This window comes from Electrona antarctica, assembly GCF_951216825.1.
Source record: "Electrona antarctica genome assembly, chromosome: 2".
Classification (NCBI taxonomy): domain Eukaryota; kingdom Metazoa; phylum Chordata; class Actinopteri; order Myctophiformes; family Myctophidae; genus Electrona; species Electrona antarctica.
In genome coordinates, this window is record NC_136807.1 from 1,564,661 (window position 1) to 1,636,749 (window position 72,089).

Below are 72,089 nucleotides of genomic sequence, written 5' to 3' on the forward strand. Positions count from 1 at the left end.
ACCAGAGGTGAATGAACAAAGACGCTTGACAAAGAAAAAACACCATTGCTGTGATCAGTGTGGAAAACACTTCCCCAATATGTCCAGCCTTAAAACACACCAGATAATTCACACTGGAGAGAAACCCTTTGTATGTGATCAGTGTGGACAACACTTCTCTCAATTGACCAACCTTAAAACACACCAGAAAATTCACACTGGAGAAAAACCCTATGGATGTGATAAATGTGGACAACACTTCTCTCAAATTGCTGGCCTTAAAAGACACAAGATAATTCATACTGGGGAGAAACCCTATGGATGTGATCAATGTGGACAACACTTCTCTCAAATGTCCAGCCTTAAAACACACCAGAGAATTCACACTGGAGAAAAACCCTTTGGGTGTGATCAATGTGGACAACACTTCTCTGAAATTTCCAAACTTAAAATACACCATAGAATTCACACTGGAGAGAAACCCTATGGATGTGATCAATGTGGACAACACTTCTCTCAAATGTCCAGCCTTAAATCACACCAGAAAATCCACACTGGAGAAAAACCCTATGGGTGTGATCAATGTGGACAACACTTCTCTACAATGTCTAGCCTTAAAATACACCAGAGAATTCACACTGGAGAAAAACCCTATGGGTGTGATCAATGTGGACAACACTTCTCTACAATGTCCAACCTTAAAACACACCATAGAATTCACACTGGAGAGAAACCCTAGTGTTTACATTATGACAATAGCTTAGCACATCCACATAAAAGTGCTGTATGATGATTTTTCTCACATTTTTAATTACAAGTAAACTTTTATACTGTTTAAATGACCTGTTCTTTTTTGTGGTATTTCTTATTCACTGGGTCTTTCAGATAAATTATTAAAACTGAAAAGTATGGTGGTGACTTTGTGTTGGAGTCTGTTAGACCCTATTTTTTCACAAATCTTTTATGATCAATATATCTACATTATTTCAGACGATCATGATTTATTTCTGCTTCATTACATCTGACGATGCATGTTTCATTATTATGATACTGCTGTTATACTGTATACTGAACATGTCACACCAACATTGTGCTGCAGATAGAAATAAAAGTCTCGATATTCAACTTCATTCTCAACCTTATTCTTTGTTTTACTGTCATTTGACCTGCAGAGTTTCTGTAAATTAGATTTAGATTAACTTTGTTCACACAGACACACATTTTATTTTTAGGCCACACTTGGAAGAAGCAATCCTGTTCAAATTAACTTTCTACGAGAACATTTACATTTTTAATTACAAGTAAACTTGTATATCCTACTGTTTAAATGACCTGTCCTTTTTGTGGTATTTCTTATTCACTGGGTCAGATAAAAATAAAAGTCTTGATATTCAATTTCATTCTCAATCTTATTCTTTGTTTTACTGTCATTTGACCTGATTTAGATTCACTTTGTTTCAGAGGTTGTTCACACTTGTTCTCACACGCAAATTGTATTTTTTAGACCACACTTGGTAGGTATTAATAAACTTCAGACCACTACATTACATCTGACCCTACATGTTTTATTACTGTGATACTGTTGTTATACTCTATTGCTTTTGTGGAACATGTCACACCAACATTATGCTGCAGATAGAAATAAACAAGCCACAATATTCAATTTAATTCTCAATCGTATGCCTTGTTTCACTGTAATCTGACCTGCAGATTTGCTGTATATTAGATAGATTATAATTTAGTAGGATATAGTTTGGTAAATGCTCTGGGCAGATACAAATAACTGATCTACAATTTCTGGGTTTGCGTTTATTTGTCAAAGAAAAGCACATTGCAACTTGTGTCTATGAACAGATCTCTGATGATGGCCCATCATCATCTAGGTGTCTTTGGTTGTGAGCCTTTCACATTGAAATGGAGCCTGACTGCAGTTAACTGGAGCTGTGAGGAGGGTTTTCACCACTCCAAGACAAAGGGGAGGTGTTACTACTTTCAGGCTGCACTCTTCTTTAAAGGGACCTTTTGAGAATACATTGGAGTAGGATCCTAGCTAAGTTACTGTACAGTATCATGCGAGATAATACACCTTATAATCTTGTGAATTTGTTGGCTATTTATTTTCACAAAGTAATTATTTTAATTAGTAACAAGACTGTTTAAATGTCATTCCACCTACTCAGTGGTTTGTTCAGTGGTGGAAGAACAAGTAAACGGTGTGACTCCACAAAAATACCCAAGTTACACAAGTAATTCAAGCAATACATTCAATTTGATTAAAAAGCTGATGAGACTTTGTGATTTTCTTTATTTTAATAAATATATTGTATCTATGGTTTGTAGGCTAGGAGTCCAGTTTGTTCATGACAATTCCAGTCAGTAACATCATAATGTAATCGTAATGTTAGAGGTACATTATGTGCATTGTTCCTATTGCTGCTTTATTGTATGTGTATGTTTAATAAAGGATCCCCATTAGAGACACATTAATAAGCCTCTAGTCTTCCTGGGGTTCTGAATAAAGCAAATACAATACAGATGTACAACTATAAATACAAATTGAGATAAAAATCAGAATAACGAAACAAAATAAAAAATGAATACAAAACAAATTCACATTATAAAATCAAATCTCGCAGGAAACAAATACACAAATCACAGTTTCTCAGTCCTTGGTCTAATCTTAAATGTTTACCATACTTGTTATTGTGTGACCACTTTGGAGTGAGCATATCTGTATATCTGGTGGGAGGAGGGAGGGTGGAGGACAGCATGTTAGACTGTGATTGGTGGAGAGATGGTTCTATTGTTCTCTTAGTCTATCATTCAAAGCAGTTAGTGGCTCTCTGGTATAAGAAGACTTGGTCTGTGTCAGTTCTCCACAACTCCTCCAGGATCATTTCGGATCACATCTGACTGTGGACTGCAGACTTCAGGTGAAGATGGACTCTCTTGAACCCACAAGGGACATTTCTGCTGAACAGGAGGAACCCAAAGACCTTGGTATGTTACTTAACCTCCCTTTTCACTCCCACTGTTCTGTTTTTATTCCCTCAATATTCTCAATAATTTTATTGTTAGCTTAGTCATTTTTATTATGAGCTTATATAGCTTTGCTGTAGAACATGAGTTAGTTAGGATGTTTTGCATCACAGCAACAACCAAGTATTTGTAGTATTATTTAAGGATTAAGTAATCACTGAATCCCTATATTTTAGTCATGCTAAGGTTTTTAACACAATTGTTGGTTAGCTACATGACAGGGATTTGTTGCACAACAATTACTTTTAAGTCTACCTATCAACAATCTTTATTTTGTATTTGTTTCCAATCCAGTGTCCCATCAACAGTCTGATGACTGCCCTGACCTACCAGCGGTGAATGAACAAAGAAGCTTGACAAAGAAAAAACACCATTGCTGTGATCAGTGTGGAAAACGCTTCCCTAACATATCCAAACTTGAATGCCACCAGAGAATTCATACTGGGGAGAAACCCTATGGATGTGATCAGTGTGGACAACACTTCTCTCGAATGTCCACCCTTAAAGCACACCAGAGAATTCATACTGGGGAGAAACCCTATGGATGTGATCAGTGTGGACAACACTTCTCTCAAATGTCCATCCTTAAAAGACACCAGAGAATTCATACTGGGGAGAAATCCTATGGATGTGATCAATGTGGACAACACTTCTCTCGAATGTCCAGCCTTAAAACACACCAGATAATTCATACTGGGGAGAAATCCTATGGATGTGATCAATGTGGACAACACTTCTCTCGAATGTCCAGCCTTAAATCACACCAGACAATTCACACTGAAGAGAAACCCTATGGATGTGGTCAGTGTGGACAACACTTCTCTCTAATGGCTACCCTTAAAACACACCAGAAAATTCACACTGGAGAGAAACCCTATGGATGTGATCAGTGTGGACAACACTTCTCTCAAATGAACAACCTTAAAATACACCAGCGAATTCACACTGGAGAGAAACCCTATGGATGTGATCAGTGTGGACAACACTTCTCTCGATTGGCCCACCTTAAAACACACCAGAAAATGTACACTAGAGAGAAACCCTATGGATGTGATCAGTGTGGCAACACTTCTCTCAATTGTCCAACCATTAAAAGACACCATCGAATCCACACTGGAGAGAAACCCCATGGATGTGATCAGTGTGGACAACACTTCTCTACAATGTCCAGCCTTAAAATACACCATAGAGTCCACACTGGAGAGAAACCCTATCTCTCACAGAACAACCTGCTGGATCCCAACCAGTCCGGATTCAAAAAGGCCCACTCCACGGAAACTGCCCTGCTGGCAGTCACAGAAGCACTACATGCTGCCCAGGCTGCTTCCCACTAGGCATGCCGCGGTTTACCGAATTTCGGTAATACCGCGACAGGAACAGCCACGGTGTTGATACCGTGAGATTTCCGAGCTTACGGTATTTCAATACAGCGTTGGTGGGCGGCGCATGCTGCGCGCATGCAGTGCAACTCCACTCGCAGACTAAGGCAAAACATTTATTTTCACCACACAGCTGCAGTAGATTGAAAAGTTGCTTCCTACCTTTGAGTTAGTGTTGCTGAAAGACACCCAGATCCAATTGTATATTCCATATTTCCACATGTACTAAACTAAAAGTGTGAACTGTCAACACAGAGGCACGCAGTTGTGAGCATGCGCAGATTGCACTACCTCCAGCGTAGATCACTAGATCCAGCGTGCCGGGTACAAAACGGCCATTAGGGGGAGCCATAGTACAGTGAAATACAGTGGGGAATAGCTATTGATTCATTGATTGAATACTTTATTGGCAGAAATGTAATCAGTATAGGGTACAGTCAAACACATGTCCAAAGGGATCACTGAAAAAAGTCCTTGCTGTCTTGTTTCCATTCGGTTTCAATTCATAATCATGACAAGTCACATGACAAATAACAAAATTCAAATTATCATAAAAGGTCAAAATAAAAAAATAAGATATGTAGGCCTACAGGTTGGGGAACAAAGAAGGGCTTATAAGGAGGTGGGGGTAGTCACTAGACATAGGTGGGTGGGCAATCTTTTTTTTTTTTTTTTATATAAATACCGTGGAATACCGAGGTATAGGTTATCAATACCGGCACCGTACCGTACTGTAAAATCTCATACCGTGGCATGCCTACTTCCCACTCTGCAGTCCTGATTCTCCTAGACCTATCAGCAGCATTTGACACAGTGAACCACCAGCTGCTCCTAGACACCCTAGCGGATCTAGGCATCGGCGGGACAGCACTAAAGTGGTTCTCTTCCTATCACCGACCGGACCTACCAGGTCTCCTGGAAAGGTCTGCTATCATCCCCCCGAACCCTCCAAACTGGGGTCCCACAGGGATCTGTACTTGGTCCCCTCCTTTTCTCACTGTACACTAAATCCCTTGGAACTATCATCTCTGCTCACAATATATCCTATCACTGCTATGCCGATGACACACAACTGTTTCTATCCTTCCCCCCCTCTGCCACCCAGGTGGAAGAGCGCATCACTGCATGCCTGGCTGACATCTCACAGTGGATGTCCTCCAACCACCTCAAGCTGAACCCAGACAAGACTGAGCTTCTCTTCTTCCCAGCTAAGTCCTGCCCTATGCGGAAGCTAACTATTTCCGTAGACAACGCCCTGGTAACGTCTGTCCCAACAGCCAGGAACCTTGGTGTAGTCCTGGACAGTCAGCTCTCGTTCAAAACTCACATCACAGCTGTCACTCGATCCTGTAGGTTCACACTCTATAACATACGACGAATTAGACCGTTCCTCACCCAGGAATCAGCCCAGCTCCTTATCCAGACAACAGTCTTGTCAAAACTTGACTATTGTAACTCCCTCCTCACTGGCCTACCGGCATGTGCACTTAAGCCTCTCCAACTGATCCAAAATGCCGCAGCTCGCTTGGTCTTCAACCAGCCAAAATTCTCACATGTCTCCCCCCTGCTCCGCTCCCTGCACTGGCTCCCGGTCGCTGCCCGCACAGAATACAAAACTCTGATGCTGGCATTTAAAGCAACCAAAGGTATGGCTCCCCCATACCTTGCAAGCATGATTGAACCCTACAAACCCTCCCGAGCACTCAGATCAGCCAACGCAGGGAAGCTGGAAGTACCCTCACTAAAAACGCTCCACACGTCCCAAACTCTTCTCCCTTCTGGCCCCAAAACTGTGGAACGCACTTCCCGTTGCAATCAGAACTGCAGCATCACTCCCGATCTTCCGCCGTAGTTTGAAAACCCACCTTTTCAGACTCCACCATGGCCCATAGCACTTACCCTACCCCCTTAGACAGCACTTTTTTAGACTTAGATAGCATTTGAAACAGACTTATAGCATGTCATGTAGACAGCACAATAACAGTACAGCATAGTATAATATATATGTATAGCTTATATGTATAGTGTCATTATATATAGATATTATATTAATTAAATTATTAGAGTTACGTTCTTAGCTTACGCATGTTTCTTGATAAATGCTGTTTATATATGTGATGTATTCCCATGCTTTTTGTTCTTGCTTAATGTAAGTCGCTCTGGGTTAAGAGCGTCTGCTAAATGCCTAAATTGTAAATTGATGTGATCAATGTGGACAACACTTCTCTACAATGTCCAACCTTAAAACACACCAGAAAATTCACACTGGAGAGAAACCATAGTGTTTATATTATGACAAGAGCTTCCACGTAAAAGTGTGGACAACAAGGTTTTTTTTTAACATTTTTAATTACAAGTAAACTTGTATACTGTAAATGACCTGTTCTTTTTTGTGGCTTTTCTTATTTACTGGGTCTTTCAGAGATTTTTTTAGAGAAATTATTAACACCGAAAAGTATGGTGCAGGTGACTTTGTGTTGGAGTATGTTAGAGCCTCTTTTTTCACCCATTGCATCAATATATCTACATTTACATACATATTTCTGACGGTCATGATTTATTTCTGCTTCATTACATCTGACGCTACATTTACGTGTCATTATTATGATACTGCTGTTATACTGTATACTGAACATGTCACACCAACATTATGCTGCAGATAGAAATAAAAGTATCGATATTCAGTTTCATTCTCACTCGTATTCTTTGTTTTACTGTCATTTGACCTGCAAAGTTTCTGTACATTAGATTTAGATTAACTTTGTTCAGACTTTTGTGTTCAGACACATTTTACTTTTAGGCCACACTTGGAAGGAGCAATCCTGTGCAAATTCAGTTTCTACAAGATAATGTTCTCCATGTCCTTGTAGGAAACTGAACATGTCTATGTAACAGGTCTATGATTGGATAGATTACAAGTTTGAAACAGGATCACACACACACACACACACACACACACACACACACACACACACACACACACACACACACACAAAACTGTTCTGTTTTTATTCTCTCAATATTCTCAATAGTCATTTTATTATTAGCCATTAGCTATTATCAGTAGCTTTGCTGTAGATCATTTGTGTTTTGCATCACAGCAATAACCACATATTTGTAGTATTACTTAAGGATTAAGTATATCTACAATATATATCTACATTTACAATATCTACAATATATATCTACATACATATTTCTGACGGTCATGATTTATTTCTGCTTCATTACATCTGACGCTACATTTACGTGTCATTATTATGATACTGTACTTGTCTGAAGGCATCATCATCCCAACAGATGTCATTGGATGTCAGCCCAAGTTCTGCCTCCCTGAAGTACGTCTCCCTAATTGTATATTATTGTATTATTGGGGTTAGTGTCGGAAGACCGGAGATCATTAATTACACATTTTAGAAATGTGTGATTTTTTTAATGGCATCGTAAAGACTTCTGGATCTTGAAGGGTTCTCTGCCATCCACTGGGGGCAGTATCTCTTTAGCTTACCTGTTCTGTAGAGTGAAGAAGAGAGCCATTTTGTTTGTTGTCAGTTTCATGTTCACATTGAGAGATGCATGTTGTGTTGGTTGGAAGTTCTTCACTTAATAACTGTAAGTTTGTTTATGTTATGCTTATGTATGGAACTATGGTGTAGTTTTTGCCTCTTTGTTTTGTTTACACTCTTATGTGAGTAAATGTTTGCTTCTATACATTTTCATGTGACAATTAGCCTGCTTATTATAGTTAATGTTTTATATGATTGTTTGTTTGTACTGCAGGGCTTCTTCATCTTTGTCATTAAAGAAACTATTTGACATTGAGGAGTGTATTTCTTCAGATCTGTTTAACCCATTTTGACCTGGGAACGATTCTACAAAAGTCTTCTAAATCCTGGACAGTTTTCTGAAAATGTTTCTGTGTCAGTCGTTCTCAAACATTTTCATGTCAAGGACCCCCAGGTCCCCCAAGATTATCTGTAATTGGCCGCCGACCCCCATCTAAAAAATACGTTTTTCCAGGGACCCCCCCAGAAGAAGCAAAGATTTGAGTTAAAAACTTTGGCTCTGAAAGAATATATATTGAAAGATTTGTGCCACATTTTCACGATTTTTCAAAAACAGCATATCTACAAGCTCGTAGGAGCTTGTAGATCTGCTTTTTTTCAATGGCTAAAGTATAACAAACAATGCTTTAAAACACCAAAAGGGATTCCCGCCCGAAATGTGTTAAGAGAGGAGAGAATTGCAGAGAGAGAGACAGCCAGTCAGACTGAAAATGACAATCTGTCGGGTGGGGTGATTTATTTATGCTAAGTGAAGGGCGGGGGGATCATAATAACACTTTTAATGTTAGAGGTACATTATAGGCATTGTTACTATTGCTGCTTTATTGTTATTTATTATTATTATTTATGTTTAATAAAGGATCCCCATTAGAGACACATGCATAAGCCTCTAGTCTTCCTGGGGTCCTGAATAAAGCAAATACAATACAGATGTACAACTATAAATACAAATTGAAATAAAAAGCAGAATAATAAAACAAAATAAAAAATGAATACAAAACAAATTCACATTATAAAATGTGAATTCCGTCAAATCTAGCAGGAAACAAATACACAAATCACAGTTTCTCAGTCCTTGGTCTAACCTTAAATGCTTACCATACTTTTTATTGTGTGACCACTTTGGATCCATTGAGTGAGTATATCTGTGGGGAGGAGGGAGGGTGGAGGACAGTATGTTAGACTGTGATTGGCGGAGAGATGGTTCTATTGTTCTCTTAGTCAATCATTCAAAGCAGTTAGTGGCTCTCTGGTATAACAAGACTTGGTCTGTGTCATTTCTCCACAACTCCTCCAGGATAATTTCTGATCACATCTGACTGTGGACTGCAGACTTCAGGTGAAGATGAACTCTCTCGAACCCACCAGGGACATTTCTGCTGAACAGGAGGAACCCAAAGACCTTGGTATGTTATTTTCACTCCCACTGTTCTGTTTTTATTCCCTCAATATTCTCAATAGACATTTTATTTAGCTTAGTATCAGTAGCTTTGCTGTAGATCAACAACCAAATATTAGTAGTATTACTTAAGGATTAAGTAATCACTTAATTCCTACATTTTAGTCATGGTTTTTAAATCCATTGTTAGTTAGCTACATGACAGGGATTTGTTGCACAACAATTACTTTTGTTGTCTACTTATCAACCTATCAATAATCTTGATTTTGTATTTGTTTCCAATCCAGTGTCTCATCATCAGTCTGACTGCCCTGACCTACCAGAGGTGAATGAACAAAGAAGCTTGACAACGAAAAAACACCATTGCTGTGATCAGTGTGGAAAACACTTCCCTAAAATGTCCAAACTTGAACGCCACCAGATAATTCATACTGGAGAGAAACCCTATGGATGTGATCAATGTGATAAACACTTCTCTGAAATGTCCAGCCTTAAAAAACACCAGAGAATTCATACTGGAGAGAAACCCTATGGATGTGATCAGTGTGGACAACACTTCTCTGAAATGTCCAGCCTTAAAATACACCAGAGAATTCATACTGGAGAGAAACCCTATGGATGTGATCAGTGTGGACAACACTTCTCTCGAATGTCCAGCCTTAAAAAACACCAGAGAATTCATACTGGAGAGAAACCCTATGGATGTGATCAGTGTGGACAACACTTCTCTGAAATGTCCAGCCTTAAAATACACCAGAGAATTCATACTGGAGAGAAACCCTATGGATGTGATCATTGTAGACAACACTTCTCTCGAATGTCCAGCCTTAAAAAACACCAGAGAATTCATACTGGAGAGAAACCCTATGGATGTGATCAGTGTGGACAACACTTCTCTGAAATGTCCAGCCTTAAAAAACACCAGAGAATTCATACTGGAGAGAAACCCTATGGATGTGATCAGTGTGGACAACACTTCTCTGAAATGTCCAGCCTTAAAACACACCAGAGAATTCATACTGGAGAGAAACCCTATGGATGTGATCATTGTGGACAACACTTCTCTCGAATGTCCAGCCTTAAAATACACCATAGAATCCACACTGGAGAGAAACCCTATGGATGTGATCAGTGTGGACAGCACTTCTCCCAATTGGCCCACCTTAAAACACACCAGAGAATTCACACTGGAGAAAAACCCTATGGATGTGATCAGTGTGGACAACACTTCTCTCAAATGGCCCACCTTAAAACACACCAGAGAATTCACACTGGAGAGAAACCCTAGTTTTTATATTATGACCAGAGCTTCCACGTAAAAGTGTGGACAAAAAGGGTTTTTTAAACATTTTTAACTGGATGTGATCAGTGTGGACAACACTTCTCTCGATTGGCCCACCTTAAAACACACCAGAGAATTCACACTGGAGAGAAACCCTAGTTTTTATATTATGACCAGAGCTTCCACGTCCACGTAAAAGTGTGGACAAAAAGTTTTTTTTTAACATTTTTAATTACAAGTAAACTTGTATACTGTAAATGACCTGTTCTTTTTTGTGGCTTTTCTTATTCACTGGGTCTTTCAGAGAATTTTTTTAGAGAAATTATTAACACCGAAAAGTATGGTGCAGGTGACTTTGTGTTGGAGTATGTTAGAGCCTCTTTTTTTCAACCATTGCATCAATGTATCTACATTTACATACATATTTCTGACGGTCATGATTTATTTCTGCTTCATTACATCTGACGCTACATTTACGTGTCATTATTATGATACTGCTGTTATACTGTATACTGAACATGTCACACCAACATTATGCTGCAGATAGAAATAAAGGTATCGATATTCAGTTTAATTCTCAATCGTATTCTTTGTTTTACTGTCATTTGACCTGCAGAGTTTCTGTACATTAGATTTAGATTAACTTTGTTCAGACTTTTGTGTTCAGACACATTTTACTTTTAGGCCACACTTGGAAGGAGCAATCCCGTGCAAATTCAGTTTCTACAGTTGAGCTTATAGGACTAGATATTACAATCCCTTAGATAATCAGAACTTGGCATCGAGTGGGGTGTGGAGGGGTAAAAGCTTCACTGAGGTCATCAGGTGGGCACCCTCCTTCATAGGTGTTTCGTTGATAGGCCCACGACACCTCCAAAGGGCTCAACGGCGACACCTGGCGTCCCAGGTGTGCCCCCCTCAGCTTTTACCCCTCCATAATCATTTTGCAGCCGCAGATCTCTGATGATGGCCCATCATCATCTAGGTGTCTTTGGTTGTGAGCCTTTCACATTGAAATGGAGCCTGACTGCAGTTAACTGGAGCTGTGAGGAGGGTTTTCACCACTCCAAGACAAAGGGGAGGTGTTACTACTTTCAGGCTGCACTCTTCTTTAAAGTGACCTTTTGAGAATACATTGGAGTAGGATCCTAGCTAAGTTACTGCACAGTATCATGCGAGATAATACACCTTATAATATTGTGAATTTGTTGGCTATTTATTTTCACAAAGTACTTATTTTTTAATTAGTAACAAGACTGTTTAAATGTCATTCCACCTACTCAGTGGTTTGTTCAGTGGTGGAAGAACAAGTAAACGGTGTGACTCCACAACAATACCCAAGTTACACAAGTAATTCAAGCAATACATTCAATTTCATTAAAAAGCTGACGAGACTTACATTGTGATTTTGTCTTTATTTTAATACATATATTGTATCTATGGTTTGTAGGCTAGGAGTCCAGTTTGTTCATGACAATTCCAGTCAGTAACATCATAATGTAATCGTAATGTTAGAGGTACATTATGTGCATTGTTCCTATTGCTGCTTTATTGTATGTGTATGTTTAATAAAAGATCCCCATTAGAGACACATGAATAAGCCTCTAGTCTTCCTGGGGTTCCGAATAAAGCAAATACAATACAGATGTACTATAAATATAAATTGAAATACAAATCAGAATAACGAAACAAAATAAAAAATGAATACAAAACAAATTCACATTATAAAATCAAATCTTGCAGGAAACAAATACACAAATCACAGTTTCTCAGTCCTTGGCCTAATCTTAAATACTTACCATACTTTTTATTGTGTGACCACTTTGGATCCATTGAGTGAGTATATCTGTGGGGAGGAGGGAGGGTGGAGGACAGTATGTTAGACTGTGATTGGCGGAGAGATGGTTCTATTGTTCTCTTAGTCAATCATTCAAAGCAGTTAGTGGCTCTCTGGTATAAGAAGACTTGGTCTGTGTCATTTCTCCACAACTCCTCCAGGATAATTTCTGATCACATCTGACTGTGGACTGCAGACTTCAGGTGAAGATGAACTCTCTCGAACCCACCAGGGACATTTCTGCTGAACAGGAGGAACCCAAAGACCTTGGTATGTTATTTTCACTCCCACTGTTCTGTTTTTATTCCCTCAATATTCTCAATAGACATTTTATTTAGCTTAGTATCAGTAGCTTTGCTGTAGATCAACAACCAAATATTAGTAGTATTACTTAAGGATTAAGTAATCACTTAATTCCTACATTTTAGTCATGGTTTTTAAATCCATTGTTAGTTAGCTACATGACAGGGATTTGTTGCACAACAATTACTTTTGTTGTCTACTTATCAACCTATCAATAATCTTGATTTTGTATTTGTTTCCAATCCAGTGTCTCATCATCAGTCTGACTGCCCTGACCTACCAGAGGTGAATGAACAAAGAAGCTTGACAACGAAAAAACACCATTGCTGTGATCAGTGTGGAAAACACTTCCCTAAAATGTCCAAACTTGAACGCCACCAGAGAATTCATACTGGAGAGAAACCCTATGGATGTGATCAATGTGATAAACACTTCTCTGAAATGTCCAGCCTTAAAAAACACCAGAGAATTCATACTGGAGAGAAACCCTATGGATGTGATCAGTGTGGACAACACTTCTCTGAAATGTCCAGCCTTAAAATACACCAGAGAATTCATACTGGAGAGAAACCCTATGGATGTGATCATTGTGGACAACACTTCTCTCGAATGTCCAGCCTTAAAAAACACCAGAGAATTCATACTGGAGAGAAACCCTATGGATGTGATCATTGTGGACAACACTTCTCTCGAATGTCCAGCCTTAAAATACACCATAGAATCCACACTGGAGAAAAACCCTGTGGATGTGATCAGTGTGGACAACACTTCTCTCGATTGGCCCACCTTAAAACACACCAGAGAATTCACACTGGAGAAAAACCCTATGGATGTGATCAGTGTGGACAACACTTCTCTCAAGTGGCCCACCTTAAAACACACCAGAGAATTCACACTGGAGAGAAACCCTAGTTTTTATATTATGACCAGAGCTTCCACGTAAAAGTGTGGACAAAAAGGTTTTTTTTAACATTTTTAATTACAAGTAAACTTGTATACTGTAAATGACCTGTTCTTTTTTGTGGCTTTTCTTATTCACTGGGTCTTTCAGAGACCCTTAGAGGAATTATTAACACCGAAAAGTATGGTGCAGGTGACTTTGTGTTGGAGTATGTTAGAGCCTCTTTTTTTCAACCATTGCATCAATGTATCTACATTTACATACATATTTCTGACGGTCATGATATATTTCTGCTTCATTACATCTGATGCTACATTACGTGTCATTATTATGATACTGCTGTTATACTGTATACTGAACATGTAACACCAACATTATGCTGCAGATAGAAATAAAGGTATCGATATTCAGTTTCATTCTCAATCGTATTCTTTGTTTTACTGTCATTTGACCTGCAAAGTTTCTGTACATTAGATTTAGATTAACTTTGTTCAGACTTTTGTGTTCAGACACATTTTACTTTTAGGCCACACTTGGAAGGAGCAATCCTGTGCAAATTCAGTTTCTACAAGATAATGTTCTCCATGTCCTTGTAGGAAACTGAACATGTCTATGTAACAGGTCTATGATTGGATAGATTACAAGTTTGAAACAGGATCACACACACACACACACACACACACACACACACACACACACACACACACACACACACACACACACACACACACACACACACACACACACACACACAAAACTGTTCTGTTTTTATTCTCTCAATATTCTCAATAGTCATTTTATTATTAGCCATTAGCTATTATCAGTAGCTTTGCTGTAGATCATTTGTGTTTTGCATCACAGCAATAACCACATATTTGTAGTATTACTTAAGGATTAAGTATATCTACAATATATATCTACATTTACAATATCTACAATATATATCTACATACATATTTCTGACGGTCATGATTTATTTCTGCTTCATTACATCTGACGCTACATTTACGTGTCATTATTATGATACTGTACTTGTCTGAAGGCATCATCATCCCAACAGATGTCATTGGATGTCAGCCCAAGTTCTGCCTCCCTGAAGTACCTCTCCCTAATTGTATATTATTGTATTATTGGGGTTAGTGTCGGAAGACCGGAGATCATTAATTACACATTTTAGAAATGTGTGATTTTTTTAATGGCATCGTAAAGACTTCTGGATCTGTTTAACCCATTTTGACCTGGGAACGATTCTACAAAAGTCTTCTAAATCCTGGACAGTTTTCTGAAAATGTTTCTGTGTCAGTCGTTCTCAAACATTTTCATGTCAAGGACCCCCAGGTCCCCCAAGATTATCTGTAATTGGCCGCCGACCCCCATCTAAAAAATACGTTTTTCCAGGGACCCCCCCAGAAGAAGCAAAGATTTGAGTTAAAAACTTTGGCTCTGAAAGAATATATATTGAAAGATTTGTGCCACATTTTCACGATTTTTCAAAAACAGCATATCTACAAGCTCGTAGGAGCTTGTAGATCTGCTTTTTTTCAATGGCTAAAGTATAACAAACAATGCTTTAAAACACCAAAAGGGATTCCCGCCCGAAATGTGTTAAGAGAGGAGAGAATTGCAGAGAGAGAGACAGCCAGTCAGACTGAAAATGACAATCTGTCGGGTGGGGTGATTTATTTATGCTAAGTGAAGGGCGGGGGGATCATAATAACACTTTTAATGTTAGAGGTACATTATAGGCATTGTTACTATTGCTGCTTTATTGTTATTTATTATTATTATTTATGTTTAATAAAGGATCCCCATTAGAGACACATGCATAAGCCTCTAGTCTTCCTGGGGTCCTGAATAAAGCAAATACAATACAGATGTACAACTATAAATACAAATTGAAATAAAAAGCAGAATAATAAAACAAAATAAAAAATGAATACAAAACAAATTCACATAAAATGTGAATTCCGTCAAATCTAGCAGTAAACAAATACACAAATCACAGTTTCTCAGTCCTTGGTCTAATCTTAAATGCTTACCATGCTTTTTTTTATTTGGTGACCACTTTGGATCCATTGAGTGAGTATATCTGTGAGGAGGAGGGAGGGTGGAGGACAGTATGTTAGACTGTTAATGGAGTTGGAACAACAGATGTTCAGGAGGAGGAGAAACGCACCTTGGCCCTGCCCTTCAGGCCACTCTCCGCCCCCCACGTCATTCTACCTGTCCCTATTTATACCTGCCCAGTACCACCCAGAATCCTCCATGTTTCGCCCGCGTCGCTGCGTCGCACACTAGCCGCCTTCCTACAGGCTTCTCGCAAAATTGATTAATAGCCTACTATTCCTTCACTTACCGTCGTCCACGGAACCAGCTTTCTACCTCCTTCGTCCGTCATAAACCCCGCCGCCATATAGCCACGGCGTCCCCGTCCTCCACCTCCAGAAACAACAACATCCACGGCTTCCAACTCCGTTACCGGCTCCGTACTTCCAACGCCACCCAGGCTCACCAACACGTTTGCTGCGGGATACAAGGACAGACGCCTCCCGCCCCAACTTTCAAAACCGGCACACCGTCCGTCTCGACGATCAGACGACGTCACCCACAGTTCCAGAGCCACGCCGTTCGAGCCAAGCAGAACGATCCATCCGCCCCACCAACGCAACAACTCACAAAGCTAAGTTTCATTCAACTGTCACAAGCCACAGCGTAGCTCAGGGTTTTCCATTCATGCCCGAAGCTTCACTGACGCGCAGCCTGTCACGTCATCACTCTGTGACAGCCACAACCAGAAGCAGTTCTTGCTGAAACCACACGGGGTCGCTGAAAGCCAGCTAACGGATTGCACTCCATAGTGTTTCTCCCTGCGGCCATAGGCTTCCACGCAACCTTCTTTAATAGTATTGGTTTGCACTTCACAGTGCTTTCCCCGCAGCCAGGCTTCACTACGTTTGTTTCTTCTTTGATATGGACATAACAAATGTGCCGCTTGCACAGTTGTACAATTGTAGATGCATCGTCTACAGCGTGTTAGCACATGCAGTCTTTCGTTCAGGCCTCAGCCTTCCTTTCAGCCTTTCTGTCCGTCAGATAGCCATGCTCCCATCCCTTCTTTCAGCCTTTTAGTTAGGTTCCCAGCCAGTCGGTCAACCAGTCATGCTCCCAGCCTTCCATTCAGGCCCCAGCCATTCTTTCAGCCATTCATGCAGCCAGCCAGCCAGTCACGCCCCCAGCCTCCGCCATGCTCCCAGCGCCCCTTCAGGCCCCAGCCATCCTTTCAACAGACGTACAGTATAGCTTGTCATGTAGACAGCACAATAATTGCTTTGCATGTAGTCATAGCATAGTACTGTATATATGCATCGTTTATATGTATAGTGTCTTATATAGTCATGTTCTAGTTACGTTCTTAGCTTACACATGTTTCATGATAAATGCTTTTTATACGTGATGCATGCCCTTGCTTTGTTCTTGCCTAATGTAAATTGCTCCGGATTAAGAGCGTCTGCTAAATGCCTAATTTGTTTTCAGCCTTTTCTCTCAGCCTCTCACGCAGGCCCCAGCCATTCTTTCAGCCATTCATTTAGCCAGTCAGCCAGTCACGCCCTCAGCGCCTCCCTCAGGCCCCAGCCATTCTTTCAGCCCTACCTCCTCCCTCCCCTCCACCCTTTCCACACTTCTCCCCACCACCCCTCCCCCACATGGCACTTTTCTTCCGAACAGCGCAAACAGCGCAACCCTCCCAAGCTCCCCCCCCTCCACCAGCACAATCCCCACAATCAGTTGAAACCCCTCCAAACCCCCCCACCTCAGCGCCTGCCCCCACACCCTCACGTCCATCCTGTCCCTCCTTTCCTCCTCCGCCTCGCAGGCCGCTCCACCCCCCACCGCCCCCCCCCTCCCCACTCAAACTTCCCCCGCCCCCCCATCCCTCGCCACCGGGTTGGCTGCATTGATCTAGGTTCTGCCCGCCTCGCCCCCCCTGGCTCCGCCCGCCTTCCCTCAGGTTCTGCCCGCCTGTCCCCAGGTTCTGCCCGCCTACCCCCCCTTCCTGGCCCCTCTCCACCCTACGCTGGATCTCCCCAGCGTTCACACTACGCTGGTACCCCCCAGCGTCTTTTCCGACCCCTCCTACCACCCCCCCCCCCCGCCCCCCTCCTTTCTCTCTCTCGCCAGTCAGACAGCCACGCTCCCGGCCTTTCATCCAGGCCCCCGTCCCCCCTCCTTCTCTCCTCACAGCCTCCGGTGATGGCTCTGCCCACCGTCCCTTCACCCCCCCCCCCCAGCCACCCCGCCACCTCCGCCGATGGCTCCACCCAACTCCCTTCACTTCCCTCCCGTCATCCTACCCCTCCCACCCTCCTCACCCAGTTCTTTCAGCTTGGACACACTCTGTTTTACATTTCACCATTCGATATTGCTGTATTTAGTGCACTTCCCCTTAGGCCCCGCCCACCTTCCCTCGGCGCTGCCCGCCTTCCCTCAGGCTCTGCCCGCCTGCCCCCAGGCCCCGCCCACCTTCCCCCAGGCTCTGCCCGCTTTTCCTCAGGCTCTGCCAGCCTGCCCCGCCCACCTTCCCTCGGCGCCGCTCGCCTTCCCTCAGGCTCTGCCCGCCTCCCCTTAGGCCCCGCCCACCTTCCCTCGGCGCCGCCCGCCTTCCCTCAGGTTCTGCCCGCCTGCCCCCAGGCCCCGCCCACCTTCCCTCGGCGCCGCCCGCCTTCCCTCAGGCTCTGCCCGCCTGCCCCTCCCCCTCCCGGCCCGCCCTCCCGGCCCCCTCCCACCCTACGCTGGCTCTCCCCAGCATCCCCCCCTCCCTCTCTCTCTTCACAGCTAGTCCTCCCTCTCTCTCTTCACAGCTAGTCCGGCGGCCGCCCCGCCCAATTCCCCTCCGCCCCCTCCTACCCCCCTCCCTTCCACCCCCTCCCCCGTCTCCCCTCCTCTCTTCTCACAGCTAGTCCCGCCCCGAGAGTGCCTGCCCCAGGAGTTTCAGCTAGACCACTTCCCCTACGCTCGATCCGCCTTCCTCCCGACTCACTCCCACCCCCAGTTCTAGACCTTGCTCGTCTTTTTGGGGTCCTAGAATGCCTACTATGCACAGACACGGGTTCCTCACTCAGACCCGTATCCTGCCCCAGACCCTCAATCTCCGGTCACCATTCTCCCCCGGAACTCCCTCTCGACACCTCTCCGTAGCAGCCCTCCACCCTCCTAGGTGGTCGGCTCGGACCGTCCGCCCCCTCAACTCTCCCTTCCCCAGACCTTGCCACGCCCTCCGCTTTCACTACGCCCTCCGCCCTCACTAGTCACTTTCACTAGCCACGGCCACTTCACTCCTCCGCCCCTGCAACTCTCCCTTCCCTAGACCTCGCCACGCCCTCCGCCTTCACTAGCCACTTCCGCTAGCCATGGCCACTTCACTCCTCCGCCCCTACAACTCTCCCTACCCTAGACCTCGCCACGCCCTCCGCCTTCACTAGCCACTTCCGCTAGCCACGGCCACTTCACTCCTCCGCCCCTACAACTCTCCCTTCCCTAGACTTCGCCACACCCTCCGCCTTCACTAGCCACTTTCACTAGGCACGGCCACTTCGCTCCTCCGCCCCTACAACTCTCCCTTCCCTAGACCTCGCCACGCCCTCGGCCTTCACTAGCCACTTTCACTAGCCACGGCCACTCCACTCCTCCACTCATGCCTCCACGACCAGAGCTTGCTCCCCGTCAGTCCTCGGAACCCCGGTTAACAACGTCCGCACCAGACGCTGCCACGACCCCCAGACCTCTTTTCGCCCACGCAGACAACTTCCCGCAGACAACTTCCACGCCACTCCTTCCACATCGGCACCGCATCCACCGCCGCCAGCCGAGGCCCCCAGGACCACGCCGTCCACCTGCTTGGCAGATGGGCTTCCCAAGCCTACCAGTCCCACCCGTACGAACCTCCTCTGCCTTAGAACAGCCTTTCCCCTAATTAGTAGTCGCTCCCCGTTGTTCCTTTTGGGGATATCGTCCATGCGCACCGTAAGACGAACGCCTTACGACGAACGCCACACGACGAGTGCCATTCGACCACCTCCCCAAAGACTCAGGGTCGGCGAACCCCCCGGAACCTACACATCCGTATTCATTCATCCCTCCTGCATCCCTCCATTACTTCACTGTCAATAAATCACTTAAACCTCCCCAATGGTGTGTTTATTCCTACTAGTGAAATGGAGTTGGAACAACAGATGTTCAGGAGGAGGAGAAACGCACCTTGGCCCTGCCCTTCAGGCCACTCTCCGCCCCCCACGTCATTCTACCTGTCCCTATTTATACCTGCCCAGTACCACCCAGAATCCTCCATGTTTCGCCCGCGTCGCTGCGTCGCACACTAGCCGCCTTCCTACAGGCTTCTCGCAACCCACCCCCACCCCTTCACCACCTATTAAACAAAACTCTCTCCTCTCCTTCTCAGGTTCTTGCGGGGGATATCGTCCATGCGCACCGTAAGACGAACGCCTTACGACGAACGCCACACGACGAGTGCCATTCGACCACCTCCCCAAAGACTCAGGGTCGGCGAACCCCCCGGAACCTACACATCCGTATTCATTCATCCCTCCTGCATCCCTCCATTACTTCACTGTCAATAAATCACTTAAACCTCCCCAATGGTGTGTTTATTCCTACTAGTGAATTGGTGGAGAGATGGTTCTATTGTTCTCTTAGGCCTATGGTGTATGTGGTGACTGTTGGAGTCTGTTAGACTCCAGCAGGTATTCTCCAATGATCCCTGGGTGGGTCGGCGGTTCGAATCCCGGCTCCTCCTGTCCACATGTCGAAGTGTCCTTGGGCAAGACACTGAACCCTACATTGCCTCCAATGAGTTGGTCGGTGTTAGCTTGGTGTGTGAATGTGGGAAGTGAGTACGCTGGCGTCGACTGTTCGTCGCTTCACCTCCAAATGTATGAATGAATGAACCATTGTAAATTGCTTTGAACACTTGGAAAAGCGCTATATATTATTCTTTGTTTTACTGTCATTGTTGGAATGTATGATCATTAATTGCCTGTATATATATATCACTGTATGTATATTTATATATATACCTTTATTGAGAGCACGTGACCTGATACCGGTCACGTGATCATGTGATCTGTATATAAGGAAGTGAAAATAAACACACTGCTCTCTCAGCCATGGTCTAAGAAGCAAAGGCACATCTGCTCTCTGAGTCTCTTTATTGTCCTCCGTCATGTTTCCGGCTAGCTCTGGGTTGTTGTTTGTTTGACGCTATACGCTAGCTTTGTTTAACAGGTCATGGAGCCCAGTGGTAGAAACAACAACAACAGCCAATGGAGCCGAATTCGCTTTGACGGAGATGAAAGGAACTTTGAATTATGGTTGGTAAAATTTCTCGGTTACCTCCGGCTGAAAGGGCTGAAAGACACCATACTATACGAGCCTGATATCGACTACGAGGAAATACTCGATGCGGAGGAAGCCGCAGCGAGCGACGCTGCAGCCGAGGTGAAAGCCATTGAGGACACCGAGAAAAATGAAAACGCATACGCTGAACAGGTTCAAATGCTCGATGATACAAGTTTGTCGTTGGTTATGCGTGAGGCAGCGGATGACGGAAGAAAGGCGTTACAGATTCTGAAAGATCACTATGCGGGCAAGGGGAAACCGAGGGTGATCAGTTTGTACACAGAGCTGACGTCGCTCCGGAAGACTGCAGATGAAACAATGACAGACTATATTATACGAGCAGAAATAGCTATCACGGCACTGAGGAATGCGGAAGAGACTTTGAGTGATGGCTTGCTAACAGCTATGGTTCTGAAGGGGCTGCCAGAATCGTATAAGCCATTTTCCATCCACATCACACAAAGTGACGACAGGATCACCTTCGCCGACTTTAAGTCCAAACTGAGGAGTTACGAGATCACTGAAAGGTTCAGTAGCAGTTCCGGGGATGACAGCGTGATGAGACTAAGAATCAAGGACAACGACATGAGGCTGTCTTGTTATAATTGCGGCCAGAGGGGGCACAAATCGTTTGAGTGCGGAGATGCTGCTGGTCAGAGAGAACAGAGACAGTGGTGCAGTCTTTGCAGAAGTCCAACACATAACGACACCAACTGTAGACGGAGAAGACGAAAAGACAACGTCAATGTGACGCAGGATGAAGAGGAGCACACGTTCGCCTTCAAGGTGGGCCAGGTGAACCACGGCGCCGGGAGACCGAAGCAGAGACTTTGTCGGAGTAATACTCTGAGCAGAGGGCTGATGGTTGACACCGGGGCTACGTCACATATTCGATGAGAATTTCGAGCCACGGAGGAATGTTCTGGAGATGGCTGATAGAGTGAGGGCCTCTGGCGTAGCGCTGAAGAGAGGTACTGCAGTGTTTTACCTGAGAGATACCAAGGGTCGAGAGTTGGAAACGATGCTGAAGGGGGCGCTGTATGTTCCATCCTTTCCCCAAGACATTTTCTCAGTCAACGCAGCAACATCAAATGGAGCCACATTCATCTTCAAAGAGGGACAGAACAAGTTAATCCAGAGAGACGGCACGACATTTGACATTAAGGTACATGACAGGTTGTTTTATGTAAACACCGTTGATGAGAGTATTGATGTTGATGAATGTCATGGGTGCTATGACATCAAGACGTGGCATGAGATTCTGGGACATTGCAACTACGAAGATGTGTTAAAACTGCAGAATGTAACTGATGGTATGGAAATTAAAGGCAAGGTTGATATTTCCAAGTTGTCATGCGATGTGTGTATAGAAGGTAAATTTGCTCAGAGCCGAAATAGAGAACCAGACCAAAGAGCTAAAGCAGCACTAGAACTTGTACACACTGATTTATCTGGACCAATTGATCCAACGGCTAAAGACGGATTCAAATATGCTTTAGCATTTACTGACGACTATTCAGGAGCTACTTTTGTTTATTTCTTGAAATCTAAGAGTGACACAGTCCAAGCTACAGAGAAGTACATTGCCGATGTTTCACCTTATGGGAAAATTAAGTGTATTCGTTCGGATAATGGTACTGAGTATACTTCTGGTCACTTTCAGGCATTGTTAAGCGGAAAGTCCATTAGACATGAGACCTCAGCTCCATACTCACCCCATCAGAATGGGACAGCTGAAAGAAATTGGCGAACGCTGTTTGAGATGGCCAGATGTATGCTGATTGAGTGCAAATTACCAAGGGAATTGTGGACATATGCGGTAATGACGGCTGCTGTTATTCGAAATAGATGTTTCAATAAGCGTGTAGGACAGACCCCATATTACATGCTGACAGGAAAGAGGCCAAACCTTTCAAGAATGAGAACTTTTGGGTCCCCATGCTATGCATATAAACAAAATAAGAAAAAGTTGGATTCACGATGTGAAAAAGGGATATTTGTAGGATATGATAAAAAATAGCCCAGCCTATTTAGTGTTTTATCCCGACACTGGGAAGGTAACTAAGCACAGATTGGTAAAGTTCATTCAAAGGAATGTCATTGAGATTCAGACCCAAACAGTTTGGGATGATGATTGCAGTGGGGGAAGGACTGTAAACCACCTCCCTGAAGATAGGGAAACTAACGAGACACAAGAACAAGAGGTTGTGGTTGAAATGAGTGATTTGGCAAATGTTCAGGCAGGTGAAGATGGCCAAACCAGTGAGATACAGGAACAAGAAGCAGGGGAGATGGATGATTTGGTCAGTGCTCAGGCAGGTGACAGTGGCCAGAGTGCAACATATCCCAGAAGAAAAGTGAAACCACCTCAGTATTTAAAGGATTATGAGTGTCAAGTAAAATCTGATGACCTAGATGACATAACCTTTGATTATTGTTATAGAGTCATTTGTGATGTGCCACACACAGTAAAGCAGGCAATGGCCTCACCTGACTGAGTTATGGGCAAGAGCTATGGATGAGGAAATTGAATCACTAAAGGAAAATGACACATTTACCCTGACTAAACTGCCAGAAGGCAAAGAAGTAGTGGGGGGTAGATGGGTTTATGCTTTAAAAACAAATGCAGATGAATCTGAACAATTTAAGGCACGTTATGTAGCCAAAGGTTTCAATCAAAAACCAGGTGTGGATTACGAAGAAACTTTTTCACCAACAGCAAACCTGACTTAGTCCGTGAGCCAGGGGGGTTGGTCTGTACCATCTGGCTGAATAAGGCTCATAGTGATTTTTGTGAAGGTATACATGTCTAGAGTTAGAAAATATGTGATAGCATTGCACCCGTGGTAGCTTTATGAGTGCTATCATGCATTTTATTTTATAACACTAGGCGAAAATTGCATGGATCAATATGAAAATAAAATAGTAACACACCCCCCAAAAATGATAGAAAAGGTTTTTCCAATTGGTTCTGGTACCTCTAGGCATGCTTAAGAATATACTGAAAATATAGGAAAATATACATTTTCAAGATGGCGTCCAATATGGCTGCCAGGAGCTTAAAATGGCTATAACATCATTATTTGGGGGTTTAGGACTAAAGGAATGTGGCTGAATCAGTGAAAGTGATCAGTTAATTATAGGGATGTGCCGATGAGACAGTTTGGCCGATATCGATATCCGATATAATTAATTGCTGTTATGGCCGATAACCAATATTACCAATGTCGATCTCATTCTGTATTGAAAGATTATAATTGTGTCTATTCTGAAAAATACATGTAACAGGGTGTCTGCACTGCAGGCTTAGGCAAGTCACATCTAACTTAAATACCTTTATAATATTGTGAGCTTGTAGATCTGTTCAAACTGTTACTTTGGGCTTGTTTATCTGTAAAGACAGACCGATTCATTAATTTAATTATTTTCATTTTTTTATTTATTCCAAACATGTTAAAATATAAATGAGAAAAGACAAAGGAAATAAACGTCCAAAAATAATAATAATAATGATCTTTCATAATCCTTAACTTATGTTTATGTTCGAAAGTCGGGCAGATACTGGCACTGAGGAGGATATTGGAAGGGGTATGGGAGCGCAACCTGTCAGCGGTGATCACATTCATTGACTTCCAAAAGGCTTTCGACACCATCCACCGGGGGAAACTCATGAGTATTCTACGTGCCTACGGAGTTCCAGAAAAGTTGGTCCAGATGATAGAGTCAAGCTACAGCCAGACTCGAGCCAAGGTCCAAGTTCGGCCTCAAGCTCAATACCAAGAAAACAAAGGTAATGACAGTCAACACAGAGGACAAAACCATTGCCACTGCAGACGGGACGGTGCTCGAGCGAGTCGAGGACTTCAAGTACCTCGGGGCCTGGACTGCCTCAACTGAAAAGGATCTGAAGGTTCGGAGAGCACTTGCCTGGAAAGCCTTGCACGGGATGAGGAGAGTGTGGAAATCAGACATGGGAGAAGACCTTAAGAGGCGGCTGTTCATAGATACTGTCGAGACATGGACCCTCACAGTACAACAGGAAAAATCCCTGGATGGAGTCTACACAAGAATGCTACGAATGGCACTAGGTGTCACATCAGAAATGTGGACCTCTTCTATGGGGACCTACCACGGGTCACGGACAAAGTCAGAGAGAGAAGGATGAGGCTGGCAGGGCACTGCGTCAGGTACCCAGAACTTGAGGCAAGTAAATTGACTATGGGAGCCAAACCCAGGGCAAAGCCAAGGGGGGGAAAGAAGCGTACCACCTATGTAGACGTGCTGCGGCGCGACAGCTTGGCTAACAACACTGCAGAGATCAATAACCTGATGTTGGATAGGACATTGTGGAGGGCAGCGATCCAGGAATCCCGAGTTGGTGTTGGCTAGACCTCACTCTCGCAGTTACTATGTTCGAAAAAGGAGTAGGGAAAAGTTTATTGAAAAACGTAATCGGTCTGATTAATCAAACCGATGCCGATTAATCTAAAAACAACTCAAATCGTCCGATACCGATGTGTTTGCCGATTAATCTCCCATCACTAGTTAATTATGTATTGCCAAATCCAAAATGGTGTCCATACCACACCCAAAGTGATGTTCTATTGTACTGCATTATGTAAAAACATTACAATTACAAAATGAACAGAATAACTGTCACATAAAATCAATTTCTTATAAGTAGGTCAATCTTATGTGCTAAAGGTCAGGTCAATGTCTGTCTCATAAGCAGGTGTGTCCAAGCATGCAGGAGATACAGTATGGTCACTGGTTGACATGCACAGTATTCACCTTACCATTGATATGCAGCTGTTTGTTGTTGTAACCTACAGCAGGGGTATTCAACTAGATTGAACTGTAGAATGATGGTGTGTGGGGGGCCGCACAGCGTGCACGCTTTACTGAAAATGTGGGGGTTCTCAAAATGCATTTGTGCTCAAACACAAAGATGTATACATTTGTGCACAGTAATGAGCAGGATAATATGACTATACAGCTATATGTTACCATAGAATAGATGTAGACCTATTTGACAGTGCATAAACATAATTGCCTTGACATTAACGACCTTCAATGGGACAGTCCTGTGCAACCTCATATCCATGTGCAAAGGCAAGATCAGAGCACAAAATACTTTGCTGGCAGGGAACTTCCCAGACTACCCTGATGTGCTGGGTGAGTTGGGTGTCACAATGTAACAATCTGTTGCTGCTGTTGTACCACGACAGTTGTACTCATATACAAGTGGAATGTGGCAGACCACCAAGCTCAATTTTAAAGTTCAGGTGATGTCACACAATTTGGATGGGAGATCCACATTTTGCTAAGGGTGACCTGACACCTGATGAGATGTTGAAGCTACAAATGAGAAGTGATGTTGATAATAAAGAGACGATGAGGTAGATCAGGATTTGGGTAAGATATTGCTGCCAATCAGGAGGGCTAGGGGGATGTGGTGGGTTGATCTTATGTTCCTGATTATGAGTTGAAGCTTACAGATATTGAATGTAGTTGCAAAAGATAAATATTATCATATTTTCTTATGCTATTATTACAAATGTATAAGTATAAGTTGTTATAGAAATAGAAATAGTTGTTTCTGTTTCATTGACCAGACCTTTAACATGTGAGATTGACCTGATATAAAGGCCTTTTTTGATTATGCCAATTACCAAAGTTTGGGCAACCAAGCTAAAATTGTCCCCAAATACAAATCAACAACAAAAACGTAATATGAAACAGCATTATTAGGTTTGGTATTGAACAGATAGAAGTGTCAAATGGACTAAAAGGTGATGTAATGGTGAACGGAAAGTTATCTTATGCATTACTTACACTGTACACTTACACTATATTTAGTTTATTGAATTTCATAAAACATTTCATTAGAATTTATGTTCTAAGATGGTTTTAAATATTTACAGTTATTTACAGAGGGAACCTTTGTGCTGCATCTTTCATGAAAACAGAAGTACGTCTCATGTAATATATAGTCCCTATATGTTGTCTCTCCTGTAATAGATAACATTTCTAGATGTGCTAATTTTAACAACTTTTCAGAGAAATATATAGTCTGAGCTGTATCCCAACCATTCTTCAAAGATATATGATCAATAATAGGAGAGAACCATCAGTTTGAAGTAGAATGCTCCATTCGGATTTTGAAAATTGAGTTTTGGCATGTGGTTATAAATGGAGTGATAACACACAGAAAGCTACCACAGATGCAATGCTATCACATTTTTCCTAGCACTAGGGATGTATACCTTCCCAAAAATCACTATGAGACTTATTCACCCCATCGGTACAGATGACCCCAGATTTGGGGTCCTGGCTCACGGCCTAACTAGTGTAAGGGTATTAATGCAAAAGGCAGTACAAGAGAATATGATTACTTAGGCACTTACATCAAATGGACGTCAAAACGGCCTATTTACATGCACCAATAGATTTTGAGATTTACATGAGACAACCAGAGGGATATGAAGTTACATCTGAAAATGGGGACATGCTGGTTTGTAAACTAAATAAATCTTTGTATGGTTTAAAACAATCAGGGAGAAATTGGAACAAGATGTTGCATGATTTTTTTTTTAACTAAAAATCTATTTATTCAGAACCCAGTTGATTATTGTGTTTACACAAGGGAAATGAAGGATCAAAAGGTATTCATTTTATTTTGGTCGATGATATAATAATTGCAGCAAGTGATGACAATGTGATGATTGATGTCAAAGAGATGCTTACAGCAAAATTCAGAATGAAAGACTTCGGCAAATTGAGACATTTCATTGGTATTGATTTTGAACAAGGTGAATATTATGTGACTATGTCACAAAGGAAATATGTTGACAAGATATTGACTAGATTTGACATGCAGGACTGCAAGCCAAGAACAACACCCTGTGAGGCAAAACTGAACTACACTGACAGCAGTGAGTCATTGGGGGATGTGAGAAAATACAGGGAAGTTGTGGGTAGTCTAATATACTTGACTACTTGTACCAGGCCAGATCTGAGTTTTATAGTGGGAAAACTTTCACAATATTTTTCTAAACCAACAGAAGAGCAGTGGATCACAGTGAAACATGTGCTGAGATATCTTAAGGGAACCAGGGAAAAATCCTTATGCTATAGGAAATGTGAGGAACTAGGCTTGATAGCATATAGTGATGCAAACTGGGCAGAAGATGCAAGTGACAGACGTAGCACTAGTGGTTATTGTGTCAGCCTAAACCCAGAGGGCCCTTTGATTTCATGGAGGTCTAAAAAGCAATACACCGTAGCACTTTCAACTTGTGAAGCTGAGTACATGGCTTTAGCGGCAACTCTACAAGAGTGTTTGTATTTGATTCAATTGTTACAATGTATTGATGGATTTCATTACATGCAGCCAAAGATTTACGAGGACAATCAAGGTACAATAGCGTTAGCTAAAAATCCTGTACAGAGACAGAGGTCAAAACATATTGACATAAGATACCACTTTGTAAGATCAACTGTCAATGATGGTAAAGTGATTCTCGAGTATTGTCCAACTGAACAAATGGTTGCCGATGTTATGACAAAACCAGCCAGGCTGTGTCAATTGAGGAATTTTGAGGGTTTCATGTTTGGAGAATAACATACAGTCCAAGGTTTTTTTTTCTCTTTCAAGGGTTATTTTTTTGTTATTTCTATGTGTACCAATTCACGATCAAGTGGGGGTGTTGGAATGTATGATCATTAATTGCCTGTATATATATATCACTGTATGTATATTTATATATATACCTTTATTGAGAGCACGTGACCTGATACCGGTCACGTGATCATGTGATCTGTATATAAGGAAGTGAAAATAAACACACTGCTCTCTCAGCCATGGTCTAAGAAGCAAAGGCACATCTGCTCTCTGAGTCTCTTTATTGTCCTCTGTCATGTTTCCGGCTAGCTCTGGGTTGTTGTTTGTTTGACGCTATACGCTAGCTTTGTTTAACAGTCATTTTCTGTAAATTAGATTTAGATTAACTTTGTTTCAGAGGTTGTTCACACGCAAATTGTATTTTTAGATCACACTTGGTAGGTATTAATAAACTTTGGACCACTAGAGAAGTTTGTGCAAGACGACAAAAACATCACTTCCCCATAATGTCCAAAATACACCAGATATTTCACATTCAGAGATAAATTCATTGCAATGTGTGTGGAGAAGCTTTTAGTCCATCAAAAAAGTTCACAAGGTTGTATATACTGGATTTAAACTGTTCCCTTGTGGGAGAGTATACTTCAAGCAACTGAAAATGTCATGAGCACACACACATGAAACATAACTCTGTTTAGCGTTTAAACGTTTAAACTGTTTAAATGACCTGTCCTTTTTTGTGGTATTTCTTATTCACTGGGTCAGATAGAAATAGAATTATTGATATTCAATTTAATTCTCAATCTTATTCTTTGTTTTACTGTCATTTGACCTGATTAACTTTGTTTAACTTTGTTTCAGAGGTTGTTCACACTTGTTCTCACACGCAAATTGTATTTTTAGACCACACTTGGTAGGTATTAATAAACTTCAGACCACTACATTACATCTGACCCTACATGTTTTATTACTGTGATACTGTTGTTATACTCTATTGCTTTTGTGGAACATGTCACACCAATATTATGCTGCAGATAGAAATAAACAAGCCACAATCCATCCATCCATCCATCCATCTTCAACCGCTTATCCGTAGTCGGGTCGCGGGGGCAACAGCTCCACCAGAGTGCTCCAGACTTCCCTCTCCACAGCAACATTAGTGACTTCCTCCTGGGGGATTCCGAGACGTTGTATTTCCTCCAACTGCGCCTTGGTCTGCCCCGGGGTCTCCTCCCAGTGGGACGTGCGTCGAGGACCTCCCTAGGGAGGCGCCCGCGAGGCATCCTAACCAGATGCCCGAACCACCTCAGCTGACTCCTTTCCAGGCGAAGGAGCAGCGGTTCTACTCCGAGCCACAATATTCAATTTAATTCTCAATCGTATGCCTTGTTTCACTGTAATCTGACCTGCAGATTTGCTGTATATTAGATAGATTATAATTTAGTAGGCTATAGTTTGGTAAATGCTCTGGGCAGATACAAATAACTGATCTACAATTTCTGGGTTTGCGTTTATTTGTCAAAGAAAAGCACATTGCAACTTGTGTCTATGAACAGATCTCTGATGATGGCCCATCATCATCTAGGTGTCTTTGGTTGTGAGCCTTTCACATTGAAATGGAGCTTGACTGCAGTTAACTGGAGCTGTGAGGAGGGTTTTCACCACTCCAAGACAAAGGGGAGGTGTTACTACTTTCAGGCTGCACTCTTCTTTAAAGTGACCTTTTGAGAATACATTGGAGTAGGATCCTAGCTAAGTTACTGCACAGTATCATGCGAGATAATACACCTTATAATATTGTGAATTTGTTGGCTATTTATTTTCACAAAGTAATTCTTTTTTAATTAGTAACAAGACTGTTTAAATGTCATTCCACCTACTCAGTGGTTTGTTCAGTGGTGGAAGAACAAGTAAACGGTGTGACTCCACAACAATACCCAAGTTACACAAGTAATTCAAGCAATACATTAAATTTGATTAAAAAGCTGATGAGACTTACATTGTGATTTTGTCTTTATTTTAATAAATATATTGTATCTATGGTTTGTAGGCTAGGAGTCCAGTTTGTTCATGACAATTCCAGTCAGTAACATCATAATGTAATCGTAATGTTAGAGGTACATTATGTGCATTGTTCCTATTGTATCCTTTATTTTATGTGTATGTTTTTTTTTTTTTTTTTTTTAAAGATATTTTTTTTGCGGCTTACGCCTTTTTATTTATTGGTTTTTGAAGGGACAGACAGTAGGTTGACAGGAAACGGGAGAGAGATGGGGGAAGACATGCAGCAAAGGCCGTGTCGGGCTCGGGAGTCGAACCCGCGCCACACTGCGACTGGATTACCAGTCGGGTGCCCAGACGGTTACGCCACCGCCTGGGCTGTATGTGTATGTTTAATAAAAGATCCCCATTAGAGACACACAAATAAGCCTCTAGTCTTCCTGGGGTTCCGAATAAAGCAAATACAATACAGATGTACTATAAATATAAATTGAAATAAAAATCAGAATAACGAAACAAAATAAAAAATGAATACAAAACAAATTCACATTCACAAATTCACAATCAAATCTCGCAGGAAACAAATACACAAATCACAGTTTCTCAGTCATTGGTCTAATCTTAAATGCTTACCATACTTTTTATTTTGTGACCACTTTGGATCCATTGAGTGAGTATATCTGAGGAGGAGGGAGGGTGGAGGACAGTATGTTAGACTGTGATTGGTGGAGAGATGGTTCTATTGTTCTCTTAGTCAATCATTCAAAGCAGTTACAGTAGTGGCTCTCTGGTATAAGAAGACTTGGTCTGTGTCTTTTCTCCACAACTCCTCCAGGATCATTTCTGATCACATCTGACTGTGGACTGCAGACTTCAGGTGAAGATGAACTCTCTCGAACCCACCAGGGACATTTCTGCTGAACAGGAGGAACCCAAAGACCTTGGTATGTTACTTAACCTCCCTTTTCACTCCAACTGTTCTGTTTTTATTCCCTCAATATTCTCAATATTCATTTTATTATTAGCTATTATCAGTAGCTTTGCTGTAGATCATTTGTGTTTTGCATCACAGCAATAACCACATATTTGTAGTATTACTTAAGGATTAAGTAATTGTGATACTCTCACAAGTGTGAAATAACTTTTATTTTCTTTGCAAATGTAAATGCATTTTGGTTAAAAGTATTGTCTAGTACGTTTATTATTGTTATTATTCAAATGGTCACAAGCCAAAAGATATCAGTAGTATATCACTGTAGTTCACTGGGCTGAGGAGCGGAACCTTTCTGTCGCGGTAGTTGTTTCCTGACGCTCCTTCTTAAGGTTAGGGTACGGCCCCTTCCCCCTCAGAGGAAAAATAGAAGCAAAAGAGAACAGTTCTGTCTTCTCATTTCTGTGACTGTTCACACTGTTTTTCAGGTTAGTACAACGTGAAAACAATATTAACTTATCCCTTAAGGTTCGAGTGCTTATGTGGAGATACTGTGAGACTTTTGAGGAAGAATTTGAGTACTTTAGAGTGAGTTTAAAGACGGTGAAAACTCCGCGGTTTTGGAGAGTTGTTGTAGCATGCTGTTGCATAATGGCGTCGCCCGGTTGTTACATAACCACTGAGAAGATGGCGTCTGCCTCGTGTACTGAACACAGAAAGATGTTTGTTTATAATTATCCACGACATTATTAATGCTGATTACCTGATTACTTGACAGATATATTTATTGGGTAAAAGGTTTTGTGAACTTTGGACAGCTAATGTTTATTATTCCATTACCTGGTGATTAAGTGAAGAACAGTTATGTGCATTTATACTACTTTTATATTTCTACTATTTACATTATTACTATTACTGGGTTTATTGCAAAAGTGCCTTTAGTGAGGTTATTGTGATTGGAGTGTATTTGCATATGCCCAACTTTTCCTATTATTAATATTCCCTACTTATGATGTCAGTATGTTTTGAAAAGACAACAGTTGAGTACTAAGAGCAGCTTAAAGCTAAGGAACTTGAGTGTGAATTTATATTGCACTATGGTTGTGTTTTGTAGCGCAATGGCACAGAACTATCTGCACAGTATTACTTGCACCATATAATGGCAGCTAATTGGACCAGTAGAAATACTGAGCAATGCACTTGGATGTATTTATGTGATAACTTTGAGGTTTATTGAGATTGATGAAGCTAAAGAGTTTTATTGTAAATATTGAAAATGGAAAGATGTACTTTTATGGGACAACAGAACACACAACAACATTACATACTCACCTGTTTAACACATTTAAGGACAATACACATTAATTCACCTACACAGAGACATGCCATACCTACCTGGAACACACACACACGCTACCTGAAAGGAACAATAAATGTACACACACATATTCCATACTCACCTTGAACCTAGCATAGGATTTTGGAAAGAGACATTGCATTATTGGGAAATGTTTTATTGTATTGATTATTATAATTGATGATTGTATTGTGAATAAATAGAGAGGAAAAATGGAAGCAAAAGAGAACAGTTCTGTCTTCTCATTTCTGTGACTGTTCACACTGTTTTTCAGACCAATATTCATCCAATTGTAAATGTGGTACCCGGCCTGGCTTGGGACCCGTTACATAATCACTTAATTCCTATATTTTAGTCATGCCAAGGTTTGTAAGGCCATTGTTAGTTAGCTACCTGGCAGGGATTTGTTGCACAACAATTACTTTTAAGTCTACCTATCAACTTATCAACAATCTTTTGTATTTATTCCAATCCAGTGTTGTATTATCATTCTGACTGCGCTGACCTACCTGAGGTGAATGAACAAAGACGCTTGACAAAGAAACAAGTCCATTGCTGTGATCAGTGTGGAAAACACTTCCCTAACATGTCCAGCCTTAAAACACACCAGATAATTCACACTGGAGAAAAACCCTATGGATGTGATCAGTGTGGACAACACTTCTCTCGAATGTCCGCCCTTAAATCCACCAGAGAATTCACACTGGAGAGAAACCCTATGGATGTGATCAATGTGGACAACACTTCTCTCATTTGACCAACCTTAAAACACACCAGAAAATTCACACTGGAGAGAAACCCTATGGATGTGATCAGTGTGGACAACACTTCTCTCAATTGGCCCACCTTAAAACACACCAGATAATTCATACTGGGGGGAAACCCTATGGATGTGATCAGTGTGGACAACACTTATCTCAAATGTCCAGCCTTAAAAGACACCAGAGTATTCATACTGGGGAGAAACCCTATGGATGTGATCAATGTGGACAGCACTTCTCTCGAATGTCCGGCCTTAAAAGCCACCAGATAATTCATACTGGGGAGAAACCCTATGGATGTGATCAGTGTGGACAACACTTCTCTCAAATTGCTGGCATTAAAAGACACCAGAAATTTCACACTGGAGAGAAACCCTATGGATGTGATCAGTGTGGACAACACTTCTCTCAAATGTCCGGCCTTAAAAGCCACCAGATAATTCATACTGGGGAGAAACCCTATGGATGTGATCAGTGTGGACAACACTTCTCTCAAATGTCCAGCCTTAAAACACACCAGAAAATTCACACTGGAGAGAAACCCTATGGATGTGATCAGTGTGGACAGCACTTCTCCCAATTGGCCCACCTTAAAACACACCAGAGAATTCACACTGGAGAAAAACCCTATGGATGTGATCAGTGTGGACAACACTTCTCTCGAATGTCTGCCCTTAAAATCCACCAGAGAATTCACACTGGAGAGAAACCCTATGGATGTGATCAATGTGGACAACACTTCTCTCATTTGACCAACCTTAAAACACACTAGAAAATTCACACTGGAGAGAAACCCTATGGATGTGATCAGTGTGGACAACACTTCTCTCAATTGGCCCACCTTAAAAGACACCAGAAATTTCACACTGGAGAGAAACCCTATGGATGTGATCAGTGTGGACAACACTTCTCTGAAATGTCCAGCCTTAAAACACACAAGAAAATTCACACTGGAGAGAAACCATATGGATGTGATCAGTGTGGACAATACTTCTCTCAATTGTCCAACCTTAAAACACACCAGAGAATTCACACTGGAGAGAAACCCTAGTGTTTACATTATGACAATAGCTTAGCACATCCAGGTAAAAATGATTCATGATGATCCTTTTTTCCTTTTTGTTACATTTTGTATCACAATTAAATGCGTATACTGTTTTAATGACATATTCCTTTTTGTGGTATTTCTTATTCACTGGGTCTTTCCCAGATTAATTCTAATTCAGAGAAAGTATGGTCATTACTTTGAGTTGGAGTTTGTTATATGTTTTTCACCCATTGCATCAATCAATCTACTATTTCTGACAATCATGATTTATTTCTGCTTCATTGCTGGGGGGAAACCCTATGGATGTGATCAGTGTGGACAACACTTCTCTCAAATGTCCAGCCTTAAAAGACACCAGAGAATTCATACTGGGGAGAAACCCTATGGATGTGATCAATGTGGACAGCACTTCTCTCGAATGTCCACCCTTAAAAGCCACCAGATAATTCATACTTGGGAGAAACCCTATGGATGTGATCAGTGTGGACAACACTTCTCTCAAATTGCTGGCCTTAAAAGACACCAGAAATTTCACACTGGAGAGAAAGCCTATGGACGTGATCAGTGTGGACAACACTTCTCTCAAATGTCCGGCCTTAAAAAACACCAGAGAATTCATACTGGAGAGAAACCCTATGGATGTGATCAGTGTGGACAACACTTCTCTCAATTGGCCCACCTTAAAACACACCAGAGAATTCACACTGGAGAGAAACCCTATGGATGTGATCAGTGTGGACAACACTTCTCTGAAATGTCCAGCCTTAAAAAACACCAGAGAATTCATACTGGAGAGAAACCCTATGGATGTGATCAGTGTGGACAACACTTCTCTCAAATGTCCGGCCTTAAAAAACACCAGAGAATTCATACTGGAGAGAAACCCTATGGATGTGATCAGTGTGGACAACACTTCTCTCAATTGGCCCACCTTAAAACACACCAGAGAATTCACACTGGAGAGAAACCCTAGTGTTTACATTATAACAATAGCTTAGCACATCCACCTAAAAATGATTTATGATGATCCTTTTTTCCTTTTTGTTACATTTTGTATCACAATTAAATGTGTATACTGTTTAAATGACATATTCCTTTTTGTGGTATTTCTTATTCACTGGGTCTTTCCCAGATGAATTCTAATTCAGAGAAAGTATGGTCATTACTTTGAGTTGGAGTCTTGATATTCAATTTCATTCTCAATCTTATTCTTTGTTTTACTGTCATTTGACCTGATTTAGATTCACTTTGTTTCAGAGGTTGTTCACACTTGTTCTCACACGCAAATTGTATTTTTTAGACCACACTTGGTAGGTATTATTAAACTTCAGACCACTGCATTACATCTGACCCTACATGTTTTATTACTGTGATACTGTTGTTATACTCTATTGCTTTTGTGGAACATGTCACACCAACATTATGCTGCAGATAGAAATAAACAAGCCACAATATTCAATTTAATTCTCAATCGTATGCCTTGTTTCACTGTAATCTGACCTGCATATTTGCTGTATATTAGATAGATTATAATTTAGTAGGCTATATTTATGTATTTTAGCTTTGTGAATAAATAGTTTGGTAAATGCTCTGTGCAGATACAAATAACTGATCTACAATTTCTGGGTTTGCGTTTATTTGTCAAAGAAAAGCACATTGCAACTTGTGTCTATGAACAGATCTCTGATGATGGCCCATCATCATCTAGGTGTCTTTGGTTATGAGCCTTTCACATTGAAATGGAGCCTGACTGCAGTTAACTGGAGGAGTTAACTGTTTCATAGGTTGTTCACACTTGTTCACACAAACAAATTGTATTTTTAGACCACACTTGGTAGGTATTAATACACTTTGGACCACTAGAGAATATAACATTTGTGCAAGAAAATCATGTGCAAATTCAGTTTCTACAGGAATGAAATGTCCAACCTTAAAAAAACACCAGAGAATTCACACTGGGGCAAAGCCCTATGGGTGTGATCAGTGTGGACGACACTTCTCTGAAATGTACAAACTTAAAACCCACCAGAGAATTCACTCTGGAGAGAAACCCTATGGATGTGATCAGTGTGGACAACACTTCTCTCGAATGGCCCACCTTAAAACACACAAGAATTCACACTGGAGAAAAACCTTATGGATGTGATCATTGTGGACGACACTTCTCTCAATTGTCCAGCCTTAAAAGCCACTGGATAATTCACACTGGAGAGAAACCCTATGGATGTGATCAGTGTGGACAACACTTCTCTCAAATTGCTGGCCTTAAAACACACAAGATAATTCACACTGGAGAGAAACCCTAGCTATGGATGTGATCAGTGTGGACAATACTTCTCTGAAATGTACAATCTTAAAAGACACCATAGAATCCACACTGGAGAGAAACCATATGGATGTGATCAGTGTGGACAACACTTCTCTCAATTGGCCCACCTTAAAACACACCATAGAATCCACACTGGAGAGAAACCATATGGATGTGATCAGTGTGGACAACACTTCTCTCAATTGGCCCACCTTAAAACACACCAGAGAATTCACACTGGAGAGAAACCATATGGATGTGATCAGTGTGGACAACACTTCTCTCAATTGTCCAACCTTAAAACACACCAGAGAATTCACACTGGAGAGAAACCCTAGTGTTTACATTATGACAAGAGCTTAGCACATCCACTTAAAGTGTTGTATGATGATATTTTTTCATTTTTTTAATTACAAGTAAACTTGTATATCCTACTGTTTAAATTACCTGTTCTTTTTTGGGGTCTTTCAGGTTAAAACCGAAAAGTATAGTGGTGAGTGCATGGTGACTTTGTGTTGGAGTCTGTTAGAGCCTCTTTTTTTCACCCATTGCATCAATCCATCTACATTATTTAATGATTTATTTTGGCTTCATTACATCTGACGCTACATGTTTCATTATTATGATACTGCTGTTATACTGTATACTGAACATGTCACACCAACATTATGCTGCAGATAGAAATAAAAGTTTCAATATTCAACTTCATTCTCAATCGTATCCTTTGTTTTACTGTCATTTGACCGGCAGAGTTTCTGTAAATTAAATTTAGATTAACTTTGTTCACACTTGTTCAGACACACATTTTATTTTTAGGCCACACTTGGTAGAAGCAATACTGTTCAAATTCAGTTTCTACGAGAACATGGGTCCCATTTAATAATGGGCTCCATGTTCTTGATGAGATAGAGGAGAGGAAGGATGTGGTTGCGGAGTCGGGTGAGAGAGAGGGACGGACTCCAGGGAGGGTAGAGAGGAGAGAATAGAGGATGAGAGGGAGTAGGGGTGTGTGTGAATTTGTGTGAAACAGAAGAGGGCGGGGGTAGCAGTGATGATGGCCCATCATCATCTAGATGTCTTTGGTTGTGAGCCTTTCACATTGAAATGGAGCCTGACTGCAGTTAACTGGAGGAGAGCTGTGAGGAGGGTTTTCACCACTACAAGACAAAGGGGAGGTGTTACTACTTTCAGGCTGCACTCTTCCTTAAAGTGACCTTTTGAGAATACATTGGAGTAGGATCCTAACTAAGAGATAATACACCTTATAATCTTGTGAATTTGTTGACTATTTATTTTCACAAAGTAATTATTTGAATTAGTAACAAGACTGTTTAAATGTCATTCCACCTACTCTGTTGTTTGTTCAGTGGTGGAAGAACAAGTAGTAATTCAAGCAATACATTCAATTTTATTAATTATACTGCTATACATACTATAATACTAGCAGTAAACAAATACACAAATCACAGTTTCTCAGTCCTTGGTCTAATCTTAAATGTTTACCATACTTTTTATTGTGTGACCACTTTGGAGTGAGCATATCTGTATATCTGGAGGGAGGGTGGAGGACAGCATGTTGGACTGTGATTGGTGGAGAGATGGTTCTATTGTTCTCTTAGTCTATCATTCAAAGCAGTTAGTGGCTCTCTGGTATAAGAAGACTTGGTCTGTGTCATTTCTCCACAACTCCTCCAGGATCATTTCGGATCACATCTGACTGTGGACTGCAGACTTCAGGTGAAGATGGACTCTCTTGAACCCACCAGGGACATTTCTGCTGAACAGGAGGAACCCAAAGACCTTGGTATGTTACTTAACCTCCCTTTTCACTCCCACTGTTCTGTCTTTATTCCCTCAATATTCTCAATAATTGTATTGTTAGCTTAGTCATTTTATTATGAGCTTATATAGCTTTGCTGTGGAACATTTGTGTTTTGCATAACAGCAACAACCACATATTTGTAGTATTATTTAAGGATTAAGTAATCACTATATGCTTTTTTTGTTGTTTGCTCTTTACCATTGTTTTATCCGTCTAACTGCTTGCCTGTGTTTTATTGCTATTTTTATGTACTGCCCTGTGAAGCACTTTGAGTTGCATTTATGTATGAAAGGTGCTATACAAATAAAGTTTATTATTATTATTATTATTATTATATGTTAGTCATGCTAAGGTTTTTAACACAATTGTTGGTTAGCTACATGACAGGGATTTGTTGCACAACAATTACTTTTAAGTCTACCTATCAACAATCTTTATTTTGTATTTGTTTCCAATCCAGTGTCCCATCAACAGTCTGATGACTGCCCTGACCTACCAGAGGTGAATGAACAAAGAAGCTTGACAACGAAAAAACACCATTGCTGTGATCAGTGTGGAAAACACTTCCCTAAAATGTCCAAACTTAAAATACACCATAGAATTCACACTGGAGAGAAACCCTATGGATGTGATCAGTGTGGACAACACTTCTCTGAAATGTCCAGCCTTAAAAAACACCAGAGAATTCATACTGGAGAGAAACCATATGGATGTGATCAGTGTGGACAACACTTCTCTCTAATCTCCAGCCTTAAAAGACACCATAGAATCCACACTGGAGAGAAACCCTATGGATGTGATCAGTGTGGACAACACTTCTCTCAAATGTCCAGCCTTAAAACACACCAGAGAATTCACACTGGAGAGAAACCCTATGGATGTGATCAGTGTGGACAACACTTCTCTCAATTGGCCCACCTTAAAACACACCAGAGAATTCACACTGGAGAGAAACCCTATGGATGTGATCAGTGTGGACAACACTTCTCTGAAATGTCCAGCCTTAAAAAACACCAGAGAATTCATACTGGAGAGAAACCCTATGGATGTGATCAGTGTGGACAACACTTCTCTGAAATGTCCAGCCTTAAAAAAAACCCAGAGAATTCATACTGGAGAGAAACCCTATGGATGTGATCAGTGTGGACAACACTTCTCTCAATTGGCCCACCTTAAAACACACCAGAGAATTCACACTGGAGAGAAACCCTATGGATGTGATCAGTGTGGACAACACTTCTCTGAAATGTCCAGCCTTAAAAAACACCAGAGAATTCATACTGGAGAGAAACCCTATGGATGTGATCATTGTGGACAACACTTCTCCCAATTGTCCAACCTTAAAACACACCAGAGAATTCACACTGGAGAGAAACCCTAGTGTTTACATTATGACAATAGCTTAGTACATCCACCTACAAATGATTTATGATGATCCTTTTTTCCTTTTTGTTACATTTTGTATCACAATTAAATGTGTATACTGTTTAAATGACATATTCCTTTTTGTGGTATTTCTTATTCACTGGGTCTTTCCCAGATTAATTCTAATTCAGAGAAAGTATGGTCATTACTTTGAGTTGGAGTCTTGATATTCAATTTCATTCTCAATCTTTTTCTTTGTTTTACTGTCATTTGACCTGATTTAGATTCACTTTGTTTCAGAGGTTGTTCACACTTGTTCTCACACGCAAATTGTATTTTTTAGACCACACTTGGTAGGTATTAATAAACTTCAGACCACTGCATTACATCTGACCCTACATGTTTTATTACTGTGATACTGTTGTTATACTCTATTGCTTTTGTGGAACATGTCACACCAACATTATGCTGCAGATAGAAATAAACAAGCCACAATATTCAATTTAATTCTCAATCGTATGCCTTGTTTCACTGTAATCTGACCTGCATATTTGCTGTATATTAGATAGATTATAATTTAGTAGGCTATATTTATGTATTTTAGCTTTGTGAATAAATAGTTTGGTAAATGCTCTGTGCAGATACAAATAACTACAATTTCTGGGTTTGCGTTTATTTGTCAAAGAAAAGCACATTGCAACTTGTGTCTATGAACAGATCTCTGATGATGGCCCATCATCATCTAGGTGTCTTTGGTTATGAGCCTTTCACATTGAAATGGAGCCTGACTGCAGTTAACTGGAGGTTAACTGGAGGTTTTTGATTATAACTGTTTCATAGGTTGTTCACACTTGTTCACACAAACAAATTGTATTTTTAGACCACACTTGGTAGGAATTAATACACTTTGGACCACTAGAGAATATAACATTTGTGCAAGAAAATCATGTGCAAATTCAGTTTCTACAGGAATGAAATGTCCAACCTTAAAAAAAACACCAGAGAATTCACACTGGGGCAAAGCCCTATGGGTGTGATCAGTGTGGACGACACTTCTCTGAAATGTACAAACTTAAAACCCACCAGAGAATTCACTCTGGAGAGAAACCCTATGGATGTGATCAGTGTGGACAACACTTCTCTCGAATGGCCCACCTTAAAACACACAAGAATTCACACTGGAGAAAAACCTTATGGATGTGATCATTGTGGACGACACTTCTCTCAATTGTCCAGCCTTAAAAGCCACTGGATAATTCACACTGGAGAGAAACCCTATGGATGTGATCAGTGTGGACAACACTTCTCTCAAATTGCTGGCCTTAAAACACACAAGATAATTCACACTGGAGAGAAACCCTAGCTATGGATGTGATCAGTGTGGACAATACTTCTCTGAAATGTACAATCTTAAAAGACACCATAGAATCCACACTGGAGAGAAACCATATGGATGTGATCAGTGTGGACAGCACTTCTCTCAATTGGCCCACCTTAAAACACACCATAGAATCCACACTGGAGAGAAACCATATTGTAACGGTTTGTTATAGTTCTGGGGTGCCAGCCAGGCAGTATCCTGACACAAGGTTCAATTAGGGTAACCGTTCATAAGGCTGTGCAGCTAAAGTGGTCCTCACCACACTACACACCCTGCAAAGTCACTTGTAACACACAATAACGCACAGACACCGTAGATGGCAGTTAGTAAGTTGTATATATTGAAATCAACGCCCATAGGCTCAGTTCAGTTCAGTTCACATACAGTTCCAGTTTTATATCCAGCCCTTGCACAGTGATGTTTATTGTACCCCGCACGGTACGCGGTAGTTCGTAAACCCAACCCCTCAGCTGTTCTGTTGTTACTCACTCACGGACGGGATGTACCAGTGTTGATTAAATCCGTTCCAAGGGGTCCCCCTATGATCTAAACGATCCCCGGGGAGTCCTCCTACGTGTGATCCTCTCCAAACGGTAACGCTCCGTGCGAACAATGATAAACAATAAACATAAAGGGTAAACAAAACGTACGAGTCCAAACAAACACCTCCAGCCTCCGCCGCTGTCACAGCACTTCCTCAAAAAAGACAGGTGCATGACGTCATGACATTCATAAAAGGAACGTATGTCAGTGAACTGAACGTGCGGCAGCAATGGGCGTGCGTGGCGACGCACAGCTAATCGCCACAATATGGATGTGATCAGTGTGGACAACACTTCTCTCAATTGGCCCACCTTAAAACACACCAGAGAATTCACACTGGAGAGAAACCCTATGGATGTGATCAGTGTGGACAACACTTCTCTGAAATGTCCAGCCTTAAAAAACACCAGAGAATTCATACTGGAGAGAAACCCTATGGATGTGATCAGTGTGGACAACACTTCTCTCAATTGGCCCACCTTAAAACACACCAGAGAATTCACACTGGAGAGAAACCCTATGGATGTGATCAGTGTGGACAACACTTCTCTGAAATGTCCAGCCTTAAAAAACACCAGAGAATTCATACTGGAGAGAAACCCTATGGATGTGATCATTGTGGACAACACTTCTCCCAATTGTCCAACCTTAAAACACACCAGAGAATTCACACTGGAGAGAAACCCTAGTGTTTACATTATGACAATAGCTTAGCACATCCACCTACAAATGATTTATGATGATCCTTTTTTCCTTTTTGTTACATTTTGTATCACAATTAAATGTGTATACTGTTTAAATGACATATTCCTTTTTGTGGTATTTCTTATTCACTGGGTCTTTCCCAGATTAATTCTAATTCAGAGAAAGTATGGTCATTACTTTGAGTTGGAGTCTTGATATTCAATTTCATTCTCAATCTTATTCTTTGTTTTACTGTCATTTGACCTGATTTAGATTCACTTTGTTTCAGAGGTTGTTCACACTTGTTCTCACACGCAAATTGTATTTTTTAGACCACACTTGGTAGGTATTAATAAACTTCAGACCACTGCATTACATCTGACCCTACATGTTTTATTACTGTGATACTGTTGTTATACTCTATTGCTTTTGTGGAACATGTCACGCCAACATTATGCTGCAGATAGAAATAAACAAGCCACAATATTCAATTTAATTCTCAATCGTATGCCTTGTTTCACTGTAATCTGACCTGCATATTTGCTGTATATTAGATAGATTATAATTTAGTAGGCTATATTTATGTATTTTAGCTTTGTGAATAAATAGTTTGGTAAATGCTCTGTGCAGATACAAATAACTGATCTACAATTTCTGGGTTTGCGTTTATTTGTCAAAGAAAAGCACATTGCAACTTGTGTCTATGAACAGATCTCTGATGATGGCCCATCATCATCTAGGTGTCTTTGGTTATGAGCCTTTCACATTGAAATGGAGCCTGACTGCAGTTAACTGGAGGAGTTAACTGTTTCATAGGTTGCTCACACTTGTTCACACAAACAAATTGTATTTTTAGACCACACTTGGTAGGTATTAATACACTTTGGACCACTAGAGAATATAACATTTGTGCAAGAAAATCATGTGCAAATTCAGTTTCTACAGGAACATAGATCCCATTATTAAATGGGATCTATGAATGAAATGTCCAACCTTAAAAAAAAAACACCAGAGAATTCACACTGGGGCAAAGCCCTATGGGTGTGATCAGTGTGGACGACACTTCTCTGAAATGTACAAACTTAAAACCCACCAGAGAATTCACTCTGGAGAGAAACCCTATGGATGTGATCAGTGTGGACAACACTTCCCTCGAATAGCCCACCTTAAAACACACAAGAATTCACACTGGAGAAAAACCTTATGGATGTGATCATTGTGGACGACACTTCTCTCAATTGTCCAGCCTTAAAAGCCACTGGATAATTCACACTGGAGAGAAACCCTAGTGTTTACATTATGACAAGACTTTAGCACATCCATGTAGAAGTGTTTTATGATGATTTTTTTACATTTTTAATTACAAGTATAACTTGTATATCCTACTGTTTAAAGGACCTGTCCTTTTTGTGGTATTTCTTGTTCACTGGGTCAGATAGAAATAAAAGTCTTGATATTAAATTTCATTCTCAATCTTATTCTTTATTTTACTGTCATTTGACCTGATTTAGATTCACTTTGTTTCAGAGGTTGTTCACACTTGTTCTCACACGCAAATTGTATTTTTTAGACCACACTTGGTAGGTATTAATAAACTTCAGACCACTACATTACATCTGACCCTACATGTTTTATTACTGTGATACTGTTGTTATACTCTATTGCTTTTGTGGAACATGTCACACCAACATTATGCTGCAGATAGAAATAAACAAGCCACAATATTCAATTTAATTCTCAATCTAGGTGTCTTTGGTTATGAGCCTTTCACATTGAAATGGAGCCTGACTGCAGTTAACTGGAGGAGAGCTGTGAGGAGGGTTTTCACCACTCCAAGACAAAGGGGAGGTGTTACTACTTTCAGGCTGCATTCTTCTTTAAAGTGACCTTTTGAGAATACATTGGAGTAGGATCCTAACTAAGTTACTGCACAGTATCATGCGAGATAATACACCTTATAATATTGTGAATTTGTTGGCTATTTTTTTCACAAAGTCATTATTTTTAATTAGTAACAAGGCTGTTTAAACAACAAGTAAACAAGTAAACGGTGTGACTCCACAAAAACACCCAAGTTACACAAGTAATTCAAGCAATACATTCAATTTGATTAAAAAGCTGATGAGACTTACATTGTGATTTTGTCTTTATTTTAATACATATATTGTATCTATGGTTTGTAGGCTAGGAGTCCAGTTTGTTCATGACAATTCCAGTCAGTAACATCATAATAACCCTTGTAATGTTAGAGGTACATTATGTGCATTGTTCCTATTGCTGCTTTATTGTATGTGTATGTTTAATAAAGGATCCCCATTAGACACTTAAAGTGTTGAATGATGATCTTTTTTCATTTTTTTAATTACAAGTAAACTTGTATATCCTACTGTTTAAATTACCTGTTCTTTTTTGGGGTCTTTCAGGTTCAAACCGAAAAGTATAGTGGTGAGGGCATGGTGACTTTGTGTTGGAGTCTGTTAGAGCCTCTTTTTTTCACCCATTGCATCAATCCATCTACATTATTTAATGATTTATTTCTGCTTCATTACATCTGACGCTACATGTTTCATTATTATGATACTGCTGTTATACTGTATACTGAACATGTCACACCAACATTATGCTGCAGATAGAAATAAAAGTTTCAATATTCAACTTCATTCTCAATCGTATCCTTTGTTTTACTGTCATTTGACCGGCAGAGTTTCTGTATGTGACGGGTGGGACATTAGGACCTGGGAGCCGCCGGCCCAGAGCAGAGCAGAGCGGTAGCTTGACAGAGCCTCTGTTAAAACTCCCGTGAGATCAATGAAGCTCACGTTTGTTCTCGTTCTGTCGTGTGCATGTAGCGTCAGTGCCCAGCAGCACCCGTCGTGTCCGTGTCAATCAATTTACCAAGGTATGTTACAACAAAGGCTTACATATTGTGGTCTGTTGCATTTAGTGTTACGATACTTATTGTTGTTGTGCTTCTAGAAACTGTTGGTGCTGTTGTGCGGCTAGGCTGTGCAGAGCAGACTCCACTTGGACCCAGTGTCCACTGTCCACACACATTAACAGAACACAGGTATGAGTCTCACACTCAAATGTGGATTATGGTGGCATGCCAAAGGTAGCCCTTTGGCATGCAACCACCCTATGTCATGCTTTTTGATTCACATATGTATTGTGATGGGGGAATTAATATGGTTTCTGTATTTCATGGTAGAACAATGTCAGACCGGATCCAGACCTGGCTAGCCTGAATCCTGCCTACTGGGTATAAGTGCCTTGGGCCTAGGAGGTAGGAAGTTAGGCTTGCCAGTATATGGTTATATTATAATTGGTTCTTATGATGGGTGCTCAGTGTCTAATTGCTCTGTTGTATATTGCAGGCTGAACTGGTTACACAGAGTGGTCAGCAGACAGCCATTGCTCTTTTCCTCAGTTTTATTTTGTTTTTAATTGTTTCCATGCTCTACAGTGCCTCCAGTATTTTATAACATTATTGAAAGAAACCCCCTTTTACTGTATCTTTTACTGAATGACCGTTGTTACCCCCCTTCCCCACTTCTAGTGTGATTTTACCTTTTGACTAACAGTCAGCAAGTGTTTTGTGTGCGCAACATAAGTCGCAGTGCCATGATAGTTGCAGTGATTTATATCTTATTCTCATAACAGTTTGCAGTGATTTATATCTTATCTTAACAGTTTGCAGTGTTATATTATGAGAAGTGCTATATTGTCCCTCCGGTCAAGTAATTGAAATACAACACTTATGAAGGTTTTGCTATCTGTATTATGTGAAATTGTGAATAAAAGTTGATCTAGTGATTGTACACAGAAAAGCCTCTGTCGTCTAAAGTACCTTGCATGGGGATTTTGGTTACAAGAGTAAATACTGAATACGGGTCTCTCACCCATTGAGAGTGGCATAGTCCTAGTCTATGAACTTTGGTTCTTATTCCAAAAGTATCATCAGTGTCCATCTGGTCACATGTAAATTAGATTTAGATTAACTTTGTTCACACTTGTTCAGACACACATTTTATTTTTAGGCCACACTTGGTAGAAGCAATACTGTTCAAATTCAGTTTCTACGAGAACATGGGTCCCATTTAATAATGGGCTCCATGTTCTTGATGAGATAGAGGAGAGGAAGGATGTGGTTGCGGAGTCGGGTGAGAGAGAGGGACGGACTCCAGGGAGGGTAGAGAGGAGAGAATAGAGGATGAGAGGGAGTAGGGGTGTGTGTGAATTTGTGTGAAACAGAGAAGAGGGCGGGGGTAGCAGTGATGATGGCCCATCATCATCTAGATGTCTTTGGTTGTGAGCCTTTCACATTGAAATGGAGCCTGACTGCAGTTAACTGGAGGAGAGCTGTGAGGAGGGTTTTCACCACTACAAGACTACTTTCAGGCTGCACTCTTCTTTAAAGTGACCTTTTGAGAATACATTGGAGTAGGATCCTAACTAAGAGATAATACACCTTATAATCTTGTGAATTTGTTGACTATTTATTTTCACAAAGTAATTATTTTAATTAGTAACAAGACTGTTTAAATGTCATTCCACCTACTCTGTTGTTTGTTCAGTGGTGGAAGAACAAGTAGTAATTCAAGCAATACATTCAATTTGATTAATTATACTGCTATACATACTATAATACTAGCAGTAAACAAATACACAAATCACAGTTTCTCAGTCCTTGGTCTAATCCTAAATGTTTACCATACTTTTTTATTGTGTGACCACTTTGGAGTGAGCATATCTGTATATCTGGTGGGAGGAGGGAGGGTGGAGGACAGCATGTTAGACTGATTGGTGGAGAGATGGTTCTATTGTTCTCTTAGTCTATCATTCAAAGCAGTTAGTGGCTCTCTGGTATAAGAAAACTTGGTCTGTGTCATTTCTCCACAACTCCTCCAGGATCATTTCGGATCACATCTGACTGTGGACTGCAGACTTCAGGTGAAGATGGACTCTCTTGAACCCACCAGGGACATTTCTGCTGAACAGGAGGAACCCAAAGACCTTGGTATGTTACTTAACCTCCCTTTTCACTCCCACTGTTCTGTTTTTATTCCCTCAATATTCTCAATAATTGTATTGTTAGCTTAGTCATTTTATTATGAGCTTATATAGCTTTGCTCTGGAACATTTGTGTTTTGCATAACAGCAACAACCAAATATTTGTAGTATTATTTAAGGATTAAGTAATCACTATATGTTAGTCATGCTAAGGTTTTTAACACAATTGTTGGTTAGCTACATGACAGGGATTTGTTGCACAACAATTACTTTTAAGTCTACCTATCAACAATCTTTATTTTGTATTTGTTTCCAATCCAGTGTCCCATCAACAGTCTGATGACTGCCCTGACCTACCAGAGGTGAATGAACAAAGAAGCTTGACAATGAAAAAACACCATTACTGTGATCAGTGTGGAAAACACTTCCCTAAAATGTCCAAACTTGAACGCCACCAGATAATTCATACTGGAGAGAAACCCTATGGATGTGATCAATGTGGACAACACTTCTCTGAAATGTCCAAACTTAAAATACACCATAGAATTCACACTGGAGAGAAACCCTATGGATGTGATCAGTGTGGACAACACTTCTCTGAAATGTCCAGCCTTAAAAAACACCAGATAATTCATACTGGAGAGAAACCCTATGGATGTGATCAGTGTGGACAACACTTCTCTCGAATGTCCAGCCTTAAAAGACACCATAGAATCCACACTGGAGAGAAACCCTATGGATGTGATCAGTGTGGACAACACTTCTCTCAAATGTCCAGCCTTAAAACACACCAGAGAATTCACACTGGAGAGAAACCCTATGGATGTTATCAGTGTGGACAACACTTCTCTGAAATGTCCAGCCTTAAAAAACACCAGAGAATTCATACTGGAGAGAAACCCTATGGATGTGATCAGTGTGGACAACACTTCTCTGAAATGTCCAGCCTTAAAAAACACCATAGAATTCATACTGGAGAGAAACCCTATGGATGTGATCAGTGTGGACAACACTTCTCTCAATTGGCCCACCTTAAAACACACCAGAGAATTCACACTGGAGAGAAACCCTATGGATGTGATCAGTGTGGACAACACTTCTCTGAAATGTCCAGCCTTAAAAAACACCAGAGAATTCATACTGGAGAGAAACCCTATGGATGTGATCATTGTGGACAACACTTCTCCCAATTGTCCAACCTTAAAACACACCAGAGAATTCACACTGGAGAGAAACCCTAGTGTTTACATTATGACAATAGCTTAGCACATCCACGTAAAAATGATTTATGATGATCCTTTTTTCCTTTTTGTTACATTTTGTATCACAATTAAATGTGTATACTGTTTAAATGACATATTCCTTTTTGTGGTATTTCTTATTCACTGGGTCTTTCCCAGATTAATTCTAATTCAGAGAAAGTATGGTCATTACTTTGAGTTGGAGTCTTGATATTCAATTTCATTCTCAATCTTATTCTTTGTTTTACTGTCATTTGACCTGATTTAGATTCACTTTGTTTCAGAGGTTGTTCACACTTGTTCTCACACGCAAATTGTATTTTTTAGACCACACTTGGTAGGTATTAATAAACTTCAGACCACTGCATTACATCTGACCCTACATGTTTTATTACTGTGATACTGTTGTTATACTCTATTGCTTTTGTGGAACATGTCACACCAACATTATGCTGCAGATAGAAATAAACAAGCCACAATATTCAATTTAATTCTCAATCGTATGCCTTGTTTCACTGTAATCTGACCTGCATATTTGCTGTATATTAGATAGATTATAATTTAGTAGGCTATATTTATGTATTTTAGCTTTGTGAATAAATAGTTTGGTAAATGCTCTGTGCAGATACAAATAACTGATCTACAATTTCTGGGTTTGCGTTTATTTGTCAAAGAAAAGCACATTGCAACTTGTGTCTATGAACAGATCTCTGATGATGGCCCATCATCATCTAGGTGTCTTTGGTTATGAGCCTTTCACATTGAAATGGAGCCTGACTGCAGTTAACTGGAGGAGTTAACTGTTTCATAGGTTGTTCACACTTGTTCACACAAACAAATTGTATTTTTAGACCACACTTGGTAGGTGTTCGGATTTCGGGAGATTAGCCGAGTATCCGACAGACTCTAGCAGCAGACGGGATTTACTAAAGAATTAACACGCATAGGCTAAACTAAATGTTCCAATAATCGCTTCTCTTACAAACTCAACATGCTTTTATAAGGTTTATTAGCTCATTACAACATAAACACAAACAACATACACACTGGTTTGTTTCTCCCTCCCCCTGACACAGGTGGATACAGTACTCCGGATCTTCGCCTAATAGCCTGTCCCTCCTATCTGTCTTTGGGGAGTTTAGCCCCTGTTGATCTTGTTACTATTTAGCTCAACACTACCAACTTAAGTTCACCCATGGTAGTCTACAACCTACGTTCACCTGGTTATACCTATGTTCTAGCTATGTTATAGCTATGATCACCTGGTGTAGCTATGGTTTTAAATCTGGGAGACAAACAAGAGGCACAGATACATACATTGTTATAATCTAACATCACACAACACAACACATGATATCAATTAAACACATTTCTATATGCTCACCACTGGCCTCCCGCCTTCCTGCTCTCACGATGGTCTCCCTTTAATCTACCTCCCTGCTAGCTTACACACATGATACAGCTGCAGGCCCTGGATGGGCCACTCCTCCCCGGCCAATCAAAAGCCCAATGGCCCCTTCTCTGCCTGAGATAGGCTGTTCTAAGCCCTTGCCTGTCAGCTAACTTGCACCACACTCCTTGTGCTGCAAGCCTGGCACTCTCTATGACCAGCTTAACCGGTAGACTCTTAGATATTATTATAAAGGTGTTTGGTAACCCAATATCTAAATATGGACTCTAGAACACATATTGATACACATATGACAGGATTAAAGTGGTACTTGGTCACACATTGCCCCCCCTGCCATTATATGTGTGTGCCTTGTGAGTCAGCCCCCCTTCCTCTGTAGGTGTCGTAAAACACCCTCTCTAGCAGGAAGGTAGCTGCAAGCACCCCCTGCATGCAGCCTGTTTATTGCCCCATGGAATGTGATACTATGACAGTTCCTTCTTTCTCTCCGATGAGAGCACATGTCTAGATCACATATTGCCCTCAATGTCATCATATCTCGTCCATCCCTAATTGGACAATACAGTAGGTATTAATACACTTTGGACCACTAGAGAATATAACATTTGTGCAAGAAAATCATGTGCAAATTCAGTTTCTACAGGAATGAAATGTCCAACCTTAAAAAAAACACCAGAGAATTCACACTGGGGCAAAGCCCTATGGGTGTGATCAGTGTGGACGACACTTCTCTGAAATGTACAAACTTAAAACACACAAGAATTCACGCTGGAGAAAAACCTTATGGATGTGATCATTGTGGACGACACTTCTCTCAATTGTCCAGCCTTAAAAGCCACTGGATAATTCACACTGGAGAGAAACCCTATGGATGTGATCAGTGTGGACAACACTTCTCTCAAATTGCTGGCCTTAAAACACACAAGATAATTCACACTGGAGAGAAACCCTAGCTATGGATGTGATCAGTGTGGACAATACTTCTCTGAAATGTACAATCTTAAAAGACACCATAGAATCCACACTGGAGAGAAACCATATGGATGTGATCAGTGTGGACAACACTTCTCTCAATTGGCCCACCTTAAAACACACCAGATAATTCACACTGGAGAGAAACCCTAGTGTTTACATTATGACAAGAGCTTAGCACATCCACTTAAAGTGTTGTATGATGATATTTTTTCATTTTTTTAATTACAAGTAAACTTGTATATGCTACTGTTTAAATTACCTGTTCTTTTTTGGGGTCTTTCAGGTTAAAACCGAAAAGTATAGTGGTGAGTGCATGGTGACTTTGTGTTGGAGTCTGTTAGAGCCTCTTTTTTTCACCCATTGCATCAATCCATCTACATTATTTAATGATTTATTTTGGCTTCATTACATCTGACGCTACATGTTTAGTTATTATGATACTGCTGTTATACTGTATACTGAACATGTCACCGCAACATTATGCTGCAGATAGAAATAAAAGTTTCAATATTCAACTTCATTCTCAATCGTATCCTTTGTTTTACTGTCATTTGACCGGCAGAGTTTCTGTAAATTAGATTTAGATTAACTTTGTTCACACTTGTTCAGACAGACATTTTATTTTTAGGCCACACTTGGTAGAAGCAATACTGTTCAAATTCAGTTTCTACGAGAACATGGGTCATTTAATAATGGGCTCCATGTTCTTGATGAGATAGAGGAGAGGAAGGATGTGGTTGCGGAGTCGGGTGAGAGAGAGGGACGGACTCCAGGGAGGGTAGAGAGGAGAGAATAGAGGATGAGAGGGAGTTGGGGTGTGTGTGAATTTGTGTGAAACAGAGAAGAGGGCGGGGGTAGCAGTGATGATGGCCCATCATCATCTAGATGTCTTTGGTTGTGAGCCTTTCACATTGAAATGGAACCTGACTGCAGTTAACTGGAGGAGAGCTGTGAGGAGGGTTTTCACCACTACAAGACAAAGGGGAGGTGTTACTACTTTCAGGCTGCACTCTTCTTTAAAGTGACCTTTTGAGAATACATTGGAGTAGGATCCTAACTAAGAGATAATACACCTTATAATCTTGTGAATTTGTTGACTATTTATTTTCACAAAGTAATTATTTTAATTAATAACAAGACTGTTTAAATGTCATTCCACCTACTCTGTTGTTTGTTCAGTGGTGGAAGAACAAGTAGTAATTCAAGCAATACATTCAATTTGATTAATTATACTGCTATACATACTATAATACTAGCAGTAAACAAAAACACAAATCACAGTTTCTCAGTCCTTGGTCTAAACTTAAATGTTTACCATACTTTTTATTGTGTGACCACTTTGGAGTGAGCATATCTGTATATCTGGTGGGAGGAGGGAGGGTGGAGGACAGCATGTTAGACTGTGATTGGTGGAGAGATGGTTCTATTGTTCTCTTAGTCTATCATTCAAAGCAGTTAGTGGCTCTCTGGTATAAGAAGACTTGGTCTGTGTCATTTCTCCACAACTCCTCCAGGATCATTTCGGATCACATCTGACTGTGGACTGCAGACTTCAGGTGAAGATTGACTCTCTTGAACCCACCAGGGACATTTCTGCTGAACAGGAGGAATCCAAAGACCTTGATATGTTACTTAACCTCCCCTTTCACTCCCACTGTTCTGTTTTTATTCCGTCAATATTCTCAATAATTGTATTGTTAGCTTAGTCATTTTATTATGAGCTCATATAGCTTTGCTGTGGAACATTTGTGTTTTGCATAACAGCAACAACCAAATATTTGTAGTATTATTTAAGGATTAAGTAATCACTATATGTTAGTCATGCTAAGGTTTTTAACACAATTGTTGGTTAGCTACATGACAGGGATTTGTTGCACAACAATTACTTTTAAGTCTACCTATCAACAATCTTTATTTTGTATTTGTTTCCAATCCAGTGTCCCATCAACAGTCTGATGACTGCCCTGACCTACCAGAGGTGAATGAACAAAGAAGCTTGACAACGAAAAAACACCATTGCTGTGATCAGTGTGGAAAACACTTCCCTAAAATGTCCAAACTTGAACGCCACCAGATAATTCATACTGGAGAGAAACCCTATGGATGTGATCAATGTGGACAACACTTCTCTGAAATGTCCAAACTTAAAATACACCATAGAATTCACACTGGAGAGAAACCCTATGGATGTGATCAGTGTGGACAACACTTCTCTGAAATGTCCAGCCTTAAAAAACACCAGAGAATTCATACTGGAGAGAAACCATATGGATGTGATCAGTGTGGACAACACTTCTCTCTAATGTCCAGCCTTAAAAGAGACCATAGAATCCACACTGGAGAGAAACCCTATGGATGTGATCAGTGTGGACAACACTTCTCTCAAATGTCCAGCCTTAAAACACACCAGAGAATTCACACTGGAGAGAAACCCTATGGATGTGATCAGTGTGGACAACACTTCTCTCAATTGGCCCACCTTAAAACACACCAGAGAATTCACACTGGAGAGAACCCCTATGGATGTGATCAGTGTGGACAACACTTCTCTGAAATTGCTGGCCTTAAAAGACACCAGAAATTTCACACTGGAGAGAAACCCTATGGATGTGATCAGTGTGGACAACACTTCTCTCAAATGTCCGGCCTTAAAAAACACCAGAGAATTCATACTGGAGAGAAACCCTATGGATGTGATCAGTGTGGACAACACTTCTCTCAATTGGCCCACCTTAAAACACACCAGAGAATTCACACTGGAGAGAAACCCTATGGATGTGATCAGTGTGGACAACACTTCTCTGAAATGTCCAGCCTTAAAAAACACCAGAGAATTCATACTGGAGAGAAACCCTATGGATGTGATCATTGTGGACAACACTTCTCCCAATTGTCCAACCTTAAAACACACCAGAGAATTCACACTGGAGAGAAACCCTAGTGTTTACATTATGACAATAGCTTAGCACATCCACGTAAAAATGATTCATGATGATCCTTTTTTCCTTTTTGTTACATTTTGTATCACAATTAAATGTGTATACTGTTTAAATGACATATTCCTTTTTGTGGTATTTCTTATTCACTGGGTCTTTCCCAGATTAATTCTAATTCAGAGAAAGTATGGTCATTACTTTGAGTTGGAGTCTTGATATTCAATTTCATTCTCAATCTTATTCTTTGTTTTACTGTAAGTCATTTGACCTGATTTAGATTCACTTTGTTTCAGAGGTTGTTCACACTTGTTCTCACATGCAAATTGTATTTTTTAGACCACACTTGGTAGGTATTAACAAACTTCAGACCACTACATTACATCTGACCCTACATGTTTTATTACTGTGATACTGTTGTTATACTCTATTGCTTTTGTGGAACATGTCACACCAACATTATGCTGCAGATAGAAATAAACAAGCCACAATATTCAATTTAATTCTCAATCGTATGCCTTGTTTCACTGTAATCTGACCTGCATATTTGCTGTATATTAGATAGATTTAGTAGGCTATATTTATGTATTTTAGCTTTGTGAATAAATAGTTTGGTAAATGCTCTGTGCAGATACAAATAACTGATCTACAATTTCTGGGTTTGCGTTTATTTGTCAAAGAAAAGCACATTGCAACTTGTGTCTATGAACAGATCTCTGATGATGGCCCATCATCATCTAGGTGTCTTTGGTTATGAGCCTTTCACATTGAAATGGAGCCTGACTGCAGTTAACTGGAGGAGTTAACTGTTTCATAGGTTGTTCACACAAACAAATTGTATTTTTAGACCACACTTGGTAGGTATTAATAAACTTTGGACCACTAGAGAATATAACATGTGTGCAAGAAATCATGTGCAAATTCAGTTTCTACAGGAACATAGATCCCATTATTAAATGGGATCTATGAATGAAATGTCCAACCTTAAAAAAAAACACCAGAGAATTCACACTGGGGCAAAGCCCTATGGGTGTGATCAGTGTGGACGACACTTCTCTGAAATGTACAAACTTAAAACCCACCAGATAATTCACTCTGGAGAGAAACCCTATGGATGTGATCAGTGTGGACAACACTTCTCTCGAATGGCCCACCTTAAAACACACAAGAATTCACACTGGAGAAAAACCTTATGGATGTGATCATTGTGGACGACACTTCTCTCAATTGTCCAGCCTTAAAAGCCACTGGATAATTCACACTGGAGAGAAACCCTAGTGTTTACATTATGACAAGAGTTTAGCACATCCATGTAGAAGTGTTTTATGTATATCCTACTGTTTAAAGGACCTGTCCTTTTTGTGGTATTTCTTGTTCACTGGGTCAGATAGAAATAAAAGTCTTGATATTCAATTTCATTCTCAATCTTATTCTTTGTTTTACTGTCATTTGACCTGATTTAGATTCACTTTGTTTCAGAGGTTGTTCACACTTGTTCTCACATGCAAATTGTATTTTTTAGACCACACTTGGTAGGTATTAATAAACTTCAGACCACTACATTACATCTGACCCTACATGTTTTATTACTGTGATACTGTTGTTATACTCTATTGCTTTTGTGGAACATGTCACACCAACATTATGCTGCAGATAGAAATAAACAAGCCACAATATTACATTTAATTCTCAATCTAGGTGTCTTTGGCTATGAGCCTTTCACATTGAAATGGAGCCTGACTGCAGTTAACTGGAGGAGAGCTGTGAGGAGGGTTTTCACCACTCCAAGACAAAGGGGAGGTGTTACTACTTTCAGGCTGCATTCTTCTTTAAAGTGACATTTTGAGAATACATTGGAGTAGGATCCTAACTAAGTTACTGCACAGTATCATGCGAGATAATACACCTTATAATATTGTGAATTTGTTGGCTATTTATTTTCACAAAGTCATTATTTTTAATTAGTAACAAGGCTGTTTAAACAACAAGTAAACGGTGTGACTCCACAAAAACACCCAAGTTACACAAGTAATTCAAGCAATACATTCAATTTGATTAAAAAGCTGATGAGACTTACATTGTGATTTTGTCTTTATTTTAATACATATATTGTATCTATGGTTTGTAGGCTAGGAGTCCAGTTTGTTCATGACAATTCCAGTCAGTAACATCATAATAACCCTTGTAATGTTAGAGGTACATTATGTGCATTGTTCCTATTGCTGCTTTATTGTATGTGTATGTTTAATAAAGGATCCCCATTAGACACTTAAAGTGTTGTATGATGATCTTTTTTCATTTTTTTAATTACAAGTAAACTTGTATATCCTACTGTTTAAATTACCTGTTCTTTTTTGGGGTCTTTCAGGTTAAAACCGAAAAGTATAGTGGTGAGCGCATGGTGACTTTGTGTTGGAGTCTGTTAGAGCCTCTTTTTTTCACCCATTGCATCAATCCATCTACATTATTTAATGATTTATTTCTGCTTCATTACATCTGACGCTACATGTTTCATTATTATGATACTGCTGTTATACTGTATACTGAACATGTCACACCAACATTATGCTGCAGATAGAAATAAAAGTTTCAATATTCAACTTCATTCTCAATCGTATCCTTTGTTTTACTGTCATTTGACCGGCAGAGTTTCTGTATGTGACGGGTGGGACATTAGGACCTGGGAGCCGCCGGCCCAGAGCAGAGCAGAGCGGTAGCTTGACAGAGCCTCTGTTAAAACTCCCGTGAGATCAATGAAGCTCACGTTTGTTCTCGTTCTGTCGTGTGCATGTAGCGTCAGTGCCCAGCAGCACCCGTCGTGTCCGTGTCAATCAATTTACCAAGGTATGTTACAACAAAGGTTTACATATTGTGGTCTGTTGCATTTAGTGTTACGATACTTATTGTTGTTGTGCTTCTAGAAACTGTTGGTGCTGTTGTGCGGCTAGGCTGTGCAGAGCAGACTCCACTTGGACCCAGTGTCCACACACATTAACAGAACACAGGTATGAGTCTCACACTCAAATGTGGATTATGGTGGCATGCCAAAGGTAGCCCTTTGGCATGCAACCACCCTATGTCATGCTTTTTGATTCACATATGTATTGTGATGGGGGAATTAATATTGTTTCTGTATTTCATGGTAGAACAATGTCAGACCGGATCCAGACCTGGCTAGCCTGAATCCTGCCTACTGGGTATAAGTGCCTTGGGCCTAGGAGGTAGGAAGTTAGGCTTGCCAGTATATGGTTATATTATAATTGGTTCTTATGATGGGTGCTCAGTGTCTAATTGCTCTGTTGTATATTGCAGGCTGAACTGGTGACACAGAGTGGTCAGCAGACAGCCATTGCTCTTTTCCTCAGTTTTATTTTGTTTTTAATTGTTTCCATGCTCTACAGTGCCTCCAGTATTTTATAACATTATTGAAAGAAACCCCCTTTTACTGTATCTTTTACTGAATGACCGTTGTTACCCCCCTTCCCCACTTCTAGTGTGATTTTACCTTTTGACTAACAGTCAGCAAGTGTTTTGTGTGCGCAACATAAGTCGCAGTACCATGATAGTTGCAGTGATTTATATCTTATTCTCATAACAGTTTGCAGTGATTTATATCTTATCTTAACAGTTTGCAGTGTTATATTATGAGAAGTGCTATATTGTCCCTCCGGTCAAGTAATTGAAATACAACACTTATGAAGGTTTTGCTATCTGTATTATGTGAAATTGTGAATAAAAGTTGATCTAGTGATTGTACACAGAAAAGCCTCTGTCGTCTAAAGTACCTTGCATGGGGATTTTGGTTACAAGAGTAAATACTGAATACGGGTCTCTCACCCATTGAGAGTGGCATAGTCCTAGTCTATGAACTTTGGTTCTTATTCCAAAAGTATCATCAGTGTCCATCTGGTCACATGTAAATTAGATTTAGATTAACTTTGTTCACACTTGTTCAGACACACATTTTATTTTTAGGCCACACTTGGTAGAAGCAATACTGTTCAAATTCAGTTTCTACGAGAACATGGGTCCCATTTAATAATGGGCTCCATGTTCTTGATGAGATAGAGGAGAGGAAGGATGTGGTTGCGGAGTCGGGTGAGAGAGAGGGACGGACTCCAGGGAGGGTAGAGAGGAGAGAATAGAGGATGAGAGGGAGTAGGGGTGTGTGTGAATTTGTGTGAAACAGAGAAGAGGGCGGGGGTAGCAGTGATGATGGCCCATCATCATCTAGATGTCTTTGGTTGTGAGCCTTTCACATTGAAATGGAGCCTGACTGCAGTTAACTGGAGGAGAGCTGTGAGGAGGGTTTTCACCACTACAAGACTACTTTCAGGCTGCACTCTTCTTTAAAGTGACCTTTTGAGAATACATTGGAGTAGGATCCTAACTAAGAGATAATACACCTTATAATCTTGTGAATTTGTTGACTATTTATTTTCACAAAGTAATTATTTGAATTAGTAACAAGACTGTTTAAATGTCATTCCACCTACTCTGTTGTTTGTTCAGTGGTGGAAGAACAAGTAGTAATTCAAGCAATACATTCAATTTGATTAATTATACTGCTATACATACTATAATACTAGCAGTAAACAAATACACAAATCACAGTTTCTCAGTCCTTGGTCTAATCTTAAATGTTTACCATACTTTTTATTGTGTGACCACTTTGGAGTGAGCATATCTGTATATCTGGTGGGAGGAGGGAGGGTGGAGGACAGCATGTTAGACTGTGATTGGTGGAGAGATGGTTCTATTGTTCTAAGTCTATCATTCAAAGCAGTTAGTGGCTCTTTGGTATAAGAAGACTTGGTCTGTGTCATTTCTCCACAACTCCTCCAGGATCATTTCGGATCACATCTGACTGTGGACTGCAGACTTCAGGTGAAGATGGACTCTCTTGAACCCACCAGGGACATTTCTGCTGAACAGGAGGAACCCAAAGACCTTGGTATGTTACTTAACCTCCCTTTTCACTCCCACTGTTCTGTTTTTATTCCCTCAATATTCTCAATAATTGTATTGTTAGCTTAGTCATTTTATTATGAGCTTATATAGCTTTGCTGTGGAACATTTGTGTTTTGCATCACAGCAACAACCAAATATTTGTAGTATTATTTAAGGATTAAGTAATCACTATATGTTAGTCATGCTAAGGTTTTTAACACAATTGTTGGTTAGCTACATGACAGGGATTTGTTGCACAACAATTACTTTTAAGTCTACCTATCAACAATCTTTATTTTGTATTTGTTTCCAATCCAGTGTCCCATCAACAGTCTGATGACTGCCCTGACCTACCAGAGGTGAATGAACAAAGAAGCTTGACAACGAAAAAACACCATTGCTGTGATCAGTGTGGAAAACACCTCCCTAAAATGTCCAAACTTGAACGCCACCAGATAATTCATACTGGAGAGAAACCCTATGGATGTGATCAATGTGGACAACACTTCTCTGAAATGTCCAAACTTAAAATACACCATAGAATTCACACTGGAGAGAAACCCTATGGATGTGATCAGTGTGGACAACACTTCTCTGAAATGTCCAGCCTTAAAAAAACCAGAGAATTCATACTGGAGAGAAACCATATGGATGTGATCAGTGTGGACAACACTTCTCTCTAATGTCCAGCCTTAAAAGACACCATAGAATCCACACTGGAGAGAAACCCTATGGATGTGATCAGTGTGGACAACACTTCTCTCAAATGTCTAGCCTTAAAACACACCAGAGAATTCACACTGGAGAGAAACCCTATGGATGTGATCAATGTGGACAACACTTCTCTGAAATGTCCAGCCTTAAAAAACACCAGAAAATTCACACTGGAGAGGAACCCTATGGATGTGATCAGTGTGGACAACACTTCTCTCAATTGTCCAACCTTAAAAGACACCATAGAATCCAAACTGGAGAGAAACCCTATGGATGTGATCAGTGTGGACAACACTTCTCTACAATGTTCAGCCTTAAAATACACCATAGAATCCACACTGGAGAGAAACCCTATGGATGTGATCAGTGTGGACAACACTTCTCTACAGTGTCCAGCCTTAAAACCCACCAGAGAATTCACACTGGAGAGAAACCCTAGGGTTTATATTATGACAAGAGCTTAGCAAATCCACATAACAATGTTGTACGATGTTCTTTTTTTTTTAACATTTTTAATTACAAGTAAGCTGGTATACTGTATTCTTATTCACACCAAACAGTTTTCGACCGTGACACTGTGCTGTTTGTTGCTGGCGGCGTTCATGTCCTTTATACATCAAGTGAGTTGGCTTTATGTGAATAAATGGATTGACATATCGAAAATGACACAACTCTCTGGACATTTAATTTTATGTGCACGCGTCAAACTTAAGCCAATACTATTGCCCCTCGCTGTAGGACCTAATGGTGAGGCTCTACAGTATTAATAAACTTTGGACCACTAGAGAACAAACGACACCAGGTTGTATCGTTCTGGAGGAACTTGGAGCAATCATGTGCAGATTCAGTTTCTACAGGAACATGGACCTCATTAGTAAATGGGATCCATGAAGGTCTATGATTGGAACAGGATTACACACATTAATATGCTCATATGCATATTCATTTATTCTACACTTCCCCATAATGTCCAAAATACACCGGATAATTCACATTCAGAGGTTCACAAGGTTGTACACTGGATTTAAACTGTTCCCTTGTGGGAGACTATTACTACTTCAAGCAACTGAAAATGTCACATGAAACATAACTCTGTTTAGCGTATAACTAAAGCTTAATTAGAGGACAGGTGTAGCATGATGAGACGTATAAAATCCAACCGTCAGCTGCTTATGACGGAATGCTCTGTCATATACGCGCATTTAATGATTGCTGAGCCATGAGGCCCCTAGGGGCAGGAGCCTATATCCTGTTTCTGTAGCTTGAGGCAGCTTGATGTACAAGACAAGTACACCCCCTGGACATGACGCTAGTATGTCGCAGGGACTTACCCCATATCCAACCCTTGACACTGAGTGCCAAGCAGGGAGGCACTGGGTCCCAGTCTTTGGTATGACACGGCCAGGGATCGAACCCCGACCTCCCAGTCTCAGGGTGGACACTAACGACAAGGCCACAAGCTGGTTTTAGTGTACAGGTTAAGTAAAAACGAGTGATACACCGTCTGTGGACGTCATCTTGGACGATATTTCAAAATCAATTGTGCTCAAAAGTTGTGTTCAAAATCACAACTTTGGAACTCACACCTGTGAATACAATTTATAATTAATTCCTAAGGGCTTGCCGGTCATCATGCAATGTACCAGGGATGTACATGAAGGATGATTTGATGTACCAGGGATGTACATGAAGGATGATTTGATGTACCAGGGATGTACATGAAGGATTATTTGATTCCCCATGAAGGAATATTAGTTTTTCATCAACGTGTCATCATGTCCAGTAATGTAATGTGGCACAACAGTGTTCAAAGCTAAGAGCTATAAAGCTTCTTTACAAGTGTATGCTCTAGGTATTAATTTCAGTGGGTGTGTGACATATTCACTACATCCATTGTTTCAAATGGTGTATTGTTATTTATTTGTAGCTGTCCTTATAATAATTCCATGGGTTTCAGTTACAGCAACTCCTACTATTATATGTTCTTTTGACTTGTATATTTGTGTGTGTTCTCATCCATGTTACACAAATCAACAGTGGAAACATTATGCCTCAGTTAAAAGTAGGGTTTCTTATTTAGTAAAATAATGGAACAAACACATCCAACATTGAAATATATCCTACACCCCCACACACGCTCTCGCGCGCGCGCGCACACACACACACACACACACACACACACACACACACACACACACACACACACACACACACACACACACACACACACACACACACACACACACGCATGTTGTCTTATTTGCATTTTAAAAGCAGATGGCCACTCAGTGAAATCTACACCTGTCATTGTCTCCAAGGATCCCCCAATATACACATTCTTGTATATAGATGGGTTGTTGACCAGTCATTCTATATACTAATTAGCATGGCGGTGACTTTTGTTGGAGTCTGTAGGGCCTTTTTCTTATGACATTTTTTGTTTTACCCACATTGCATCACTTATCTACATAATATATGTAACCCCTGGGTAAATACCCCAGCGTTATTATGTGCCTTGAGTCAATATTGTGTCAAACAATAGCAACATGCAGTCAAGTTGGTATGCAACAGGTCCTTAACACACAGCTGGAAGCTATTCTACCTTAAGAGATCAGTCCACCTTAAGAGATCAGCCTTACATGATGTTCCGTGTTTACTAGCTCTGATTGGTCGATAGGAGGGTCCATCACTTTTCTGGGTTTGTGATTGGTTTTGGGGTGGGACAAGGGAAGACACGAGTTTTTGCAGGAGGGAGTTTGGTGTGTGATGATATGACTCCAGTGTGTTTTGTAAAACATTACCGTGACTTTATAAGTGTTTAAGACTTTGAAGATTTTGAAGCTCATCTGATTGAGTGTGAACAGTATTTGCAGGACTGATTTCCAGACCAGTTCCGTGATTGTTATTACTGCAGTAAGTAAGCCTACGGCTGCGGTTGCAGCCTACTGTTATTATAGTCTCAAGCTACCGAGGCTAATGATTAGCAGACACTAGTGTTATACACCGCAAATGTCCGGAACAGAAAGACTTTCGGACACAACGTTCGTTTGGAGAGTACAAAGACTGTGCTGCTGACCCCCCGCTAGGGCATGGGGGGACCTTCACTTACAGAGTAAGTACAAGTAATTTGCTACCTCTGCTACCAATGCTAACTACAGCTTCCATGATGCTAGTAAAGTCATTTGCTAAACCAAATTCGCGATAAAATCCGTTTTTGTACCCTATCGTTTTTGAAGATAATACTAGTATGGTACTAACTGGCTAACAGAAATAGCAGAGAAGGAAATATTAGCAATGCTAATAACTTGTAAAAAACTTGTCTTGGTCTAGCCTACAGAGCTACCACAACAAAGGACGTTGCCAGTTTCTGCGAGAGAAATAAGCAACCAGTTGTGAAAACAACTTCAAGACCAAAATAAGCGAAAATAGCAAGCATTTAACACAAATCTTATTTATATAGTGCATTTATATAGTGTTTTTATTTGTACTCATCTGGAACATTTACATAGGCCTAATGCATCTGTCACTGTTATTTTGATGTTGGTTTGTTTTTTCATACAAAATGCCAAATAAATACAGTAGCCTATTCTTTTTAAAAGGAGAGATAACAGATCAAAATAACAATGGTTCTATATTCTCTAATTGTGTAGATTTGTAAATGAAGTAGGCTAATCTAATGCAACAACAAGAACAAGAACCAGATAGCGCACCCTGCGAACAGGAAAGCTGGGTGCACCTCTGGCATCGTAGGACGTGGGTAAGACCAGTCGTCTGTCTTCTGGAACTGTGTAAAGAACGTCCTGTCAACTTTAGCTCTCCACGTTCCGTGGGGTGAACTAACTTTGGCAACGAGGCTCACGTGATTGAAGAGGTGTGTCCACTCCAGTGCACAAAATCACCAACAGGCCTGCAACGGGGGTTTGTTTTCGTTTTGATAATATTATGCCGGCTTTTTTTTTGTTTATTTCTTAAAGTGGGCCCACTTCTGTACAAGGTATTTTGAGTGTGTCATTCCAAGTCTTTCCTGTATTTTATGTGAATCTAAGGTATTTCCTGAAAGTTGATACTGTAGTTATTTAAAACAGGGGGTAGCCTATTTATTTGCATTGGATTAAGGGTTGTCATAATAAGGTGTCATTTCATTCCTTTAGGTAGAATAAAAAGTAGTTTACTTCATAAATACAGTAGCGAGTTAAAATAATAGTTCATTTGATTTACAGGTATATTAAAAGACTTGAGGTCTAGTATTGTCAGGCCTATAGCCTATTTCTAATTCAAAAGGTACATTTTGTGTCTGGTCAGTTTTTTCTATTTATATTGTTGGTGAATAAATACACAATTATTTACAATACTTATCTTGTTGTCCTTTTAACACAGGTTGACCTTTACAGAATTAAGGTGATACTGTCAGGGGTAAACAGACAGTCACATTATAAAATCCAAAGCTATAAGTTATAGCTAGATGTTTTAAGAGTTACAAGTCTGGACTCAGGCGCTGTCTATTAAGGTCGAGCACAGAGGCAGCGTTACATATATTTCTGCTTCATTACATCTGACCCTACCAATAGGGTAGGCAATTATGTTTTATTATTGTGACACTGTTGTTATACTGTATTGCCTTTGTGGACCATGTCACACCAACATTATGCTGCAGATAGAAATAAACAAGTCACAATATTCAATTTAAATCTTATTCCTTGTTTAACTGTAATTTGACCTGCAGATTTGCTGTATATTAGATAGTATATTTAGTATATGTATGTATTTGAGCTTTGTGAATTAATCATTTGGTAAATGATCTGTGCAGATAAATATAACGCATTGTGATGTGATGTGTTATCAGCTTAAAGCAACTGTCTTTAACAGTTGCACAGAACATTTGTGAAAATTGTGGAATAATCTTGAAAAAAACAAGGGTCCACAGTTAAATCAAATCAATTAAGTCTTGACGTTAAATATTTGTCATGCTTAGACAATATATGTCCATACAGTTAGGTTACTAGCCTACTGTTAAAATGACTACATTGCTATCATCATCTAGGTGTCTTTGGTTAAGAGCCTTTCACATTGAAATGGAGACTGACTGCAGTTAACTGGAGGAGAGCTGTGAGGAGGGTTTTCACCACTCCAAGACAAAGGAGAGGTGTTACTACTTTCAGGCTGCACTCTTCTTTAAAGTGACCTTTTGAGAATACATGTAGGATCCTAGCTAAGTTACTGCACAGTATCATGCAAGTTAATACACCTTATAATCTTGTGAATTTGTTGGATATTTATTTTCACAAAGTAATTGAATTAGTAACAAGACTGGTTAAATGTCACAAAGCAAATATAATACAAGTTACAAGTTACACAAGTAATTCTAGCAATACATTCAATTTGATTAAAAAGCTGATGAGACCTGCATTGTGATTTTCCAGTTTGTTCATGACAATTCCAGTCAGTAACATCATAATAACCCTTGTAATGGTACATTATAGGCATTGTTACTATTGCTGCTTTATTGTATGTTTATGTTTAATAAAGGATCCCCATTAGAGACACATGAATAAGCCTCTAGTCTTCCTGGGGTCCTGAATAAAGCAAATACAATACAGATGTACAACTATGAATACAAATTTAAATAAAAAAATCAGAATAACGAAACAAAATAAAAAAGGAATACAAAACAAAGTCACATTATAAAATCAAATCTAGCAGTAAACAAATACACAAATTACAGTTTCTCAGTCCTTGGTCTAATCTTAAATACTTACCATACTTTTTATTGTGTGACCACTTTGGATCCATTGAGTGAGTATATCTGTGGGGAGGAGGGAGGGTGGAGGACAGTATGTTAGACTGTGATTGGTGTAGATGGTTCTATTGTTCTCTTAGTCAATAATTCAAAGCAGTTAGTGGCTCTCTGGTATAAGAAGACTTGGTCTGTGTTTATTCTCCACAATTCCTCCAGGATCATTTCTGATCACATCTGACTGTGGACTGCAGACTTCAGGTGAAGATGAACTCTCTCGAACCCACCAGGGACATTTCTGCTGAACAGGAGGAACCCAAAGACCTTGGTATGTTACTCAACCTCCCTTTTCACTCGCACTGTTCTGTTTTTATGCCCTCAATATTCTTAATAGTAATTTTATTGTTAACTTATTATCAGTAGCTTTGCTGTAGATCAACAACCACATATTTGTAGTATTACTTAAGGATTAAGTAATCACTTAATTCCTATATTTTAGTCATGCTAAGGTTTTTAAGTCCATTGTTATTTAGCTACATGACAGGGATTTGTTGCACAACAATGACTTTTAAGTCTACCTATCAACTTATTAACAATCTTTATTTTGTATTTGTTTCCAGTGTCACATCATCAGTCTGACTGCCTTGACCTACCAGAGGTGAATGAACAAATAAGCTTGACAAAGAAAAAACACCATTGCTGTGATCAGTGTGGAAAACACTTTCCTAACATGTCCAAACTTGAACGCCACCAGAGAATTCATACTGGAGAGAAACCATATGGATGTGATCAGTGTGGACAACACTTCTCTCGAATGTCCACCCTTAAAAGCCACCAGAAGATTCACACTGGGGAGAAACCCTATGGGTGTGATCAGTGTGGACAACACTTCTCTCAATTGACCAACCTTAAAACACACCAGAAAATTCACACTGGAGAGAAACCCTATGGATGTGATCAGTGTGGACAACACTTCTCTGAAATGTCCAGCCTTAAAAAACACCAGAGAATCCATACTGGTGAGAAACCCTATGGATGTGATCAGTGTGGACAACACTTCTCTACAATGTCCAGCCTTAAAACACACCAGAGAATTCATACTGGAGAGAAACCCTATGGATGTGATCAGTGTGGACAACACTTCTCTGAAATGTCCAGCCTTAAAAAACACCAGAGAATTCACACTGGAGAGAAACCCTATGGATGTGATCAGTGTGGACAACACTTCTCTCAATTGACCAACCTTAAAACACACCATAGAATCCATACTGGTGAGAAACCCTATGGATGTGATCAGTGTGGACAACACTTCTCTACAATGTCCAGCCTTAAAACACACCAGAGAATTCACACTGGAGAGAAACCCTAGTGTTTACATTATGACAATTGCTTAGCACATCCACGTAAACATGATTTATGATGATCCTTTTTTCCTTTTTGTTACTTTATTCACTGGGTCTTTCCCAGATTAATTCTAATTCAGAGAAATTATTAAAACCGAAAAGTATGGTCATTACTTTGAGTTGGAGTTTGTTATATTTTTTTCACCCATTGCATCAATCAATCAATCTACTATTTCTGACAATCATGATTTATTTCTGCTTCATTACATCTGACGCTGCATGTTATTATGATACTGCTGTTATACTGTATACTGAACATGTCACACCAACATTATGCTGCAGATAGAAATAAAAGTATCGATATTCAATTTCATTCTCAATCTTATTCTTTGTTTTACTGTCATTTGACCTGCATATTTTCTGTAAATTAGATTTAGACTGTTTCATAGGTAATTCACACTTGTTCACACAAACAAATTGTATTTTTAGACCACACTTGGTAGGTATTAAGACCACTAGAGAATATAACATTTGTGCAAGAAAATCATGTGCAAATTCAGTTTCTACAGGAACATTGATACCATTATTAAATGGGATCCATGAAGGTCTATGATTGGAACAGGATTACACACATTAATATGCTCATATTTTTTCACTGGAGAGAAACCCTATGGATGTGATCAGTGTGGACAACACTTCTCTACAATGTCCAGCCTTAAAACACACCAGAGAATTCACACTGGAGAGAAACCCTAGTGTTTATATTATGACAAGAGCTTAGCACATCCACATAACAATGTTGTACGATGATCTTTTTTTTTTCTTTTTTTTTTTTTTACATTTTTAATTACAAGTAAGCTGGTATATTCTTTAAATGGCCTGTTCTTTTTTTGTGGTATTTCTTATTCACTGGGTCTTTCAGAGATTGTTTTAGAGAAAGTATTAACACCGAAAAGTATGGTGCAGGTGACTTTGTGTTGGAGTATAGAGCCTCTTTTTTTCACCCATTGCATCAATATATCTACATTATTTCTGACGGTCATGATTTATTTCTGCTTCATTACATCATTTACGTTTCATTATTATGATACTTCTGTTATACTGTATACTGAACATGTCACAACAACATTATGCTGCAGATATAAATAAAAGTATCGATATTCAGTTTCATGCTCAATCTTATTCTTTGTTTTACTGTCATTTGACCTGCAGAGTTTCTGTAAATTAGATTTAGATTAACTTTCAGAGGTTGTTCACAATTGTTCACACACACACACACACATTGTATTTTTAGACCACTGTCCCCTTGTGGGAGAGTATTACATTGCATTGGATTAAGGGTTGTCATAATAAGGTGTCATTTAATTCCTTTAGGTAGAATGAAAAGTAGTTTACTTCATAAATACAGTAGCGAGTTAAAATAATAGTTCATTTGATTTACAGTTATATTAAAAGACTTGAGGTCTAGTATTGTCAGGCCTATAGCCTATTTCTAATTCAAAAGGTACATTTTAAAAAGGGTAATTCCTGGTTTAATGTTCTAGGTGACTTGTTCGACAAGTTATTTTCAAGGCACCATTTCTTGTCTCTTACAATTCATTGTTGCACTATAAGAGAGGTTTTTGGTCTGATCTCCCCGGGGTTCTTTTTGTCTTGGTAGTTCCTTTTAGGGACAGTTAGGGACAGGAGTAACAAGGGTTTTTGACGTTTGACTCTTTGACTCTTTGACTTCAAGAGCTGCTCAACCTTTTAAAAGGAACATTTGAGGTGTCTGGTCAGTTTTTTCTATTTATATTGTTGGTGAATATATACACAATTATTTACAATACTTATCTTGTTGTCCTTTTAACACAGGTTGACCTTTACAGAATTAAGGTGATACTGTCAGGGGTAAACATACAGTCACATTATAAAATCCAAAGCTATAAGTTATAGCTAGATGTTTTAAGAGTTACAAGTCTGGACTCAGGCGCTGTCTATTAAGGTCGAGCACCGAGGCAGCGTTACATATATTTCTGCTTCATTACATCTGACCCTACCAATAGGGTAGGCAATTATGTTTTATTATTGTGACACTGTTGTTATACTGTGTTGCTTTTGTGGACCATGTCACACCAACATTATGATGCAGATAGAAATAAACAAGTCACAATATTCAAAATCTTATTCCTTGTTTCACCGTAATTTGACCTGCAGATTTGCTGTATATTAGATAGTATATTTATGTATTTGAGCTTTGTGAATTAATCATTTATTTTGGTAAATGATCTGTGCAGATAATTATAACGCATTGTGATGTGATGTGTTATCACCTTAAAGCAACTGTCTTTAACAGTTGCACAGAACATTTGTGAAAATTGTGGAATAATCTTGAAAAAAACAAGGGTCCACAGTTAAATCAAATCAATTAAGTCTTGACGTTAAATATTTGTCATGCTTAGACAATATATGTCCATACAGTTAGGTTACTAGCCTACTGTTAAAATGACTACATTGCTATCATCATCTAGGTGTCTTTGGTTATGAGCCTTTCACATTGAAATGGAGACTGACTGCAGTTAACTGGAGGAGAGCTGTGAGGAGGGTTTTCACCACTCCCAAAGGGGAGGTGTTACTACTTTCAGGCTGCACTCTTCTTTAAAGTGACCTTTTGAGAATACATTGGAGTAGGATCCTAACTAAGTTACTGCACAGTATCATGCAAGTTAATACACCTTATAATCTTGTGAATTTGTTGGATATTTATTTTCACATAAAGTAATTGAATTAGTAACAAGACTGGTTAAATGTCACAAAGCAAATATAATACAAGTTACAAGTAATTCAAGCAATACATTCAATTTGATTCAAAAGCTGATGAGACCTGCATTGTGATTTTCCAGTTTGTTCATGACAATTCCAGTCAGTAACATCATAATAACCCTTGTAATGGTACATTATAGGCATTGTTACTATTGCTGCTTTATTGTATGTTTATGTTTAATAAAGGATCCCCATTAGAGACACATGAATAAGCCTCTAGTCTTCCTGGGGTTCTGAATAAAGCAAATACAATACAGATGTACAACTATAAATACAAATTTAAATAAAAAAAATCAGAATAACGAAACAAAATAAAAAATGAATACAAAACAAAGTCACATTATAAAATCAAATCTAGCAGTAAACAAATACACAAATTACAGTTTCTCAGTCCTTGGTCTAATCTTAAATACTTACCATACTTTTTATTGTGTGACCACTTTGGATCCATTGAGTGAGTATATCTGTGGGGAGGAGGGAGGGTGGAGGACAGTATGTTAGACTGTGATTGGTGTAGATGGTTCTATTGTTCTCTTAGTCAATCATTCAAAGCAGTTAGTGGCTCTCTGGTATAAGAAGACTTGGTCTGTGTTTATTCTCCACAATTCCTCCAGGATAATTTCTGAACACATCTGACTGTGGACTGCAGACTTCAGGTGAAGATGAACTCTCTCGAACCCACCAGGGACATTTCTGCTGAACAGGAGGAACCCAAAGACCTTGGTATGTTACTCAACCTCCCTTTTCACTCGCACTGTTCTGTTTTTATGCCCTCAATATTCTTAATAGTAATTTTATTGTTAACTTATTATCAGTAGCTTTGCTGTAGATCAACAACCACATATTTGTAGTATTACTTAAGGATTAAGTAATCACTTAATTCCTATATTTTAGTCATGCTAAGGTTTTTAAGTCCATTGTTATTTAGCTACATGACAGGGATTTGTTGTCTTTATTTTGTATTTGTTTCCAGTGTCACATCATCAGTCTGACTGCCCTGACCTACCAGAGGTGAATGAACAAATAAGCTTGACAAAGAAAAAACACCATTGCTGTGATCAGTGTGGAAAACACTTTCCTAACATGTCCAAACTTGAACGCCACCAGAGAATTCATACTGGAGAGAAACCATATGGATGTGATCAGTGTGGACAACACTTCTCTCGAATGTCCACCCTTAAAAGCCACCAGAAGATTCACACTGGGGAGAAACCCTATGGGTGTGATCAGTGTGGACAACACTTCACTCAATTGACCAACCTTAAAACACACCAGAAAATTCACACTGGTGAGAAACCCTATGGATGTGATCAGTGTGGACAACACTTCTCTCTATTGGCCCACCTTAAAACACACCAGAGAATTCACACTGGAGAAAAACCCTATGGATGTGATCAGTGTGGACAACACTTCTCTCGAATGTCCAGCCTTAAAATACACCATAGAATCCACACTGGAGAGAAACCCTATGGATGTGGTCAGTGTGGACAACACTTCTCTCAATTGTCCAACCTTAAAACACACCAGATAATTCACACTGGAGAGAAACCCTAGTGTTTACATTATGACAATAGCTTAGCACATCCACGTAAAAATGATTTATGATGATCCTTTTTTCCATTTTGTTACATTTTGTATCACAATTAAATGTGTATACTGTTTAAATGACATATTCCTTTTTGTGGTATTTCTTATTCACTGGGTCTTTCCCAGATTAATTCTAATTCGGAGAAATTATTAAAACCGAAAAGTATGGTCATTACTTTGAGTTGGAGTATGTTATATTTTTTTCACCCATTGCATCAATCAATCAATCTACTATTTCTGACAATCATGATTTATTTCTGCTTCATTACATCTAACGCTGCATGTTATTATGATACTGCTGTTATACTGTATACTGAACATGTCACACCAACATTATGCTGCAGATAGAAATAAAAGTATCGATATTCAGTTTAATTCTCACTCGTATTCTTTTCTTTACTGTCATTTGACCTGCAGAGTTTCTGTACATTAGATTTAGATTAACTTTGTTCAGACTTTTGTGTTC

General features: G+C 40.1%; 2 long non-coding RNA genes across 2 annotated transcripts; both read left to right on the forward strand.

The window, feature by feature from the left end:
• Positions 1 to 45,899: 45,899 nt before the first annotated feature.
• Positions 45,900 to 48,502, forward strand: LOC306939841. The gene is made up of 3 exons (XR_013791937.1): positions 45,900 to 45,990; positions 47,832 to 47,940; positions 48,255 to 48,502. It is a non-coding gene; the product is annotated as an uncharacterized lncRNA (long non-coding RNA).
• An 8,765-nt stretch (positions 48,503 to 57,267) lies between these two features.
• Positions 57,268 to 60,764, forward strand: LOC306936174. Its single transcript, XR_013791475.1, has 4 exons — positions 57,268 to 57,337; positions 57,415 to 57,498; positions 59,339 to 59,447; positions 59,762 to 60,764. It is a non-coding gene; the product is annotated as an uncharacterized lncRNA (long non-coding RNA).
• Positions 60,765 to 72,089: the final 11,325 nt, after the last annotated feature.